This window comes from Cinclus cinclus, chromosome 5, assembly GCF_963662255.1.
Source record: "Cinclus cinclus chromosome 5, bCinCin1.1, whole genome shotgun sequence".
Taxonomy (NCBI): domain Eukaryota; kingdom Metazoa; phylum Chordata; class Aves; order Passeriformes; family Cinclidae; genus Cinclus; species Cinclus cinclus.
In genome coordinates this window covers 50,713,403-50,784,305 of record NC_085050.1, presented here as the reverse complement: position 1 = coordinate 50,784,305, position 70,903 = coordinate 50,713,403, and the positions used below count along the sequence as shown (strand labels likewise).

Below are 70,903 nucleotides of genomic sequence, written 5' to 3'. Positions count from 1 at the left end.
CTGTGCAAATACTTCAGTCCTGGAAAATAGTGGCCTGCCTGGAAGAGATTAAAATAAACCCAGCAAAATGCAGCAGAATCCTTTCATCTCTCTCTGTTTGTGGAACCTTAGCTTCTTAGAAGCTGTCCATCTAACATTGAATGTAAGAGAATGGCTTGACCCACTGAAATGCTTGCAGTGCATAAAAATTCTTGCAATGCTTGTGTTTCTGGGCCGGGATTTTGCTTAATCAGAACTGGGGATAGTTGAAGTGTACCAACATTTTCTGTGTTGGTAACCCTTGGTGCCCAGTGAAATAAATGGCTCCATGTTTAAATGGCTGAATGTTCTTCTGGTTCTGCTCTCTCTAGTTATTGGCTCCCGTATGATTTTGATCTTCTGTATTGGTCAGATGAGGACTCAGAGGTGAGGATGCACATGTTGTTGTCCTTTGTGCTTTTTGGGAGGGAAGGGGGCAGAGGGGGAGCTGCACAACTCAGTTGTCTTAGGTGGGATGCCACGGGCAGCTGTCTGGAAGCACAGCCCTTGCTGGGAAGCTGCAACCTGCACATCCCTCCAAGGCCTTTCTTGGTGGTGTCTGTAGAGGGAGAAGGCCTTGCCAGGATGGCCCTGGCAGATCTGTGTGTTCCTTGTAGTTGTAGCATTGAGTGTCAGACTGCACATACTCCAAGTGCTGTTTGCCTGGTGCCAATAGAGCAGCAAACTGGAATTCTTTACTCCCCATGCCAGTTGTGGTTTCCATACTTCAGCAGCTGTTCACCCAGCATGATGTGTTTAGGGCTAGGACTGCAGAAGTTGCTCTTTTTGGGGCTAACAAGGGAAAGAAAAGGTTCTAGCCCAAATCCATTCAGGGAACCGAAACAGGGAAGTAGAAGAGAGTTGTTTCAAGCAGTTCATAATCTGTCTCTGTTTTTACCCCGCTGCAGGACAGGGAACAGAACCAGCAGCACTCACATCTTTCCCGATCAGCAGAGAATTCAGCCGGGCCACTGACGCCTGGTGACAACGAGGAGCCAAGGGATAAGGATGGGTATGTGAGAGTCAAATGTCTGTCTAAATTGTAATTTCTGATATATGGTAAAGGTTTTTGCCAAGCTTCTGTGTTCTGCTGAAGTCTGTGCAGAAACTTCAGACCTGCAATAGAGTGGCCTGTCTGGCGGAGAGGTAAGTAAAAGAATCTAAAAGAAGACATAGCAAAATCCAGCTGATAAGCTGAAACCTTTCTTTTCTTCTCACAAAGTCACGGTTGAATATTTGTTACAGTATGGCTTTATCTATACTCAAAGGCTTGCAGTACATAGAAGCTTAGGAAACAATTGTGGTGCTGGGCTGGGGTCTTGCTAAACCAGAATAAGTGTTCCGTGTTGGGAACTCTCTGTCCCCAGTGAAATTATTGGCTCCATGTTTAAATGGCTGCATGTTCTTCTGGTTCTGCTCTTTGTTAGTGCACGGCCAGCAGGAGCTGCTAACCCTCTGATGAGGGAGGATGAGGACTCAGAGGTGCAGGACAGGGAGCAGAGCCAGCAGTACTCGCTTGGTTCCAGCGAGACAGAGAATTCAGATGAGCTGTGGGCGAGTGACAGTGAAGAGGAGCCAGGAGATAACGATAGGTATGTGACAGATACAGTGTCTCTCCAAAATGTAATTTCTGATATATGGTAGAGTAGGTAGTTTTTTTTGTTTGATTTTTTTTTTCTTTTGTTTATTTTTGTTGTTGATGTTTTTGTTTTTTTTTTTTGTTCCTTCTTTTGTGTTTTTGTTTTTGTTTGGAGTTATTTTGTGCCAAACTGTTAGATTGTGCTTGATTCTGTATGATGGAATCTGATTTTACCCATAGTGGCCTGTCTGGAAGGGAACTAAAGCAAAACAGCTGCGTAAAAAGCAGCAAAATATAGGAGAAAGCTTTCTTCTCCTTTCAGGAAGTCTTTATTGAATGTTTCTTACATTATGGATTGTTATGCACTGAAATGCTTGCAGTACATAAAAGCCCTTGCATTGACTGTGTTTCTTTGCTGGGATGGGGTTGTTTCAGTATCTGCACTTTTTATGTCTTGGTAACCCTCTGTGCACTGTGAAATTTATAACTGCATGTTCTTTCACTTCTATTAACTCTAGTGTGTGGCCAGATCGTTTTGAGAGTCCTCCAACGTGGCAGGATGACATTACAGATGTGAGGATCATTTTCTTATCCCATGTTTAGTCCTTTGTGGTTTGTGGGAGGGAAGGGGGCAGAGGGGGAGCTGCACAACTCAGTTGTCTTAGGTGGGATGCCACGGGCAGCTGTCTGGAAGCACAGCCCTTGCTGGGAAGCTGCAACCTGCACATCCCTCCAAGGCCTTTCTTGGTGGTGTCTGTAGAGGGAGAAGGCCTTGTCAGGATGGCCCTGGCAGATCTGTGTGTTCCTTGTAGTTCTAGCATTGAGTGTCAGACTGCACATACTCCAAGTGCTGTTTGCCTGGTGCCAATGGAGCAGCAAACTTTGTTGCCCCAAATTCCCGTGTTTATGGTTTCTGTTTCTTAGCAGCTGTTCATCCAACATGAAGTGTTTAGGACTAACAAGAGAAAGAAAGGATTCTAGCCCAAATCCATTCAGAAAACTGAAACAAGGAAGCCAGACGGTGTGGTTTCAAAGTGTTCCTAATGTGTTTCCATTTTTACCCCATTTCAGGACTGGGAAGAAAGCCAGCAATGCCCAGTTGGTTCCAGATCATCAGAGAACTCGCTTGAAGTGCTCGCAATCAATCTTCAACAGGCGCCAAGAGATATTGAATTGTATGTGACATATAAAGTGTCTCTCCAAATGTAATTTCTGATGTAAGGTAGACACAGGTTTTTGCCAATCTTTGGGGTACTACTTGATTCTATTTGGAGAATTCTGACTTGAAACATAGTGGCCTTTCTGGAACAGAAGTAGTGAAAAAAAAAAGAAGAACAAAACCAAGTAAAATCCAGGAGAAACATATCCTCTCCTTTCAGGAAATCTTTACTGAATGTTTCTTACATTAGGGATTGCAATACACTTCAATGCTTGCAGTACATAAAAGCCCTTGCACTGACTGTGTTTCTGGGCTGGGATGTTGTTAAATCAGAATAAGGTGTTTTTTCAGTATCTTCATTTTTTATGTCTTGGTAACCCTCTCTACAGTGTGAAATTTGTGACTGCCTATTCTTCTGGTTCTTCTCCCTCTAGTGCCTGGACAGAAAACGTCATCAGTCCTCCAAATTGGGAAGATGATAACTCAGAGGTGAGGATCCACAGCCCTTGCTGGGAAGCTGCAACCTGCACATCCCTCCAAGGCCTTTCTTGGTGGTGTCTGTAGAGGGAGAAGGCCTTGTCAGGATGGCCCTGGCAGATCTGTGTGTTCCTTGTAGTTCTAGCATTGAGTGTCAGACTGCACATACTCCAAGTGCTGTTTGCCTGGTGCCAATGGAGCAGCAAACTGGAAATCTTTGCTGCAAATTTGTGTTGTGGTTTCTGTTTAGCAGCTGTCCATCTAACACAAAGTGTTTAGACTAATCACTGGGCTTTCTTTAGGGAGAAAGAAGGAAAGGAATTTCTCCAGGGCAAATCCACTTATATAACGGATACAGGAAAGCAGGTGGTTCAGGATTATTGAGGTAGCTCCTAATATGTCTCCCTTTTTGCACCATTTCAGGACTGGGAAGAGAACCAGCAATACCCACTTGGTTCCAGAGCTTCAGGGAATGCAGATGATGTACCTGCAAATGAGAATGAAGAGGAGCCCCAAGATATTGAACTGTATGTGACTGATAAATTGTATCTTCAAAGTCTAATGTCTGATACGTGGTAGAAACATGATTCTGCCAAGCTTCATGGCTTTTCTTCTGTGCTCATGAAATCTTAATTGAATGTATCTTTCAATAACTACTGAGAGACAGTGAGGAGCCTGAGGTATATAGAAGTAATGGAAATTATTGTGCTCTTGGGTTGGGATGTTGCTAAATCGCGATATGAGATGTTATATTTTCTAGCATTTTTGTACCAGTAACCGGTCATGCGTGGTGAAATTAATGGCTGCATGTTTTTTCTGTTTGTGTCCTCCATAACTCAAGGCCCTCTGGATGTTTCCTCTGTGTAATATGCATGGATTGTTACTCAGAGGTAAAGATCTAGATGTGGTTGTCCTTTGAGATTTCTGGGAAGGAAGGGAAGAGGGGAGGGGAAGGGAGGGGAGGGGAGGGGAGGGGAGGGGAGGGGAGGGGAGGGGAGGGGAGGGGAGGGGAGGGGAGGGGAAGAGAGGGGAGGGGAGGAATGGGGAGGGGAGGAATGGGGAGGGGAGGAATGGGGGGGAGGGGAGGAATGGGGGGGAGGGGAGGAATGGGGGGGAGGGGAGGGCAGCTGCACAACTCAGTTGTCTTAGGTGGGATGCTACAGCTAGCTGGAAGCACAGCCCTTGCAGGAAGCTGCAACCTGCACATCCCTCCAAGTCCCTTTTTGGTGGTATCCCTAGAGGGAGAAGCCCTTGCCAGGAGGGTACTGGCAGATCTGTGTGTTCCTTGTAGGTCTAGGATTGACTGATAGAATTCTTTACTCCCAGTTCCTGTTGTGGTTTCCTTTCTTCAGCAGCTCTTCATCTACCGGGAATTTAAGGGTAGTTAGTTAAGGGTATCATAGCAGAATTTGCCAGTTTGGGGGAGAACGAGGAAAAGAAAGATCTCCAGGCCAAAATGAATTAGGGAACAGGAATGCGGAGGAGGGAGGTGGGTGTTCAGGTGGTTCCTATGGTGCCTCTGTTTCTACCCTGTTCAATTCAATCCTGTTGCAGCAGTGGGAGCAGAATCAGTGGCACCCACTTATTTGTTTTCAGGGCAGCGGCTCTTTCTGCTACTGCCTTGGCTCTTCTTAACCAAACTTAGAGGGTGATACCCTACCCTTCCTCACCCGCTCTGCTTTAACTGCTTTCTGAGCTGAGGTTTGCATGCAGCACCAGGGGGCTCACCAAATCTAACTGTATCTTCTTTTCTCTCCCTTCCCATGTTCATCAATGGCAGCTTCATGAAGGTGAGTTGATGTTTTACAGTTGGTAAGGGAGTTTTATCTAAAATGTAATAGTTATTTTTGTTGTTCTTTTCCAAGAAGCTTGAGCAGCAGGGATTGAAATTGCTTTTAGCAAAAGGCAGAGGACAGGCCTAAAGCCTCTGGCCAGTGCCTTAGACAACGGATCCAATGTGTGTGTGTGATGGCCTCTATCAGTCACAATGGAAAATCCCTGCAATGAAAGGTGTAGCTGAATACTTATGTGGAAGGAACTTTAATCTGGTGACTCTTTCTACAGTTTTAATTGATTAGTGACTGATTATTGTCACATGGACAATAAGCAACTGCAGTTGCAGAGGTCATTGCTGCCTGTGGTTTCTGAGAGTTAAAACGCAAACAGGATTTCTTAACACACTTTGGCTGTTGCAGATCAGGCCATTAAAAATTGATCTCCCTTAAACTTGGTCAATATGTTGTCCAAAAACATTGGATTTGTTGCAGGGGTGCAGCAGGTCAATAATTGTACACTTGAGAGAGACATTGATTGTTCATTTGAGTGTTGCACCTGTCTGGGTGCTCAGTGGTATTTCACAAATCAGACACACCCACTGTCAAAACGTGTATTATTTATAAATTTGAACCAACAAAGAAATTAGCATTAATTGGTTACAAGTGGCATGGTTATCTTCTTAGTTAGTGTTCCATCTTCTTTTGGTGTTAACCAAACAGTTGTCTCACTTCTCACTGGAATTATTCTCAGTGGAATTATTCCACTCAGTCCATTGCTGAGTCTCTCTGTTCTTTTGGGCTGTGGACTTTCTTGAGTTGCTGCTCCATGAGTCGGTGGTGGCAATCTCCCCCTGCAGGAATTAGTTTTTACCAGCCAGAGCTGATTTCAGGAGAGTGGGGTTTCTTAGTTTCTTCCTTATCTTGGGAGATGTGCCAGATGTCATTTTGGCCCCTCAACTCTGCATTCTTTGTGTCCGCTCTCAGTGGCCATCCTTCTCCCCAAGCTTTGTTAACCTTCCCCTGGGTCTGAGCTCCTTGAAGCATGTCAAGCCATGAACCTTAACAAGGCAATTCTACCAACAAGGAATTTGTTTTTCTGTCCCATGGGTATCACTTAGTGCTTGTTTGTTAATTGCTGTCAATTTAATGGATTGAATCTCCCTTCCAGTTGATTTGACTTGAAAATATTCAGAGATCAAATATATCAATAAATACAAAGAGCATCCTTTCTTAAGAAACCTTCTACATGCTCTGCATTTTGCATCACATATAACTTATAAAAATTAAGTTGCAGTTTATGAATGGGAAAGGAGATACGCCAGCCTGAACAGATGGCCACAGGTGCATGGCTCTGGTAATGGAACAGGAGCCAACGAAGCACGTGAGGCTGACTCAGCCCCTGCAGAACAGGGAGCAGCAGAGGAGGGAACTGCACGTTCAGTGTAAGTATGGCTCATGCCCTACCAAACACAGAATTTTGTGCCGTCTTTTCTGTCTATGACTAAGCTATACAGCTAGGCGTGTTTACCTTCTCCCGTGTTGCATGATGACCAAATGATACCATTTGCATTTTGGGAGAAAAAGGCAGCCCAAGGCAGATGTACAACTTTGCTTACAATCTTAGAGAGGATTGTGGGGGTATGGCAAAGAATGGGGATTACTTGCTTCAAATCCCAGAGCTGGGTGACTGACCACACCTTTCTTCTAGTGAAAACCAGGACACTCTTTTCCTCAGAGCAGGAAAATCCCAAATCCTCATCAAATGTAGCAAACAGAGTTAAAGACAGCGGGGTTCTCCAAAGGAAATGTGTCATAGCTAGTCAGTGCAATTGCATGACTATGTGAGATTTCATGTATCAATAACGATTGAAGTGTGGTGACATTAACAGCTGCATGTTCTTTCTAGTTCTGTTCCCTCTAGTGCACAGCAAGGAGTTGTTATTAGGTGTCCAATTTGCATGGATTTTTACTCAGAGGTAAGGATCCTGTTGTCATCCTTTGTGCATTGTGGGAGGAGGAGGAGGAAGCCAGAGGAGGGGGGCTGCACAAGTCAGTTGGCTGATGTGGAATGCTGTGGGCAGCTGGCTGGAAGCACAGCCCTTGCTGTGAAGCTCCACAAGTCACTTCTTGGTGGTGAAGTGATGCCGGCAGAGCTGTGGATTCCTTGCTATTCTGATTTCAGATGCACTAAAGCCTCATTTGTCTGGTGCCAATGGAGCAGCGAACTCAAATTCTTTCCTCCCAGGACCTCTTGTGGTTTTCTTTCTTCCAGATTGTTCAAAATGGACGACAGCTTGTGGCAACCCTGTGTGGCCATGTCTTCTGCAGCGAGTGCCTGCCTGTTGCCCTGGAGACTGTTGGCACGTGCCCAACCTGCAGAATGAACCTTACTCCAGATCTATATATTCCCATTTATATATGAGTGTTTCTATCTCTCAGGATAGATGGAGAAACAGAGGCTTGTTTCTTCATGTATATAGTTCTTCCTTTATATAGTTTTGTTTTTGCTGAGTTCAATTAGAAATAAAGTTTTGATTGAAATAAATATAGTTTGTCTGCTGCTCTGGGCTGGACTCTGCTGACAGACAGAGATGTTGTTTAAGAGGTGGAAATAAGGTGCTTGGTTTGAGCAATCAGAAGCTCGTTCTATTCATCACACTGTAGCCATTGATTTGGGTGGAATGTGCTAAAGGCTTGAGCTTTGTATTTCTTGTGGCCAGCGTGTGTTGTACGGGGAAAAGGAACAGGCCCTGCTTTGGTTTGAAGGATTCAGTTCCTCAGGGCACACTCTGGTGGACCCTTTGTTGCAAATGTCAAGATTTTGTTGCTCAGAAGCTGGAAAGAGTAGCGAGTTGTGCACACATCCAAAGACTGCAACTTTCTTTGAGAATAAGTAGTACATGGGCAAACTGCTGGATTTAGTGTTGTAAGGTTTCATTAGAATTAGAATCTGGAGGCTTTTGAAGGAATGTGTTTTTCTGGATGCATGAAGTTGGTTACTGGCTTTGAGCTGTTAGCAGTCCAGCTGTGCTGTTGCTCCAGTTCCATCAATTCTAGCAATATATTCCTATGGTACATAGAAGAGAAATGCAATTGTCCAGAGTTTTAATAATTGGAGATAATAGAGGAAAGAAATTTACTTTTGTTGTATAAAAGTAATAAAGAGGCAAAGGCAGAAAATGCGTTTATGTGAGGAGGTGATGCCCATTTCTCAAGGAAGCTGCATAGTTGGATGGAAATCATAGATATATTTGCTTAGAGGACTTCCAAGTGGCCTTCCTTCCATTTTGCCAGGCGTGGCCATGAGAGTGACCTCAACATAGGTCATTGGGTAGTCCTTCTGGCTGAAAGATTTACCTTTCTGTAATTATTGGGAAACCTCCCCAGGCTTCACAGCCTTTCAAAGACAATAAGAAGCAGCCCTCTGATGATGCCAGCCAGCTCTACCAGGACTCTCACGTGGTTCCACTGTACTCCCAAGGACTTGAGTGAGAGAACTGTGGCCAGGTAGGGGAAAATAAGTTGTGGCTGTGATAAGATGGGAAATGGCAAATATAGAGGAAACAGGTATGTTTTTCTGACCTCTGAAATAAACATGAATAAGTCTGAAATGTAATTTTTAACTTACTTGTGTAAAAAAAAAGGATAAAACCTATCTAGTAGCTACCTTACTGCTCAGAGGTTTTAGCCTGATATTCTCCAGATAGCTGGGGTACTTCTGTTGCAGGCATATGGAGAGGAGAAGTGAGGTATAAATGTGCAAAGAGGGAAGGGTGAGCTGATTAAAGCATGGTTATTTGACATATTCCAGCTGTGGAACTCTCCCTCTAGCAGTTTTTCCTTCCCCTGTCATATGCCTGTAGAAAGGTTTTTAATCTGGTATGTCCTGGACTGTGGACTGTTTCTGGGTTACCTGTGGTTTTTTGAATTTATAGAGGTAAGAGCTGCTTATGTGGTGTTTGGGGGTTTTTTTCCCCTTTTTTTGTGACAGTCTGATCTCCAATTTGGTTGCATTCAGTATAAAAAATAAACATTAAAATACAAACATAAGCTGAAGGAAATAACGCAAGTGATTTTTATGGCTTATATGCAAAGAATCCTACTATTTTGCAAAGAAAGTACAAAAATGGTTGTCTGGGATATAATAACCAAGTTCTTGTAAAGCTCTTGGAATGCCAATAAGTTTGCAAACTCAAAGTGAAGTGATTGTATTTTATAACATGCGTATTTCTTTGTGGTATTTGTATTTAGCCAGTGGAATTTCCCACAACAACTACCACTAAGCCAGGTTTTAATGAGGGGTTTGAATAGAGGGGGGTTTAAATAAGGACAATGAAGTTATGCATAGTTAAAATAGATGATAGGGAAGGATCATGAGGGCTGCAACCCTCATGGTTTAGAATTTAGGCCAAGAATTTTGAGCCAACTACTATTCATTACAAATATTCATTTGTTTCTCCTTTCTCAGAGGTGTCCAGTTCCAGATCACTGTTGGCAACCAGAAGAATCAAAGTTCTGATTCACTACTGCAAATCCCAGGCACCCTCCTTCAACTGAGGTCTGCAATGGGCAACTTCCTAAAATTACCTTTTATTCCATTTTATTCTGCAACTATTAAAAGGTTGTAGAATTGTTGATCTTCTGGTTATTATGTGTTTTGTCCAGCTAACATTACTTTTCAGCTTAAGCTGTAGATTCTCTCATTAACAGATACCCATTTTTATACCCATTTTGCAGTGTTACAGTTCCTGAGCTATAAGGCATGTATTTTGATATGGTTTAATATAAGCTTGGATGACGACATGTTGGGCTGGTAATAACTCCTGGCGTATTTTGTTGGCATTGCTCTCTGAAACAAAATCGCATCAGATATAGACTATTGAGTTGCCTGAGAGATCAGCAGTTATAGTAGGTGTGTGCAATTTTGCACACATTTAGCTAATTTTGTAGAAAGCTGATGTTTGACACCTGTGAAGGTTGTTTTTATTCATCTGGCATACTTCCATTCAAATAGCCATTCAATGTGGTTACCAACTATAGAAATAGTTAAACAGTACTGTAAATGGACATGCTTTCTTTGTTGGGATGATTGCTGACACACTGAATTATTTTCATTAAGTAATTTGACCGCAAGCATCTCTTTACTTTGGAAAAAGGAGGAAAAAAACTCTAGCAAATATACTTCCTTTAAGTTTTAATACTTGCAGGGTTTATAAAGGGGAATATAATTAGAATTTCAGGATAAATTGCACAAGGTATTGGAAGAAAATCAAGACTAAAATAAACATTAAATTATTGAATTCCTTTTTTTTTTTTTTTTAATTTGACCCTTGCACACAAACATTTGGTTATAAATAGACACCTCATCCGTGCTGGAGTAACATTTTACATTCAAAGTAGCGTTCTGGAAAAGAAAATCCTTTTCAAAATGATCTGAAGCAAACATGCAATTTGAAACCTTTGGTTAGTTTATGAATCTTTGCTACAATTGGATTACATTTATATGCTCTGTAGGAAATACCAAAAAACCCTCTGAAGTAAAACATGTTCCAGCTGATTAATCCTTACTCAGAGAACTTGAAACTGAAGTTGTTTTTAGCTCTTGATAAGTTTGCATTAACAGGGTATTGTGTACTACTGGTATAGACAATAGCTACTGTTACAAGAATAAACGCCACTGGCATGTACACTGCCAACCTGACAGACACAAATCAGCTAATAAATTTGATGTTAGCACTTGCCTTACCTGAAAGAAGTAGGAGCATTCAGGTTCTGAGGAGAACACCATATCATTCTGAGTCTACCATTATTATACAGTATTTGCTACTCTATGTGGAGATTGCTGGAAAATATAATTTTATGTTTTCCCTGTGAATCTAATCTTGGAGAATGTTAATATCTCTCTGAAGATCTGTTAACCAAGAAAATGTAGGCACACACATGCAAAAAATTGGTAGGAATTAATACTTACCTTCATCTACAGAGAAGAATCAGTTCAGTGCAGAAGACAGTAGAATAAAGTTTTCAGCTGCTGTTCTCTAGCTGTACTTTTGAAGAGTCCCGCTTTTTGCCTGGATGATCAAGTCCACTAGATTAATTTCTTATATGAAGCACAGCAGGTTTCTGTATCTGCTGTCTGACTCTCATAGTTGTATGTGTGCACCTTCCATTTATCAAGAAAAAGTAAAAAAATTCCTTTATTTGGTAATTTGCTGGTTTGAACCAAGAAAGTCAAAGGCGAATTTGACACCCATGAAACCAAATATGAAGAAATTATTCAAAGCAGTAAATGCCAGAAGGTGCTAGTTTAATTCTAATCAATACTCCAGACTTTGTTGTGCTGTCACAGGTTTTGAGATGCAGAAGGAATCTATAGACATTTCTATAAAAATGTCCCTAGCGCACAGTGATACAGTATTCCTTGGGGTTGTACACACTGTATAGAGTTGCCCTAAAAGTGAGCGCTCCTAACTTTTCGTTCAATGCTATTGATGTTGAAGAATTTTTTCATAAACTAAATGAATTAAAAGTTCAGGACAAGCAGGTTTAGCTTCAATGTTTGTTTATTTGAATCCAAAAATCATACTCTTCTGGGAACCAAGAACCAGAGATTAGCATCTTCAGTGTCATTTACAGCACAAACAAACCTGACCGTTTAGGTTGACTTCTTTTGGTTTCTTCCTGATTTAACATGCTTAATATATATTCATTTTTCCTTAGGTGGGCATTGCCTTTCCTTCCAGTAGAAATAGAAACTGGGTACTATGCAAGCCTGACAGTCTGATTTTCTGATGGGCAGCTGACATTCTTTAACTGCACTTAAAGGAAAAATGACACCTCTTTTAACTGGATAGTTTCCCTCTGCCTTTGAGACCTGACAGTTCATCACTTTGAAGGTGCAACTTTTACACTATTTGGGTTATTGCAAAATATTTTAGAGCAGCTCAGGAAGAAGGTAGACCTCTCTATAGACATTTTCCTGTCTACCTTTTAAACAATAATAGTTCCCCTACTTGACCAAGCATAGCTCTCAGTCGTGGTTGGTTGATAAGGGAAGAGCAACTGGTGCCAGCTGCCTGGACTTGTGCAAAGCATTTGACACTTTCCCACATGATATCTTTGTCTCTAAATCTATGGATTTGACCGATGGACTACAGAATGAATGAGGAATTGGCTGCATGGTTGCACTCAAGGAGTTATGGTCAATGGCTACATGTCCAAGTGGAGAGCAGTGACAAGTAGTTGGGGTTGGTGTTGGGACTGGCACTTTCTAATGTCTTTTTTTTTGTGACTTGGACAGTGGAATTTTTGTGCACCCTCAGACAGTTCACTGACATTACCAAGATGAGTGGCGTGGTTGATGTGCTGGACAGAAGGGAAATCACTTGGAGGGACCTTGGCAGGCTCAAGAGGAGGGTCCATGCAAATGATGTGATATTCAGCAAGGCCAAATGCCAGATCTTACATCTGGGTCAGGGGAACCCCAAACAAAAATACAGGTTGGGTGAAGAATAGATTGAGAGCAGCTCTGAGAAGAAGGATTTGGGAATGTTGGTGGATGAGAAGCTTAACACAGCTCATCAATGTGCACCTGCAGCCCTCTGTCCATCCACAGAATTAGTCATTAATTCTGTCACTAAGTCTGTTACCTGTGGATTCTGTAGAGCTCTGCATGACTGTTTTTAATTTATCTTGGAACACTTTGATATAGTCCGAAAAACATTTTTTTTTAAATTATCAATAGATTTGTTGCAGTCTTTTTTATATTTCCCCTCTCCTTTCATGATATCCATTACAACTCCTTCTGAAACGTTCTCCTTTCATCTTCTACAGTCTCCTCATTACTGATGGAGAAATCTTCTAGTCTTGCGCTCCCAGTCTAAGTCAGAACTGTCTTATTTCTCTGCCTTAAGAAAATTGCTATTCAGGAAAATTGTGGTTTATTTCAACAGTTCAGGCATGTGTCAGATTGTATTTTAATGGAAGCACGGTACCTATTGTCTCCTCTAGGAAGATATCCCTGAAAACACATAGAATTCTTCAAACTGTTATTTGTATTTACTGGTTTTGAATATAAAGCTTCAAAATGAATGTAGTATGAAATGAAATTGAATGCTACTGCATTGTTTCATCAGAATATAAAATAATCAGTAAATATCCACCAAAACCTGTAGATAACGCTGAAACGGCTTAATTTCCTTTCATGCTCAGCACTTAAACCCATCTTAAATCTTTTGCATCCTCTCGTCTCTCACAGTGTATTCTGAAGATATGAAGTTCACGCACATTTTAGTCTCGCAAATACTGCCTAATGAAAATCACAAACAGAATCTGTAACGTTGAAAGGCATTAAAAGGTTCCCAAGCAGCTCTCTGTGTACTAATCATCATACTAGTCATGTGCTTTATTAATCTATTACTACACTATCTATTACTACACTACTTCTATGAGATCGTTTGTTTGTTTGTTCATTTTGACTTAAAACATAGGAAAATTTTATTGCTATAAATTTCTAGTTTCACAGAGGTTTCACTGGGTCCTGATCTGTTTAACGTCTTTGTTACCAAACTGGATGATGTGGCATGTGTGCCCTCAGCAAGTTTGATGAGGGCCCCAAACTGGAAGGGTGGCTGACATGCCAAAGGGTCATGCTGACATCCAGAGGGACTTTGACAGGCTGGAGCAATGGGCTGGCAAGGGCTCAGTGCAGTTCAGCAAAGGAAAGTGTTAAGTTCTGCACCTGCAGAGGACCAAGCCCATGCACTATAATTTGACAGCTTTGCAGGAAAGAGCCTGGGGGTCGTGGTGGACACCAGGCTGAACAGGAGCCATCAGTATGACCAGACTGCAAAGGCAGTACCTGAGCTACATTAGCAGGATTGCTGCCAGCAGCTCAAGGGAGGTGATCCTTCCCCTCCACTCAGCACTGGTAAGGCCATACCTGGATTGCTGGGTCTAGCACTGGGCTCCCAAATACAAGAGAGATACAAAGCTACTGGAGTAAAGGACCACTGTTTAAAGGACACTTCTCCCAGGAAGAAAGGCAGAGAGAAACAGGACTCCTTAGCCTGATGAGGAAGATGAGAAGACTTGGGGAAATTTCATCAGTGTGGAATAATACCTGAAAGGAAGGTGATGTAAAGCAGATGGAGCCAGGTACTTGCTAATGGTGTCCAGTGACAAGACAAGAGGTTGTAGACTCAAAGAGGAGATTTCACCTGAACATGAGGAAACATGTTTTCACTGTGAGGGTGACTGAATACTGGCATGGGTTGCTCAGAGACGTTGAGGGGGGTCTTCATCCTTGTAACTATTCAAAAGCTACCTGGACACAGTCTTGGGCAGCCAGCTGTAAGTGACCCTGCTTGAGGGGGGAGGTTGAACCAGGTGACCAGCAGAGGTCCCTTTCACTCTCAACTATTCTTTCAGAGTTTGTAGTTTATAATATGAAGTTGAACAGAGAAACTGGGTCAACAATACCAAAATTAAATGAAAATCCTTCCTCAGAGCATCTGCAGTAGGTTTTCCTGGCTACTACTTCCCCTTGGTGTCTCAAAATATACTAGGAATTTTCTATACATCAAAATAAGATTGAAATTAAATAAAGAATTCCATTAGACACAGCCATTTTCTCCTTGAGAATAGCAATTTAAACTCATTTATATAAGCAGTTCTAGGTCAATTTATCAGCAACCAGTACCAGAGGATGCATGTCATTACACAACTATAGCTGAGCTTAGGCAAGCAAAGATACAGCACCTGAAATCAAACGAAATGGAGGGAAAACAAGGCCCAAGAGTGATTTAATTATTTTCAGCTGATTTACTGCATCTTTACTAGAATTTATGTAGAGATTCAGGTTCATTATGAAAAAAATAAAACAACCTAAAGGACCAGGTTAAACCAGTACTTGATCACTCTGGAAAGGCATTGTCATAATTTATAATTTATATAGGAAGTCTGGGCAGTATACCCATACTTGCCCTCTCCCTCCCTCCCTCCCAGTATTGGCAATGAGCCCAAAGCACAGGGAGAAACGAAGTTATGCAAACTATTTGACAGTCTAAGCTGGTACCTTAGGCAGTTGTGAATGATTTTCTTCTGGTTCTGCACCTCCCAGTGTATTTCTTACTGTAAGTACCATAATTCATGAGCAGGAGCAATTGAATCCATGCTGCATCAGATTATTTGCTGCTTTTGTCTTAAAGACAATTCTGGTAACTTTTCAGATTGATTTGTGGCTCTTCCTTATGTAAAAATTCTTATACAGCCCAAGAAGTCCTAGCTTGCAGCTTTGGCTCATGAAAGAGAAAACTAAGCTTAATTTTTTCAGGCAATAGATGAAACTACTGGCCTGCTTGATGCAATCCAGTTTCTATTAAAATTATGATCAAGAATATGTCTTCATGCAAATCACCTGTTAATGTTACCTTTTTCTTTTGTTGAAATTATAGAAGAAATTGTGAGGATAAGTTTGGTTTCAACTCACATATTTGAGGGTTTTGATTCTTAAAAGCTTTTTAATAATTATTTTCTGCATGACATATGTGACTCTTCCTGTTCTATTTGATTTATATTTTATTTGGTTATGGAGAGTAATCTGATGATTACATTTTTGGGTTTTGGGCTGTTTTCTTCTTATAAGAATCTGTCATCTGCCTCTAATGTTGTTGAACAGAAGGTTTTTATGCACCTCTTGCTCATGAAAAAGACAGTGTATTGATGATCACTATTTCTGATGAGTTTGTATTTTTCTTGCCATACAAGTTGTATTTCTTTGGTAAATTCCATTAAGGTTGAGTGTCTTGCTTGTGCCTCAGTTTTGGCCTCTTCCTTCTGCCTGCTTAGTGCATGTGCATGCAGCCCATGGAGATGATAAGGATTTAAGTGACAAAGTATCAGTGGTGTATAGTACAGTGCTTCTGTGTTCAAGCATTTGCCTTTCTGAGGAAAGGAGGCATCATCAGGCATTGGCTGCACGGTGTAAAACTGGACATGAAGACCTGTAACATGATCTGGAAAACATATGCAGTAAAGCTATAGTTGTTGTATTTGGCTCAGTGTATCACTGGAACAGTAGAACCTTACAAAACTTACATGGAAAAAAGTAAGGCTAATTAGACTGACTCCCTAATGATCAGGGTAATGTTAAATTTGGAGGATTATCATTGTGATCATCTGTGCAAAATAGGTTTGGTATTAAAATTCATAATGTGGAGAGCTAGAAACCTTTTAAAATAACATAAGCGTATTTCATACATATGAAATTTTACAGGGTTTTGCAAAGCAAATTATTGTTTATTTACAGGGGACGATAACTTCTTTGCACTGTAATGAAATGTAGTAAACTTCAACAAAAATACTACTCACAGTTTTTAAAGGAGGATAAAGTATGTGTGGAAAAAACATACTGGAAAACAAAAAATTATTTGGAAGACTTAATGAAGAAAAAGCATATGGGAGCTTTTGAACTAGTATCCAAAGCACAGGATTTATCTGTATATAAGGTAATTGGATACTACAGTGTCTGACAGGTTGGATGACTTTCTTACCCCTTCAAGAATGTTTACTAAGAGAGAGCTGGAGTACAAGAGTGATTTAGCTGATTGAATTGCTGTATTTCCTTAATACCTTATAGTTTTCTTATTAGCATGGGAGTCACAGAGATTATTTCCTGCTATGTGGCAGAGATAATGTTTACTTAATAAATTTTACTTTTAAATATGCCACAGAATTGCATAGCCCCAGAGGAAATGTAGTGACATTGAAAGTCTCATAGAAAATTTGGACTTGGATTCTTTCCTTCTGTTCCATTTTGTAAGAGGTACACATGTTACAGTGCAAATGCAGACTGCTATCCTGCTTGCCATTAACTGCAAATCAAGTGTTTTTTACACAAGTCCTGGTGTGATTTAATGACTTGGGATAGTGTGGGCTTTGTGGTCAACTTTCTCAGCCTCAGTGAGGGTGAAATACCTAGAAAATAGGAAGGATGAATTTGTGGTTTAAGTACGAATTTAGAAAACAGGAGATCTGTTCCTGGTTTGATGACAGATTATTTGATTTGTGGAAAAGTAATCTTCTGTTCCTTAATTTTTGCTTATGTAAATGGGAGTGCTACTGCCTGATTCTGCTGAATAGAGGACTTGATTTATTAACATTCATAATGTGCTTTAGGACAAGGAGAAAGTCAATATTAGGAAAGTGGACTCAAAGAACTTATTTAATACCTTCCTCAAAGAAAAGTTACTTGGCAGCAGAATACCCTGAAAGCAGTATCTTCTATTGGTGTGTTTATGTCCAATTCATAGGTATGTGTAAAAATTAAGATGAATTTTAAAGTTCTTCCTGTGTGATTTCTGTCGTATCTACCATATTCTACCATCTACCCTATTTACCAATATCTGTCAGGCTAAAATATCTGCCACTTGTGTCTTTACAGCTCTTAAAAATAAATAAAAAATTGCTTGTCCAGATGATGCCAGGGAGTATTGCAGAAACTTTCTGTTCTCTTGGTTTTTCCCCCCTCAGGAATGGTTATAGCAACAAAGAGCATATGAAAACCTGGAGCTCATGCTATAGCAAAAGTTTGGAAGACTGAGTCTGCTGGGCACAGCCTACTCTAGGTGAAGTAAAAGTAAGTAGTGCTCTTAAGAGAGGAGCAGGGCCCACACATAAGGAAGGTTCATTTCACTAGACAAAACTGTAAATAATCTTGTCTTCCTTAGAATTGAGTTTCCTGTTGTTTATAAGATTTTAGTTGATGTTCCTTGTATTACCAGTTGCTTGCATGGCTCATGAAGTGATTCTTGATTCTTTAATAGAGCATACACTGCAGACATACTCTGTACTGTACCGCTGTGGATTTTTTAAACATCACTACTGTCCTGAGCCATGCATTGAACACATTCCTGTATGTGTAGTTAAACTGTAATGTGCCAGATGTCACTCTGTCACACTTGCCATCCCAGAAGCAGCCGTTGCCATCACCACCTTTACCCTCCCTACAGCAGAATTAGCAAGCCCTTCTCTGAAAGCATTTCTTCACTCTGCCGCCTTATCAAGATTCAGATGTGTGCAGTCAGATGTGCCTTCATCACTTATGCTGCAGAATACAGGAATAGAATGTATACCTGGGATTTCATTCCCTGGGAAATTATAGATAAGTCAGAACCTAATGGGCTTGCTAATGTCATGGTCAGCTGCAAGTATTTCCGATTCTTCGTCTGCTCTCAACACAGCATATCTTTTCAAGTTTAGGGTCTTGATTTGCATTGAAGGGTCTCAATCTGAGCTCAATATACCTGTGAGAAGTCTGAGATAATGCTCATGACTAATAGTGTGGCTTTTTTGGCACAAGACACATAAAGATAATTATGGAAGAATGAAGAAGAGTAAAAACCACCCAGGATTACTATGCTTGCATAAAATGAACACCTTTTCAGGAAAAATTCATCTTCATATGAGTTTTGACTTTTTTATACACAAGGATAGCAGCATCGCTGTTCAAAATACTATCTTCCTCTGTGATTCTGCTTCATTGTGCTAATTTGCAGCTAAAAACCTGACTATCATGTTATGCTTAACCAAGTATCTCACCAGAATCTTTAAAGATGTTGGACACTTGTTCTAGTCAATCATCTGAGCGCTTGATGCACAGCTGCTGGGCTTCTATTGTTAGTTAATTCTTGATGCACATCAGGTCAGCCCGCCTGATGGCATCAGCATTTTGCCAGACTTTCATACTGTTTCACTAAACATAAGGCATGTAAGTGCTTTTTATTGTCATACTGCCATACTGCAAACAACTTTTCCATCTCCATCTTCTATACAGTGTCTTGATGCATAGCCACACAACTTGATACACCTTTCACTCATCAAGAGATCTGGTTCTTTGACAGCTCACTCAGTAATCCTTCTATTCCCATGCATATGAGAAACTGCCTTGTTAAGAAAACTCCACTACTGATGATAAACCATTGCAAAAACAAATTAATTCATAAGTGAATGGATTCACTGATGAGTATGGAAGCGTAATATGTGATCTTTCAGTGACTGGTTAACTCGTTTTTTTGGGCTGATGTTCCAAAACAAATTGTAAAGGCGGCAGAAGTTAACCAAAAGCAGACAATCTTAATTAGGGTAGGCACCACATCTGACCAGCACACTAGTATTAACACAAAAGAGAGCGAAACAGGCTGCTGAGGAAGTCTTAAATACTCAGCGCAGTCTGGAGAGATTAAATGATCTTACTGCCATTTGTGAGTGAACATGCTTTGAAGGAATAGGGTGTGCTTTAAAGTTGCTGTGTACATTAAATACCAGTATGCAGCATTGCATTAAAGGAATTGATTTTATTACGTGTCTCTTTGGATATGAGAGGAAAAGTGTCAGGTTGCCCTAGACCCTAATTCAGAGTGATGTTCAAATGTTGGTTTTGGCACTTGTCCTGGACTTAGCTGCAGCGTAATTTGTGGTGGGCACTTTTTTTTCTACAAGTTGGAAAGGAGCATGCAGATGCTATTACCAGAAAGAAATTTTTGTGGTTATCACAAATAGGTTATCTCCCCTTTTGCCCATTAAATCTTGACAGTGATTTCACTATGCATGGTCTGTTATACCACATCACACATCCAAGTGAAAAAAAAAAAAACTATTATCAATCAGTCAAGGTCTGGCAATCAGCTCTGTATTTCAGCAGGGATCTAATACAAGCCAGATGCTCTTCTGTCTTTCCCAAACAGCACTGTGTCACTGCTTGGCTATCAGCTTCTTATGTGAATGGAGGGAATCAGATTTGATCCTCAGTGCAGGTTGTATATCTGAGTCCTCTGTCCTCTAAGGGGGCTTGCATGTTATCTGAGCACAGCTACAAGCAGCTTGCAGAATCATCCCCTTGTAGCTTCTACACTTGTTTTTCCTCTGTATCTGAAATGTTCTGGGCTGATGTTGTGGACTGCAAGCTTATCATGGGGATGGTTTGGTCATGAAAGGAAGAGGGGAAGGAGCATTGCAGGAGGTCTTCTGCTCAAATGTGAGCAGACAGTGGTAAAAACCGTTCTGAGGAAAGGTAAAAGTTTTCAAAGCTTACTGGCACTATTTGTATCTTGTGCAAAAAGATGGCCACCCTTGTGCATTATTACTTGAATTATCTGTGAAGTGTTTTGAGGGTGGAAAATGCTCTTCACAGAACTACCAGCTGAAATCTGAATCTTTAAGTCGTGGTTGGCAACAAATGCTTCCTGAAGGGTTTGGCTTTGTGTTATAGCACAAACCAGAGAAAATCCTTGTTTTCTACTCTAAGCTACATCCAGACCCTTGTAGGAACAGCTGATGAGCTTTAGCCTTGATGTAGGCACAAATCAAACAAATGCTACAACCCAGTCCAAGCGGTTGACCCCATCTGTCTGTAATCAGAGCGATCTCAGAACAGCTCTGACCCTTAAACTGGTGACAGGCTGCTATTAGAAGTGTCCTTTGGTAAGTCTCAAAGCCACAGTTCATAGAAACCAAACAAAAATAAGGGCTGTATTTTAACATGTTAATGGTGAGCACAGACACAATCATTACTATCAGTAGCGGTGCAAGCACATTATATGCTGTGTGGTTAGCGTTTAAACTTGTCACTTTTTCTTCTGAACAAGTGCTGGAACACCTGATGTCACATGCACCAACACCTGAGAGCTATTAACGGGAGCGTTTGAGACAGAAAAAGGAACATAACATCTTGTAAGTCTTTTAAAACGCTTCGTTGTTGGGGAGGTTTGGTTGATAGAAGAAGGCCAAATCGTAACGCTCTTGGCTTAAGACGGGAGTTTTGCAGAGAGGAGGGCGTAACCATCTTCCTTCAGGAAGTTCAAGATACAAAAGCTCTTGACAAGGAAGCCCACCCTTCCCAGTGCCCCCAGATCGGGGTTTGCGCCTCGCTGTCCGCAGCAGCTGCCGCTCGTCGCCTCTCTCTCCCGCCCCAGGTGCCCCACGCACGCCAGGTGCCCCTGGCAGGGGGGGGCGGGCCGCGGGCGCCTCCGTCGGGGTCGGGCGGCGCTGCCGCTCCCCGCGCCGCGCCTCCTCCGCCTGGCAGCCGGGCGGGCGAGCAGGGACCGGGAGAAGGAGAGGGAGGGCGCCGAGCTCGCCGCCGCCCCGGAGCCGCGGCAGCGCGGCCGGCCTGGACGGCAGCCGGACCCCCGCCCGCCCGGGCCCCCCCTCGGCAGCCAGCGAAGCCCCCGCCTGCCATGGAGCTCTCCCTGCGGCTGCTCCTGGCGTCCTGCCTCTCGCTGGGGGCGGCCGGGGAATTTGACAGAAGGTAGGCGCGGGGAGAGCGGGGGCGGCGGCCGGGACCGGCCGGGCAGGGCGAAGTCGACGTTCCCTTGGGAAGAGCGGAGGGAGCCCGGGCTCTCCCCTTTCTGACGCGGGGCGCTGTGGTAGCCCCCGGGCTCCTGCCCGGCACCGGGGCTGGCTCTCGGCCAGGCGGGTCGGGGGGCGCGGTGCGGGACGAGAGTGGCGCTCCCGATGCGGGCAGCGGTGCCGGCCGGGGGGGCGCAGGTGGAGGCGCGGGGCCGCTCCCGGAGCTCCCCGGCACGGAGCCCTCCCCGCCTCTCCCCCTCCGAGTGCCCCGCCTGGCTCGGCGGCCTCAGCACGGGCTTAGGTGTGAGATAAGTTCATTGCTTCATTCCCGCAAGAATCAAAAACAAATCTCATCGCGTGCTGTAGAGATAAAATTAGTTTATTGACGCCCGGGGGCGCTCCAAACAGACGGCGGGGGGAACGCGACTCAAGTCCTAACACGAAGCTCGGGGCGAGTGTGCCCGCGGGCCGTGTCGCGTCCTGTCCTGTCCTGTCCTGTCCTGTCAGGTGTCGCGACCGGCGGCGCAGCGGGGAGCGGGCGCTGCCCCATGCGGGGAAAGCGGCAGGCGCGACCCCCGCCCTCCCCAGGGTGGTGGGGGGTTTTTTTTGTTTGTTTGTTTGCTTTTTTGTTGTTGTTTTTTTCTTTTTTTTTTTTTTTTTTTTTCCAAATAAAGATTTGCTCAGGGGATTTTTACTAATTCGTGTCAATAGTTTATAACTGCGTGAGGCTGTGGTGTCTTTTCCTTGCAACAAGGGAAGACTATAACTCTCCTTTTATATTTCATTTCTGTTTAACAGTCAAAGAAGCTTTTATTTTCATTCTTTTTTTAATTTCCTTTAATGTTTCAGTAAGAACGGTTGGCCATATCATTGAAGAATTTTGCCATTTTTTGTACACTGTGAACTGAAACAATGCCTAAACGTTATGATGGCATTTATTCCATACTATAAATTCAGTTTCAGACTTCTGAACTTCTGTTCAGGGCCAGCCTGGGAGTGGCAGCAGTGAGTGTACTGCAAAGCAAGTCAGCTTTTTCAGGCTTTGCTCAGTTATCCTAATTATCTTTTCCCCTCTTCATTTGTTGTCATTTGCATTTTTTTAAGTAAACCGCGTATTAATGATAAAAATATCCTAGTCTCAGCTGAGAGCAGCTACTCTCTTCAATAAAAGTAAAAAACAAATATATATGTATCTCTGTGCAGGAGAGTTTTTTCCTGTTATTTGTCTTTTGGGGGTTTTTTGGTTGATTGGTAGATAGTTTTTTTAGGTTTGTGTTTGTTTTTTTTTTTTTTTTTGTTTTAGGGTTTTTGTTGTTGTTGTTGTTGTTTTATTTTTACTCTAGGTTGATTTCAGTTAAAAAGTTTCACCAGACTTTGTTGAACTGTCTTGTACAGGTGGCCCAGACAAATAGTCTCATCTGCAGGACTGTGTCGGTTTGGAAGCAGAATTGACTGCTGCTGGGGCTGGGCACGAGTGGCCTGGGGACAGTGCCAACGTGAGTATCACTGCTGCTGGGGCTTCTAGTCACTTGTAGAGAAAGCTTGTACACACCTAGCCATGTCTTTCATGTGTTCACACACATCCTTACAGTGCAGGGCTAGGCTTTTGCACGTGTGAGCATGGCTGACTTAGAAGGATGCTGTCGTGATGAAATTCTGTCTGTTTTTAGCAGTGCTAAAAGCAATTGCAGTCAAGTAAGCTAAAGTGGAGTTAGGGCAATGAGAATTTGGAAATTTCTTTTTGGTTTCTGCTTCATTTGTGCACTGATCTTATAACCTGGTGTAACTACGCTGTGTCATGTTACAGGCACTGCAAGGCGATAATATTCGCATCCAAGAAGGAAAACAAAATTACTGATATTTCCCTTAGAAAATTGATGGAAATGTTCCATTTAAGTATTAAGCTCAAGCATTCTTCCAGTAACCCTAAATAAGGGAATAAATCTGCCTGACAGCATCCTTTTACTGAGTCACACGTGAAGAGAAACATCTGAGATTTTCACATCTACATAGACTCTTCGATATGACTGCAGGATAAGCCAGTAGATAAGTATTCATCGTTAACTACACCTTCAGTAAGAATTCTGTGGAGGCAGCTAGTACTGTGTAGAAGTTAAAATTGTCAGGAGTGATGTAGAGACCCCAGCTTCTTAAAATTGCAACCTTTGATCTGGGGTCTCTGATTGCTTACTTGTGTTTAACGTACACGAGGGACATCCTGAAGTTTTTGCAGGAACAAGCCTATAGACACTTAGTTTTTTCAATTTTTTCTTTTTTTATTTAGACACAAACATATATAATTTTCTGCCAAGCCATTTTCAAAATAAAACAGGTGTTAAATGCAGCAGGTTTCGTAGTCTGCAGGGCAAGTATTTGGCAAAAGATAGGAAAAGCCTTGGAAATGCAACTCTCAGCAAAGGTTTTGTTCAAATTTGTAAGCAGCAAGACTGGTTTCTCACTTTCCAAGTATGCTGGAAACCCACAAGGTTTAGTACATGGATAAGATGACTAGTAGAAAACTGTGGAAAGTACATCTGGAATGCAACATCCCTGATACTGCTTCTTTGAAGCAGAGTTCTCAGATTGATACCTCTCAGGCCATACTGTGAATAATTTTGACTTTTGGGACTCTAATTGGTTGAGCTCTTTCCTTGGCATGAATATTTATAAAGAAGGAAGAAGAATATGTAGTGGGTTGATTGAGGCTACTCCAGAGGCAATAGGATCTATGTCTACCTTTCATTATGCAGTTTTGTTTGAAAATCATTGTGTGTTTAAATGTTTGAGGCTATGAAGGCAAATATCAACAATTTGCATGGTTAAAAAAAAAAAAACCCAAAACAAAAACCAAAAGAATACAAACTACTGTGTCACTGTGGTCCTTTTCTTAGACAAGTAATCTTCCATGTTGTGACCATAAGTTACAGCTCAAGTTTAGGTGGAAGTCAGTTTCTCATTATTACCAAATCTGATTTGTGTTTGCATTTTTATGATCTTGGGAGACAGGAATAGCATAAAGTGATACTATCAAAAGTTTCATAAATAAAAATTGGAAATGAGACAAAAGTAATAATACACAGTAAGTATAATTTATTTTTTGTCTTTTGAATTTTGTCAGCAAGGTAATTTTTAGTGCTAGCTTTTCCAGATACTATAAATGCTTTTTTTATGTTTCCTTAAGGCTAAAGGTAGGTGAATTCTCACCTCCTTCCACTGTATGTTAGTCCGTTATTCACAGATTTGTCTCCGTGTGCACTTGGAGGAAATGTAGATAGGTATTTTCTGGGATCATCTCTGGTAATTGGGACCACATTTTCAAAAGAAGACAATTATCACTTAGGTGTTGAAAAGCTTTTCCCCCTTTTTTTGCTTTACATACTGATAATTTTTGAATTGATGGATCAGAAGAGTCTCAGATATTTAGGTGAAAATTATACTCAAACCATCAGCAGCTCCCTTCTCTGTTTTAAATGGGAGACAAATGATTGTCAAAATCAAACCCGAAAATCTTCCCCGGTTGTGGGTGGTGAAAATTCCAGACATATCAAAAAGCAGGAGATTACACTAAATGAAAGTGAATCTCTCTAGTGCTTGCAGCCAACTAGAAAATCTGTAGTCAACTTTCTGCCTTGGGAATGTGGCACCCAGTATGAAGGATTAACCTGGCACAGAAGGCAACATTCCTGGCCTCAAAGGAAAACCTGGGTACTGTACAAAGGAATATTGCTGAAAGTTTTCCAAAAAGCCAAGGACATGATTATTTCTTCTGTGTTCTCTCTGGTCAAAGGTAAAGCTCTTAGCCCTGTTCCCAAAATGAATGGCATAAACAGATGCCAGACTTTCTCTACTAGATGTACATTTTCTTTGGTGTTTTAGTATAAGTTCTGTTTGCACAAGGAGAATAAGTATAGAGTTAGGCTTAAAAATTAGTAGTGAGAGCAAATTTATACATTTCTCCAAAAAAGAATCTTCAAATATTTGGGCAATAATGCTGAGCTCTTTATTAGTGAGCTGGAACTGCTGTTTTTCAAACCAGCTTGAGCCATCCTTAGTATAGCTGCAACTGCTACAGCACCTTTGGACTCTCACCAGCTTACTGATGCATAATTTACCATGCAGGCACTAATTAACTCTGAATTTATCCTTCTGACAGCACATGTAAGGTGAGAGTGGAGCAGGCACACAGATGTGTGACAGGGTGGCCCCAGTTTTGCAGAGACCTTTTTGAACTGTGGTGAGCCAAGGGCAAGTGGTCACTAATATATCTGGATATGTTTTCTGCTGTCCAGCTGAGATGTTCCACCAAGCACATGTGGGCATGCCCCTGTGCCCACAGCTGTTGAGAAAAAAAAAGTATTTGTTTCAACCAGCTGTGTGATTTAAGGTAATGGATTAATCGTGGCATGCTTGAGCCCGGATATGTCAGCTCTAACAGAGCAGAAGTGTGGTGCAGCTGACGAGTGTCATTAGGGCCTTAAGCCTTGGTGACTCTGTGCTCCTGATCTTCCGTCCGTAATCCATCTGAAGAGTTGCAAAAGGAAACTGAACTGTGTTAACTAAACTTGGTTTTGTGAGGTTATTCCTTTTATGTCCCTTTGACTGGCAAAGGAGTGCACATGGAGCATAATCATGCTTAGTGCTGCTTAGCAACACCACTCAGCATAACTCAGCTGTCTTCTGCTCTTCTAAACATGTAGGAAGAAGTTGAAATAGGGCCCTCCTTTAATTTACACTCCTTTCTTTACCATATCCTCTGTCTCCTCTTTACACCAATCGAGAGTTGTGCACGTAGGTCTGATCTGTCTGTAAACTTGCTTCCAGAGCCTGTCAGTGTCAGCTGTAACATCTCAGCCAGTAGAAATATTTGCTCTGCAGTGATGTGAGATTCACTTCCCAAATGCCCTTTCAAATCCCAGGAAATGCGCTTAGGTGTCCTTCAAACTGAAATAATCAAGAACTTTGAAACCAGTTGGATTTTTTTTTTTCTTTCTTGCAGGTTTTGAACACCCAATGACATCTATGTTTAGGCAGCTAAATGCATTTTGAGGTTGATAAAAATATAGGCATGTTTTCAAAGGGGCTGAACAAATGTAACTCAAATTCACTAATATTTCTTAGTCCTTGTAAACTGAAAAGCCATCCACACTTATTTAGTGGCTTAGATTTAGAACTGTGCATATCTTCCATCATCAACTTAACTAAGTAGCTTTTCTTATATTTTGATTTGGTATGTAAACCAGATTAATTGGTTAAACCTAGTGTGTTGAAAGGCTAATTTGAAAGCAGCAGAAATTATGTTTAAGTGCCAACTATTAGCTCCCATGAAGTGCCCTCATCATTGATAGAGTTGATCCTTTACACTAAGGGACTCACTGCACCAGTACTCTAAAGTTAGATATTAAATATTCCACTTGAAATTAGTCCAAAAATCCTATGTCATTGCTCAGCCTGTGGGATTTACTCACACTTTAATTTGTAGGAGTAATAGCTGTAAGTGGGAGTAATCACACAAAAGCCTACCCCTGTGAAAGGTACGTTGATAAAGTACCTGATGAAATATGTTTAAAAATAGGGTTGTTTTCTTGCTTTATGTCTTACTGTTGTGCACACAGCTGAGCTATAACCCAGAGCAAAAGTGAGAGTAGAAGGAGTTTCTTCTGGATTTCTTTCCTCAAAGCAGGGGTGGTGACTTCCTGTGACAGAATATTTTTGGTGAAAGCAGGTATCAATAGTGCATTTTTAATTCCAGAGTGCTTTTGCATTGTAAGGCAACTGCATCTGTGGTACTGAATGTGTTGTCCTAACCCAGAGCCCATTCAAGGGGTTTTATAGGGTACAGGGAAAACCAAGTCAGGACAGGTGTCCTTGGACAGATCTTGCACAAATGCAAAAAATAATTTGTATTTTTGCCACTCATCTATCCAGGTTCCCCCAAAACTATTCTTAAAACTAATGGTCTGTCTGCCTCTTTTTTTTTAGCTGGCTCAAAAATATCTCTGTAGTTCTTTCAAAAGCTGTAAAAATGGTTTCTGCCTCTGTGTGTCTTTCATAAGCAAAATACTCCTGCTTTGAAGCTGGCTGTGTCTGTTTCTAGTTGATTTGTACACCAGTTATATGTAGTCAAAGTACACTACAGATGTAAAGATTGTTTCAAAATTTTAGCTGCAGTTTAACAGCAAAAAAGACTGTAGAAAGAGAAAATGTTTTAACATAGATTTAAAAGTTAAGCAAGATTTTTAAAAGAAAAGCAATATGAAGTGGCTTAAATTCTCATTCTGCATTACAGTTTGGACAAGCCCTTTGCTAGAGGTGATGGCAAAAATGGTTCCTTTTGCTGGGTTAACATAGGTACAGAAGAGAAGACTAGATTTGCAGCTTCTATAAACAAATGCAGGTCTACTGTCAGATCCCCTGCTGACCAGACTCTGTGTGACTGTTGGATTCAGCAGATTTTTTGTCTGATGGATAGAAAGTTTGACCAACACAAGATGCTTAGCAGGAATAAAATTTAACTGAACATGGGTTTGATAAGCAGTAATATTTGGTGACTTCACCCACTTCTATGTTTAATTCCCCTTAAACAGTAAGAAAGCCTATGCAGTCTATCTCAGGAAGGGGAGGTGAAGATGAGCCCATTGGTTGTAACTCCATCTGGTTGTCTCCCCGTGCTGAGGTTTGTGTTCTACCTAGGAAGCAAAACCAGAATAGGTCAACAAAGTAGTATCCCACCACAGTTGGCTAAAAGGCCTAGGGACAGAAGAGTCAAGAATATATGAAGTCAAAACAGCAGTTTACACCTCCCCTTAGCTTTGCATCATTAAAAAAAGTGTTAATTGTAGGATGTCAGGCTAGTGTTTAGATTTAGCCAAACAGTAGAAAGCACATGATTTTAGGATGTTCTAAAGAGGACTTGCAAGAGAGAGGAGCTTGCACAAGTTTATGTATAGCAGATGCAGGCATGACTGAGTGCTTTGCTGTGAGCTGTGCATGCTGCTGCCTTCTTGCAACCCTTGGGAAGGCTCTTGCAGGGTCTGTGCTGCTGCTCCTGTCCTAATGAGCTCAAAGGCTGTGTACCTGTTCTGTGCAATCTCTTACAGGGGTGTGAGGTGGTGGGAGGGGGAGGAAGTGGTGGCTGTTCTCTCATTGATGAACAGAAGGAGATTTTGTACAGCTAACAGTAAAGTTGGTGGGAATTTACCCAGTATAAATCATCCAGCACATCAATGGGAGAAGAGGCCATGGGCTGCTTAGGACTTCTGTTTCCTGCACATACAATTGCTTTCAGTGGAAATGGCAATTCTGTATAGTCCACGATGCACAAAAATAAAACTGTGATTGTGTCAATAATGAGCTGTGAATATACTGGTTCCTAGGAGACTGATCCACTAGCAGAAGCATCCCTAAAGTCAGTAAGAGTTTTGCTACTGAACTGGTGGTTACAAGATCACAGTCTGAATTAATGCATTGTGTTGGCAGTGTTTAATAAATACTGTTATGAAGCATGTCTGCTTCTGATAAAATAACTGGTATTTTTGTGCATCATCCCTGGTACTTTTCAAAAAAAAGGTATTTTATACAGAATTGCAATACTGCTTTACACTGCTAATCAAGAATAAAAATGAGGTTTTGCTATTTTTATTCGTTTTTTTTCCAGTTAAGAACCTTTATGCCTTTATAAAGCATGACTTCACTGTGTTAAAGATACAGTATCCTTTTCCATTTCCCTACTGCATTCCTCATGCACTACACATGTAGGTTAGTAGTTTTGTAGCCCACTTTTTTCTAAGGAAATGTCATCAGTAACGTGATTTGATCAGTAACAACTATAGTATATTCATAACTGCATCCTCTCTGAAAGCCCAGCAACAGCCTGAGGAGCTTCCTTTCACTGTAACCAAAGCTAAGGGACTTCCTAGTTAAAGCTAATTTAAACTGGTTTAAGTTCCAATCATAGAAAGCCCTTCAAGTGTTGGTCACACACTATTAAAATAAACAGAGCTGCTGTTGCTCAAGTCTCAGCCTACTATCACAAGGCTGTGTAGCCTAACAAGTCATGCTGCCAATATTAAATGTATTGGCAAATAAATTAATTCCAAATAGCTTGAAAAACATGTGTTTTCATCTTATTTAAGTTTTGTAGCATATCTTTTTTCATTATCTTCTTGCATCTTATTTCATTTCTTAGCAAGAACTGAAAAGGTTTCTAAGTATTACTTTTAATTTAGATGATGTTACATTTTTAAACATTCTTAAAATGACCAGTAAATTTGTATGCCAACATGTTTATTGGTTGTAGATGTTCAGATACATATAAATGGGTGTAATTTTAATTGGTCTCAAATTAGCATCCAGATCCTAAGCCTTTGTGTTTGAGCTATGGAGATGCAGCATTAAACTAAGAATATATGTGTACTTAAATGGAAAGATACTGTGTCTTTAAGAAAAGCATTTGTGTTCTGTTGGTGGAAATGTTGAACCTGAACTGTGAAACATGAGATTTTTTTGCAACTACTTACTGTATGAAACTTGATAAAGTGTAGTTCTTTAGCTGATTGAATAAGAATAACATTGTATTTAATTATTCTTATGTATCAGAATGTGTTTTTAAAATCTCTTAATGAAATACTGATGTATTTCCAATTTTAAATGTGTACCAGAATTTTTTTTATTGCAGAGAAGCTCTGAATGTTGAATGTATGTAATTCTCCAGGAATGTAACAAGTTGATAAAAGCCACAGCCAAGTCCATCCTCCTTACAGAGAAAAAAAAAAAAAATCTGGAATTTCTCTTTTGGATATTTGTTTTGCAGCATTCTACGTCTTAAGGCAGAGAATAGCCAGCCTAAGGTGCCAGCCCAAAGGTTAGCTGAACATATTTCTTGAAATAATTTTAGCAAAGCTATGACTTGGAGTTATGGCCTTGAAGTCATAAGTTTACATGCAAATTATAATATGTGACAAGAAGATAATTTTTTGTTGCTTTTCATTTTTTTAAGCATTTGATTTGGTGAAGATGAGGGGGGAGAGAAATTAACAGGACTATTTTACCCCAGATGCCTATACAATGATACACTTAATTTCTAAGATATGATGCTTTTCCCTTTTCACTCCTTTTCTTTATTTTGCCCTCAAGCCCTGTGCAGTATTTTTCCCTTTCTGCAAATTTTTTGTACTCCCAGCAATGCATTTACAAGCTGTCAGACCTAGGAGCCTAATTTGCTTTCATGGCATTGAATCATGTGCAGTGGGAGGTTATTTTGGGATAGCTGAGGCACTTGTTGCCCCACACTGTCTGCTTTGCACTTCCACTACAGGTTGTCCTTCCCAGAACAGGGAAGTTTTACAGCCCTTGGTCTCCAGCAGTGCAGAACCTGGCATGCTAGAGCAAAATGAAATCAACATAGTTTACTTTGCTGCCCGCGTCTGTAGCTGCTGCTTAGGAATTGATGTCTTGTTTGTTCCTGGCTCACTGGTGAGGTTTCAGATTACTGGAAGCTGGCTGATGTGACACCCATTCACAAAAAGGGTGGGCAGGAGGATTCTGGTAATTACAGGGCAGTTAGCCTGACCCCAGTACTGGGTAAGGTAGTGGAACAGTTTATATTGAGTGTCATCACACAGCACCTACAGGATGCCCAGGGTGTCAGACCCAGCCAGCAGGGATTTGACCAACCTGGTTGTGTTTGACCAGCCTGGTCTCCTTCTATGACCAGGTGACCCACATGGTGGATGCAGGAAGGGCTGTGGATGCTGTGTACCTGGAGTTCAGCAAGGCCTTTGACACTGTCTCCTGCAGCACACTCCTGGAAAAGCTGCAGCCCACGGCTTGGACAGGAGCGCTCTTGGCTGGGTTAAGAAGTGGGTGGGTGGCCAGGCCCAGAGAGTGGTGGTGAATGGTGCTGCATCCAGCTGGCAGCCACTCACCAGTGGTGTCCCCCAGGGGCCTGTGCTGGGGCCAGTCCTGTTCTGTATTTTTATTGGTGACATGGATGAGGGTACTGAGTCTTTCATTAGTAAATGTGTAGACCACACTAAGCTGGGAGTGTGTGTTGGTCTGTTGGAAGGGAGGAGGGCTCTGCAGAGAGACCTGGAATGGTTGGATGGACGGGCAGAGTCCAATAAGGTGAGGTTTACAAAGTCCAAGTGCCGAGTCCTGCATTTTGGGCACAATAACCCCCTGCAGTGTTACAGGCTGGGGACGGTGTGGCTGCACAATGCCCAGGCAGAAAGAGACCTGGGGGTACTGATCAACAGCTGACTGAACGTGAGCCAGCAGTGTGCCTGATGGCCAAGAAGGGCAATGGCAGCCTGGCCTGGATCAGGAATAGTGTGGCCAGCAGGAGCAGGGAGGTCATTCTTCCCCTGCACTCGGCACTGGTGAGGTCACACCTTGAGTGCTGTGTCCAGTTCTGAGCCCCCCAAATTAGGAAGGACATTGAGACGCTTGATCACATCCAGAGGAGGCAACGAGGCTGGTGAGGGGCTTGGAACACAAGACCTGTGAGGAACAACTGAGGGAGCTGGGGTTGTTTAGCCTGGAGAAAAGGAGACTCAGGGATGATCTTATCACTCTTTACAACTTCCTGGAAGGTGGCTTTAGTCAGGTGGGGGTTGGTCTCTTTCTCCAGGCAGCAACCGACAGAACAAGAGGACACAGTCTTAAGCTGTGCCAAGGGAAATACAGGTTGGATATTAGGAAAAGGGTTTTTTTACAGAAAGAGTGATAAAGTACTGGAATTGTCTGCCTGGGGAGGTGGTAGAGTCGTCATCCCTGGATGTGTTAGAAAAAGGCTGGATGTGGCACTCGGTGCCATGGTTTAGTTGAGGTGTTAGGGCATGGGTTGGACATTATGATCTTGGAGGTCTCTTCCGACCGAGTGAGTCTGTTTGCATATCGCTGTGGCAGAGGCACAAGTCTCAGGGAGATGCAAAGCACTCAGCCATTCATCTGTCTGCGAAATCAGCTTTGCTGTTGTGATGCAGAAGTTGCTCTGCTGAAGTCAGTGGATGTTTTATATTCAAATAAACAAAATATTGGAGGACCCAGTGTGTCTTCTGTCACCACACAGAGACACTCATGCAATCCTGTTTTACCTGTTGGAATTCTGTAGACATAGAGAAATTCAGGTAACAGGCATTTGAGATGATAAGCACCTATCTTTAAGCAGTTTTGGTGAACCACTTGAAATGCAAACACGAAGCTTGACAAAGCATGAAATATTTCCTGGGTTTTTTTTAATTTTACGTGTGCTATATCAGATTTTTGCTGATTTTTAATAAAGGGTTCTTAAGTGTATAAGTGCTAGATTAACTTCTGATTTCATTAAATCCTGTTGATTTCAGTGTTACCCATGCTTAAGTTATACATGCTGTGTAGTGCTGAATAGCAAGGCATCCATAAACCAGGGTCTGGATTTGTCTGCATGGTTTGGAAACACATTTGGCAACAGTCATAGCCAAGCCAAGAATTCACTGCAGTGGATGGTCCATGCTGGTTGCTGTTTGTCATGTTAATGTGCAGTTACAAGAATCATATGTGCAAACTGAGTAACTGATTTACTCGGGCAAGTGTTGGAGTTGTGCATGAAAAATAAGGAGCTACTTACTTAATGGAATGTGTGTTTCAGATAAAAACTTAAGCATGCATTTTGACAACATGAGTGCCACAAATAAGGGCAAGTAATTTGTGAAAAAATATTCAGGCATTGGATACTGCCATTTTGTCTGATGTTATTGTTGGTTTCTAGTTACAGAAGTTGGTCAAGGGCCAACTTATTTTCCAAAAAATATAGAGTAAGAAGTGCTGTGGAGATGAAATTATCTGAAAATTAACACCCAGTTCCCTAGTCAGGCTTATTAATTGTCTCTGCAGAGATATATTCTGTGACTAGTAATACATTTATTTGGGAAGCAAAGACACTTTTTCAGAAGTAATTCTCTAATGCTAGTTATGGGTATGATGTGTTTTTACCACCTTCTAGTAAATTTGAGGCGGAGTAAGCTTCATGCATTCTTTTGCCATTGTGAATAATTGAAGTATGTATTTGAACAAAAAAATACACAACTCTGAAAGATCTACAATGATTTATTTTACAAATTAACTCATACCTTTGGGATCCTTGACCAAAATTACTTTGAATAAGGCAATATCCTTTTCCTGAGCATGTTTATGTGATTGCATAATTTACAAGAATTGCAAAAAGTAAACAGAAAGAGAGAGAGATGTGAGCTGCAGCTGACTCTGAGGGAGAGAAATATTATGGAACTTGGTGCTGTGGTCTGTGAGCACCACAGGAGAAAGGCAGCCAGGTTCAGGTGAAAGAGGCAGCATAGAGTGAAGATTCTTTCACCAACATGCAAGTCTTATTGGAAAGCTGGCACTGGGGGGAATGTAAGAAACGATCTGAAGTTGGGAAATGCATTCTGCGGTCAGCAGTGTAAGAGGATCCAATAAAGGTTTGTGAAGTTGAATACATTATGTAATCATTTCTGGGCTGCTGCACAGATTATATGCTGTGCCTGGGCAAATTGAATTTTAAGGAGGTGGGATCTGGAGTCAGAATAAACAGGGGGCTCTATGTTACTTTCGAAGAGAGGGCAGAAACAAAGCCATTCAGGCAGATGGTTAGTATAGCTTGTTTCAGATGCAGGTATTTTAGTGCATAATTTTCGACTTCAGGGAGATGAAAGAAGTTCAGAAATTGGGAGGTAAAGCAGAGAAAAGGAATGTAAGAATTATACTCAGTGCTGTTTTAATGAAAAACATACCTAGGAGTGTTGGAAAACCAAAGAGAATTTAATTGCTAGTGATAGTCCATTAAAAAAGCTCAGGGATTTCCATTGTTGGCCACAAATGAAGTATTAGTCAGGTAGGAGCCAAGTAGTGCAATCTTCTGGCTAGGACTTCACCAAACAGTGTTTCGTGGTCAAGAAATACATCATTAATGTTAAAGTTCTAGAAGAGAAGGAGTAGAGGGGACAGCATGTGGTAGTCACCCATGCCCTCAAAAGTGGGCAGCATAGTGCAGAGAAGCTGAGTCTGAAAGGTACTTCCAAAGCAGTCCTGAGGGAACTCTGTCCAGTGAGAAAATACAGATTAAAAAAAAAAAAAAAAGAAACCTAGCATTGCAGACCCATAATGAATTTGTTGAATGTGTTTTCCATTTGTTGAGTTTATGCAACAATTAAGAAACTATAGTTCAGAATGATGGAGTCATGCTTGGCTACCACCAATAGCAAGCAGTGGCTTGGAAGATGGGTGGCTTCTGGCTTTTGCAGAAGCATAACGCATGCTAACAGCATGTGCATTTCACCAGAAATTCTTTCTTCTGTTCTCCCACACTAGAAAAAATAAACAACCAATCATAAACTCAAACCACCCATTCACATTTCAAGTCCTTGTGTAATTTTTACAGGAAGTTTAATTTGTTCTGAATTTTAAGTGATACTTAAAATGTGGTATTTGTCACCTTGTTTTGGAGGGAAAAGTTAGTTCTTGCCGACCTTGAAAATAGGTACTCAGATTTATGGCCAAATAAAAGTCTCTAGGATACCTCCTTGAAGTGAGAGCAAATCTTCACATCGGACCCCCAAAAAAGCATTTAAAATGATCCAACTAAAATGAAAAGTCATGAGACCAGAGGCTTTTTTACTGATTATCTCTTGAATGAATTGATCAATAAAGTGAAAAAGAAAGTTTAGTTATAGTTTATTCTGTGGCACAGATAAAAAAGCGAGGCTTGATGGAAGATGGAAATTCCTGTGCTTAGGATTTTTTTTCTGTCTATGTCAGTACACATTCCTATCCAATGGGAGTGCAGCTTAACAGCTTTCAGAGTAATCCTTGGAGATGTGGTAGGTCTGTTTTGATACTGATTCAGCAGTAAATTAGCAGTCTCATTTTGAGTGGCACTTGTCCATGCAAGCATAATTAAAACTTTTGTTTACAATTACTATTACAAAGAGTAGAAAGTTTTTACTCATTTTTGGCAGCCCTTTTCAGGCTCTTCTGGATTTCACTGCCCTGTGTTTGTAAGAGAGTGACTTTGTCAGCCTGGTGTAACTCTTCTGTCTACGTTTCCTTCTTCCCTAGTAGGGAAGCAAGTGCTACATGACAGGCTGAAATCCAGGGACGTGGGTTATTTCAGTCATTGTAAATGTGGGTCACTTGGAAGGAAATGATGGCTTATTGGTTGTGGAAAATTTTAAATTTTCAAGAGGCAAAAAGTAGTAATTGGGATTTTTTCTCCATTTCTTGTGAGTCTACTTGTTTTCAAAATAATGCTGAAACTCCATTTGTCTGTGTGTGAACAGAGCGACTGAAGTATTCTGTTCTGTTGTATCTGGAGCTTTGCAACAAAACAACTAGAGAGGAGAATTAAAACACCCAGTCACATCAGCACACGTAGTGTATGCTCAGACTCATGCCAAACAGCTGACATAGTTGTCTGCTATTAAAAGAAATGCTAAAAGTCTGGCTTAAGCTTACTTTTGTACTTGCATCTGGTTGTTGCCAGTGTTCAGATAGAGCTCATTGGGAGTCAGTGAGTGAATTACTGCCTTGTATGGGCAGCTTCTCCTTCAAAGGATTTTCCATGCTGGAGATGGCTGAGCTGGAGCTGACCCATCCCTCTGGGCCTGGTCACTCTGGTAGGGGTCAGTGGGGACCCCAGCCAAGCATGCAGACTTGCCTGAATCACCTGATTCTTTAGTCCTGAGCACCCTGCAAAGCCCCAATAAAGTTGATAGGAAGATGCACAAGTTTTATCCTGTGGGTGACTTGATTTCTCATAGGAAATGCCATCAGATTTGTCTGTGGTGTTGGCTGAGCTACGGATGTTGTTAAGCTTACTGCAAAGTGGTTTTCTTATGTATATAGAAATTCTTCAGTTGTAGTATTATATTGAATTTCAGCTGTGTCTAAATAAGGTTGATAATGCTAAAGTAGCCCAAGTTCGTAGAATGTACTCTAATAAACAGGTTTTCTTCAAGAACAGTGTTTAGCAGCAAATAAAGGTTTCCAAATACACATTTAATATACAAAACTCCCAGCATTTTATGATGACTTTGACTTTATGGATAGTGGTTTGCTAGTCATTAGGAAGGTTTCCTTGGAGTAATAGAGATTTTTGTTTTCAAGTATGAATTTTGTTTTTTTTTTTTCTGTGAGCCGCTGCTAATGTACAATATATGCAATTGAGGGAGGGACCAAGGCTTTAAAAAACTCAGCTAAACTAAAGTTGTCATAGGTTCAGCTACTGAACTGTTACACTTTACACCAAATTGATCCAATGGTACTTCTTGTTTCTTAAAAAGAACTGTTTTTAAGAAGTGTATCTCACTTCACGATGCAGATCTTCTCTAAAGTGAAGTTGAAAATTCAAACAGGTTAAAAAAAACGTATTTATAGAAATTTTGTTTTCTCTAGTAATTTATTTAGATCACAACTTTTGGTTTTCCCTGGTTGCTTTGAAGTCATTAAGTTGGTCTTTGTAGTTCTCAGTTTGCCACCATCACCTCTGATTAGACCTGGGTCTGTGATGCCAGCAAGATAAGAATCTTAACATCTAAATGAATCGTTAACAAAGGAGATCTTTTTCTTCCTGTTTATGGCCATAGTGATTAAAAAAAAGAAGTGTTTCCAAGTACAGAGTTCTAGTATTTCCAAGTACAATGTTGTAGAAGTGTCTCATGATGGATTGATTGCTCTTCAGTCACACCTGTCCATTACCCAAGGACATATCTCCTGAAACATACCCTTTTAGTAGTCTGAGAAGCTCCTTTCCCTTACACTTCCATCGAGAGGTGTTTATAAATATGAATCTCATTTCCTTGTTTCTAGACAGTGTTTGTTGGGGGGGGGTGGGGTGGAAATCTTTAATTTCTGTTGTCTTTTAAGATACTCCTTAACAATTTTTTGGCAAGAGACTTTACCATCATACTAGGAAGATCCATCAGGAGCAGAGCTATAAATTTAAAACAAGGTTTTATGGTCTCAGGATCTATCACTGATTATTCATATACATTACACTTAACAAAAAAACATGCCTGACAATAAAGGGAGTCCTAAAACTGTCCTAAATAAAGGCAGTCCTAAAACTGGAGCAAACTCCTTCTATGCTAACAGGTACTTCTCTGGATATATTTGTGGGAATTGCCAATTCTGGATGCTTTGAACCTTATGGAGAAGATTTTCAGAGCACCAAAAATGTATTTGGATAGTTCATCTACAACCAAAATGAATATCTTGTTTCTTTTTGAATTTTAATTCAGCACTATTGAACAGCTTGGCTAGAGGGCAAATTACATTTTTGAGTGTGTTCTGGCATAAATTATGACCTTGATATATCCAGTTTCATGATACAGCCCCTTGTTGTCAGATTAATATTGCAGCTGTATCTAGTTAGTAACTTTAAAATTCCAAATGATACTGTTACTTTATAAAATGAACTTTAAGCTAGGGTAAATAGATAAATCCTGGTTACAGGGTATTCAAGTTATGCTGCCTTTGATTTCTGTCTATTTTGTGTCTATCTTGCTTTAGCAGAGAGCTCAGCAGGATTGTGTATCTGCATTTTGTCATATAATGATAAACATCATCTTAGAGCACAGTAAATACTGCATTTTCCTGTAGGTTTAAAAAGTAATACTAGTTTAATACTAGAAAAGCATTTCTAATGAAAAAGACTTAGAAATGCTGTTTAAAATTTTCATCTGTCAAATGTTTTTAGTTACACAAGGGAATATTCCTGTTGGCTAATACTACATCAGCAAAAATATATTTGTGCATGAATGCATATACTTCTTCAAGAGCAATGGTTTTGTTATCTATTACTGAAGCTTTGAAAGTTTGTTTTATGAATTTTGTCATATTGAGAGAGGTACCAAAAATGGCTTTCTATTATTTCTTGGAGTTCTATATTTATTTTCTGAATATAACATAGACAGTACTACTATTTGTTAGGTAATTGCTGTTTATGTCAAAGTAAAGCACTGTCAGCTGTGACTAGAGTGGAAAAATGAGTTTTCCTCTTTTTGCAGCTATATGTCAGCCAGGGTGTAAACACGGTGAATGCACTGGGCCAAACAAGTGTAAGTGCCACCCAGGATACACTGGAAAAACTTGCAACCAAGGTAAGAGAGAATTTGTTTTTGAAATCATGGAAGTATTGTTATCTCTCTACCCACCCCCACCAGTGCTGTGTGTTTTCCCTGTGTTTATAGAGTAATGAATTTGTATACCTGGTCTGTTCCTGCTGCAGCAAGTCTGATATTTGGACTGACATTTGTAGAGAGATTGATATCTGCTGTGGGATGACACAAGGGAAAAATTACTTTCATTCAGAAGAAATCAATGAGATTAATATATAGGATCTACCTACCTGCTCTTCTTAATCGGAAACAAACTATTTAAACCTTATGGTCAAAATTATTGTTTTTTGTAAAGCCACAATTTTCAGGTTTGAGTAGTGAAATATTATTTGTTTAATTTAAAACCCCATAATTAATACAATCTCATTTTAGTGTTTTTAATCCTGAAAAAAGTAGTTTGCATTAAACTATGAAAGGGTTGGTATAAAAATGAACTTTCTCTTACTGGATTATCAAGTTTCATTGCTTGAGTATTTTTTCCCAAGAGTTATGTCCAAAGCATGTAATGGTATAAAGATCATAGAGTATAAACAATTAGGGAATTATAGTTTGTGTGATATTTTAGACTTTGATGGCTAAGACATGTTCACATACAAAGATATCTCAATTGTATCTCTTTTGCAGTTGTCTACAGGAAAATTTCTGCATTTTCTGGGTGCTGAGGAAGTATGGTACTAAAGTGTGATATTTAGAATTATTTTCTTCTTCAAGGATGTACCCTGATGTTGCTAAATTCCTTATGGCATGTTGATTTTTAGACTGAGTTATTTTCTATAAAAATATATACATATTTCATTTCAGATTTACTAATCCTTACCAAACTGATGTGGAAATGTTTGTTGTATTTTTCAGTTTTCCAAAAGTTTGTCATCTCTTATATATATATATATTTATATATATACATATATATATATACACACATATATATATATATTTATATATATACATATATATATATTTATATATATACATATATATATACTTATATCTATATTTTTTTTGTCCCCTTACTCTGGGCTGATATTTTAAAGGATGTGTTGTTACGATTTTATCCTACAAGTTTTAGTAACTCCAGAATATTTTTAGAAAACAGTGCAGAGAACTGACAGTTATATCTATGTGTAGCAGTTTTTATATGTAGTAAATAGTTTAACAATATCAAAATAATGCTTTGCAAATTGCTGAAGGCTTCAGTCTTGAACTAAACTATTTACTTGCCACTAAATGCTAAGGAAAAAAGGTGATAGGTTATCAAAGAAAGCACTTTGGACCATATAAATGAAATATTCTTGCATGGTGTTAGTGACAAAGCTGCCCTGGCAGATGTAGATGAGATTCCTGAGATGGCAGCTGACTGTGGTGCCTCAAATGTGCACCAGTTCAGGTGGCTGCTGCTGCTCTACTGCATGGTGAGACCCTTGAGCTGTTCCTGGGGTCATGATTTCTGTTTTGCCATGTACGTGTTCAGTGTTTGGATGAGACTTGAAAGTGCACAGTGAATACAGAGTCTGCTTTTGCTAGGAGGAGATTCAAATGGCACAGGATAAATGTGACCTACGTTATTGTATCTTAATACAGAACCTGCCCTGTTCAGTCTGTGGCTCATTTTCTCAATCTTGTTCTAGAATAGTAACAGGAGCAATAATGTTGGCAGAGGAAATGTTGGAGTTCCCAGTAGAGATGGAAATATTTCTAGGATGGATGAATGGTTTTGGGCTGTAAAGTATGCCCATGTTCTTGGTGAAAGGCGTTTTTTGAGTACAAGCTGTGATAAATAGGCTTTGCATCTCATCTGTCCATGTACCCCAGTGATCAGTCTGTGTTCCTGGGACTGATCCAAGTGCTCAGTCCAGCTTCACAGGAGAACTATTTAGCCTTGACTGTGTGGTGATGCTGGATGCTTGTCTTTTTCCAGCGGTACTGCAGCTGCTGTGACAATTCATACCTTGCTTTAGATCACTCAGAAGTGAAGACTGCCTGATACTTTTTAAACTATATTGCTATCATCAGCAATCAAATTGCAGTGACTGCACAAGAGCTAACCAAGTGTTCTCCCGACAGCATTCCTATCTCCTGAATGGCTTTAGTGTTTCCCTTCCAGCTTTTTGATCCCAGCTTTTCAGCTGTAAGCAGTGAAGAAACAAACAGAGCACCCTGAGAGAAAATAACCCCTGCCACCTCTCTTATTTAAGAGTAATAATAACAGAGCTCATACTTTCAGAATGTGTTCATCAGAAAATTGGTAGCTGCTCTTGAAGAAAATGCAAATAATATTCTGTAAGTCAAATAGATGCAATTTCTGCTAGCAATCTAAAGCACATGCAGGCTAACTTTCTTTGGTTGGGAAAGGTTGTCTTTATAAAAAAAAAAAAATAATGCTGTTTTTCTATAACTTCCTATTCTCTTACCCTGTTTGTTCTAGGAAAATGATCAAAGGTCACTGCTTGAAATTGTCAGTACTTGATATGTATGTATATTTGTTAATTTATAAATGAAGTAATGCATATTGCCATATTTTTTATTTTTACTATGCCTTCTCCCTGTCCTGTGAAGATGTACACAAGTCCACTTGATCAGAGCAGTGAAGCTCTTGTGTTACACCCCCTGGATCATCATGCAAGAGATGTAGCAGCAAGGGGTGAGGTGGTCCTGTGTTTCAGGTGTTCTGTTCCTCCTTTCTGCACGGCTTCAAACAGGAGTGTAATTTCTTGCAAAGGGTGGAGGCTGATAGACCCCTCAATATCTGGGATGTGAAAGCTGAACCTGCTGCGCCCTTAGTATGCAGAGCAAATAATTGGATGTATTTCCTTGGTGCTGCTGTGTGTATTCTGAAAAGTTTTGACTCTCTACCATAGTCATGGTTGTCACATGCATTTGTTTCTTTCCTCTGCTCTTCTTTCAGAGCCTGCCTTTTTTTCTTTTCTGAGTTCCTTTGTAAAGTGACAGTGATGGAAATTCTTTATCAGGTTAGATAGAGACAAAACTGTGATTTAGATAAAGCTGGAAGTTGTAGAAAATGAAGATTAAAATCTTTGGAATTTGGTAGCTGTTGATTAATCAGACTAAGAGAACAAAACTCTTCAGGTGATACAAATCTCTTATGAGGTTGACATAGTAGTGTGATTGCAATTGCTGGAAATGAAAGCTGATCTACTGTTTATGGTAGGGTGGCAACAATTTAATTTTTCTACTTGATTTCTGGTCCTTAGCTTTCTATTTTCAGAGTTGGGTAAATATGGTATTGAATATTTAACTTCAGTACTGCCTGATCCAAGTTAGGTGATAGGCAAAAAAAAGGCAGAAAAAGTCTTGAATGCTGAAGTCTGCAGAAGCTAATTAAAAGAAAATAGCACAGTGTATTGAATCTGCCTAGAAATGAGTGGCCTGTTGTTGGGTGTGCACTGAAATCAGTCCAAGATCACATGTGGTGCAGCGCAGCAGTCAAAGGAGTCACATCTGGGTTTGCCAGCATAACGCTCTTGTCCTTTCCTTTGCACTCACATTTCATTTCATTTCTTTAGGTATAAAATACTTGTGCTCAGCAGCTTCTGTTTGTTATAAACCTGCTTTCCATAGTGACCAAAACAGTCAGGCTGCTTTTATGTACTGTACTGCCTTGTGTTACTTTGAAATCAAGAATGCTGATTTTGCATTGGCTGTGCAATTGTAGGCAATGTGGGAAATTAAAATGCTGAACAGTGAAATTCTCAAATGCCTGACAGTGATTGGACATTCCCACAATGAAATTAAAGGGATTTGTTAAAATTTTTGATAGTGTTGCACTTCATACTATTCTCAGAGTATGTTACTAATAGCTGTCTATTTGTATCAGAGCATTTATTCCTGTACTAAGAATACTTTGTATCAAGTGGTGGTGTAGAATTCAGAGTCCTATAGATGGATCCAGTATTTTAAGGCTCATCGTGTAATCTGTGCAGGATGACAGAACAGTCGTATATTCTTATTTTAAATTCTGAGTCTGTGGTCATAACTCTGGAAGTAAGTGCACAAGAGTTCTTAAATTGTTGGGAGTATCTAAACTTAGGAGCTGAAGTGCAGTGGAATTGAAACACTAGAACTTAACACAAGGTAATGTTAAAATCCCACCCTGTCAACTTAATTTCAGTGTTACTTTCCCATATTCTGTCCCTACTTCTAGTTAAGTGTTTTATATTTAGCTCTGCTATGCCTTTATTTTGCAAAGTGGTGCTTTTTGTAGAAAAGAGGAAGAATACAGACATTTTTGACTAGGAGAACTTCTTTTTCTTGTTACTTCAAAATGACAGTCATCAGTGAACCTCATTATATTCAATACTGTGGAATCTTTGGGGATACATTTATGAATTGAAATCAAATGCTAACAGACACGTTGCATGTGTGATAAATGTGTTAATACAGTTATAATGTCTGTCTGTCAGGAACTGCCTACTTGTAGTATGTTTTACAGAAAAAAGAAAAAGCAGCTTTTTTCCTTTGTGCTGCCAAGAGAAGTTTGCCTTTCAAAATATGAGCTTTCATCTGCTTATTAGTGGGGAGTTTTACGTAAAGCTTTTTTCACACAAAGGTTTCCACAATGAAAACTTGCCCTTGCCCTCTAGCATAATAATCTGCTGCACTTCCATTTGTCTTAGGCATATACTTATAGTCACCACTCCTAGCAGAAAATCCAGCTTTCACAGGACAAAATGTACTTTCTTCTACAGCTGTTTCTCTCAAACCCAGCAGATATTTTCTTGAGAGTGTGGCATTGGTGCCTGCTGTGAGAAGTATGTTCTCCTCAAAAGGCTGAAACTTTTTCCAGCTCCCAAAGACTGAGAGCTGAAAAGGGGTGCTGCCTCTGCAGCACATGATCCTCAGGAAGACTGCAGAGGTGGTCAACACTCCTTCCTTATTGTGCACAGGTCCAGCCCTTGTTTTGGCAGTCTTTCCTCACTGAAGTCATGCTTAGGCTCACCTGATCTTCCTCACCACTTGAGGAGAAAATATCCCCCTTCAGGTTTGCTGGAAACATCTTGTTCAGCCTTACACAGGAAGAAATGGGAAATTACATCCCTTACCACTACCCCTTTGCAGATGAGGGGAGCAGGAAGTATTCTTGTCCTTAAACATGCTGTTCTTCCCTAGACCTTGGAAAATGAAGTAAGGAGAAGGGTTCTGGGGAGGTCCATGTCTGCATGATGCTTGCTGTTCCTTGACCCCAGGAAGATGGAGACAAAGTAGGTCAGAAGACACAAAGTTTTAGGATGCACATAAACACTGTTAGGAGTTCTCAGGAACAGCAGTGATATAACAGGCAACATCCTTGCAGCCGAGTTTGCATTGTAGCAGTGACTCGTAGTGTGATACATGTATTTTTCTCTTGATGGCTCTGCATTTTACCAGTCAGATTGAAAGGGACGATATTTCTCAGTTTTAGAATGCCATTTAAAAATATTTTGCCTGAAAAGAGCAAGGTGCAGAATGTTGCTCTCAAAAACTAAGGGTTTACAGAGTTTCAGGACAAATTTAAAATCCAAACATTAAGAACTTGTAAAATTCCAAGTGTAGTTGTCTAGAATCAGTGTTTTCTCTGACTTTGCCTCTACAGTGACTGTAACTTTTCTCACTCCATTTACTACATAGACCCAGTTAAATTTTCTGCTTTACTTTTGAAAAGCAAACAATGAATTACTGGCTTCATTGTAACAGAGGTGCATTTATCTTTCTGGTTCAGCATCTTAACCCTGAGCCTTTGCCTCTAGTCCACAGGAGGCATCTGTCACCCCCTCAGCTGGCTGCTATTTTATGAGGTGGTTACTGTTTGTGTGTATCTACCATGTGATGGGAGCCTCAGGGCTTACTTTTCTGCTACATGGGTTGAGTGACACTTGATAAGATAGTGCTTAGTACTGGGAGATGGCTCTTTGAAAACTTCTGGAAAAAAATGGCAATTCTCTGTCTGAAAAAGACCTCCAGACAGCATGGTGCAATATTAGAGATGACAATTGATAGCTCATTTTTTAAAAGTTCTCGCTGGCTGGATTTGTGAATAAATTTATTATTTTCGACTTTGTTGTCATCTTTATTCATCACTATACAAATGACTAACAACAATAATAAGTAAAAAATTACTCTGATTTGCTCAGACAAAATCAACACATATTATTTGAAGTTAATTCTGAAGGAAATTATCTTCTTGCTTGAAGTTCTGTCTACTAATATGAAAATTGTAGACTGAATATTTTCAGTTCAAGCCATGAATTCTTTATTAAATTGTAAATCTGAAATGCTAGCTCTCATGGATAGTCCTTGACAAATACAGCTGATGTCAGATACTTTCTTTTAGTATTTTCTAGATGATAAGGAATACATTTTCTCTGTGAGATTGTTTAAAGTAAGTTGGCATCAGCTTTCCTACATTCCTCTGCCACTAATTTTGAAGCATGATAGTGAATCACTGAATTGCTGTCAGAATCACTGATAGTGATTGCAGAGTGCTGTTTGCTTTCTCTATCCTCTTTCTTCCAAATGCTGGTCTTGGACATGGCATCAACATGAATAGTGGCGAGATGTGGGCAGCCTGAGCTTGTGTGTTGCCTAATGAAGCAGTTGGCACTTCTAATGCTAATATTGTCATTTTTGAAAAGATATCTGTGAAACCAAGCCAAATAATCTGCTTGGCTGGAGGGATGAACGGCGCTTCATGCAGGATGTTTTGGATGCTTGCTGTCAGCTGAAGTGCGTATAAAAAGCTAATTGCCATATCTTTCCTTCCTTCTCCAGCCACTTGAACAGGTAGTTTTGCCACGCATGCCTTGTGTGTTTTCTTTTCCTACCCTCTTCCTTGTGCCCTTCATTTCAGATGTGAATGAGTGTGGACTAAAGCCTCGGCCGTGCAAGCACCGGTGTATGAATACCTACGGCAGCTACAAGTGCTACTGTCTGAACGGCTACATGCTTATGCCAGATGGAACATGCTCAAGTACGGCCAGCCTTGCTGCTTGCTCTTTCCCAGCTTCTCAAAATCCCTGCTTGAGTTGCCCCAGAAAAACTTCTATGAAATGAAGATGAGTCCCAAAGTAAAAGATTAATCTTGCTGGAATTTAGGCAGCTGCACAAGATGAGCTCCTCTTTTTCTAATTGAATCAGGCTGAAAAGAACAAGAGCAATTGTTTTGATTTTATTAGTTCTATCGAAAGTTTCCCCCAAAGCATTCTTCAGTGCTGTAAAACACCGTTAATTGGCCCCTGCGGACGAGCGCTTGCAGTTTTCATTGCAGCAAGACACCTGCATTTCTGCTGCCTTATGGCCACATGAACATAAAATCTTTAACTCTGCAGATGTTGGTTGTTTGACTGGTATAAAAACTGTACTGACATCTCTCTGGAGATCAGGTTCCTACTTGCTGCTGTAAAAACAGTTACTTTGAGTATCTGGATGGAGAGAAGGGGAGAGAAGCTACCTTCAATTAGAGATACCCTGTTTTTAAAATGGCAGTACTTTCTAAGAGAGTCTGTTGTACTGATTGGGCTTTATATTCTGGGGACTGCATTCAGTAACACTCTCTATTACAATTGTGGTTTTCTCTTTTTTTTTTTTTTTAATTTTTTTTTTATTTTCTTAGAGATGTAGTTTGTGGAAAGAAAAATGTTACTAGCAGATACATTTCCTCTTTGATGGATACCTGTGAAACTCAGCAAGCATTTCCCCAGTTTTACCATAAATAAGTGATGTCTAATTGTCCAAAGTTTTCAGTAATTTTCTAGTACTGATCATAGTCTTTATCTAGGTATGTTAAATTATTTTGCTCCAGATGCCCTTTCTTGCCTGATGGCAAACTGTCAGTATGGCTGTGACGTACTGAAAGGGGAGGTGCGCTGTCGCTGTCCTTCTCCTGGGCTGCAGCTTGGGCCTGATGGCAGGACTTGTGTAGGTAGGTGACCAAATGTGCATCTAACTGTAATTTTTTTCTCCAGAATGCTTTTATCCTTACACAGAGTGCAGTTCAAGAGAGTTTATCAGATGTACTTAGAATGCATAGAAGAGGCAGTTTAAAGTTGTTAATAATGAGCACAGTAGTAGGGCTGTTGGCTCAGGTGCCCTCGTGTCCGAGACTGTCAGTGTTTTCCTCCAGTCCTGCAAGTTTCCTTGTCTGCCTAAAGCCCATACAGATTCCTTGGTATCCAAGCCCTTGGCCCTTGCCACTTCTGCCACTGAATCATTTTAAACTATTGCTCACTCCAAAATACCTGCTTGCATAAAAAAAAGGAATGGGGAGATCACCTATCCCTCATAGCCAACAAGGGGTTGCCTAGCTCAGTGGGTAGAGGGATCATTTGTAAAAATCAGTGATATTATACTGGGGCAAGGTGAAGGTCTGTGCATATTCCCAGTATAAGTGGGATTGAATGTGCTGTCTTTCTTCCATACTGTGGAAATTCCAGGTTAAAATAATCACAGGAACTTGGAGAGTTAGTGACATGTTTTTTTCCCACATTTGTGAACATAGAAAAGATGCTTCTGCTTAATCAGATTCTACTACGGTCTGAACAGTGTGACAAGTGAGTTCATCAGTTATTACCTATGCATCCGGAGTGGGATATGATGCTTCAGTGATTTTATAAGCTATATTCTATGAAGTGCTACTATTCCATAACCAGTAACACTGGAAGAATGTAAGAAAATGGGGATGTCCTAATCATCCCTTTGAATATCTTGGCTGTCTGCAAGGTAGGTGGTTCTCCAAGTGCCTGACCCATGCTGAAAAAGGGTTTGTTGGCAGAGAAAGGGACAGACTCTAGATTTTCTGATGAGAAGAGCAGGCTCCACACCAAGTCAGAGGTTTTCTGAAGTGCGTGATTGGCACATCTGTGTATGGAAAAAAATGGAAAGAACAGGAGTTTAAAAACCTATGGTTGTTACATGCTGAAGGGATTAAGTTATGCTAAATCCCATTGTAGATATTATGGCAGAGTGATCTTTGGAAGATACTTTGTACCATGCCATAGTGAGCTGAGGGATTTTAACTACAAATTCAAGAAAGGTACACCAAGCAAAGAAATTTGCTAGAAAAAAATGCTTGCAACATTCTCATAGTGTGCATTTTTCTGTTCAGGAAAGCTTCATATTTTGAAATAAACAAAGTGCACTTTAATGCCAAAGACTAACACTCGAACCAGTCCTATGGAGCTCTTTGAGTTCTTCAGTGCAGTTTACAAAAAAAATAATTTTGTTTTTTTCCCCAGAAAAGCAAAGAACTGTGTACCCACATTTTAGTTGGGTATGCATCATTCAGAATTACCTCATAACCTGTTTCTAAAATTTCCACAAGAATTTCAGAGCAGCCTTGTACAATACAGAGAAAATAGTTACAGCAAGAGGTGTCTGTTCTTCCCACATCGTAACATAATGTTCTCCCCTTTTTTGGTAAGAAGTGATTGTGACATGTACCCTTTCTGTGTTATTTCTCCATCAAGTTTGAGTTGCAGTAAATACCTCAAAGAATTGAAGCTACCTGGGACTAAGGCTATGCTTTCCCCTCATGTTTGTACAAGCTTGTCACTGTTGGGGAAGTTGTTGGTTCCAGGGAGAGTCTGGATAATGCTGCAGTACAAATACAAGTGTAGGTGGTGGTAAGAAAATTGAAGGGTGCATTGGCTGCAGCTCATGAAATCCTTGTTTGAGGAGAGTTTGAAAGACAGCTGGGAATGCAATGCCTATTTTTATCACAGGTGGAAATTCCTCTGGGCATTATTCTATTCTTAGTTTAACTCTTGCTGATCATTCTCTTGTTGAAAATGTTCCTTTCAGACAATCACTAAAGAGACACCAATTTGGCTATAAAGGTAAATTGTATAAACTAAATGACAACAACGTGAAAAAATAATTCAGCAAAGTATTCAGTGACAGTGTGGATTAAACAGCTAATTAATTGATTAATGACTCTTGAATCAATAAGTCAGTCTTGCCAGGTTTTTGGATTGGGATTTTCATTTAATGAAATGAGCCATATACATATTTCAGCTTCAAATGTTCTGAAATTATTTGAGGGCTGAAAATAATGTTTTTTTTTACTATAAAATGAATTATTTCCTTTTTGTGTGTGCATTTAGAAAATTGTAAATACAGCCTTGTAAACTTAAAAATCATACTGTTTTTAAAGTAGTCTCAAGTTATTTTGTGTTTGAGTTGGAAATGCGGTCATACTTGCAGCAAGAGAGAGAAGCAATTCTGCTTCTTTGGTGGTCACCATCACCCTCATTAGGTGCTGACCATCACAGTGCCTCATGTGCCTTTGGAGCAGCTCCTGCTGCTGAGGTGAGACTCCAAATCACCCCTCCATGCCTTGCTTTTCATAGGAAGCAGGTATGAACCACAGCATGTTGCAGCAGGTAAAGGGAAACAGCTCTACACCTTTTGGTCCAGGCATAGATTGACTTGAGAGAAGCCACAGTCACTGTACAGTTTGAGAGCTGAAGGAAACTAATCACAAGCACTTTCATGTCATCTTATGGCTGCTGATAAAAAAGTGGATTTCCCCTCAGCAGTGAGCATCCATGCACCTCTCGTTATATGCAAGTGGAAGGCTGTTACATTTTTCCATATTTTTGCCTCAGTTTTGATTAACAGTTCTGTCCTGTATCTAGGACATATAACTGCTTACCACTATACTGCTGCCCTAATTTAACAACATTTTTGCCTTATGTGAATTTGCAAAAATGTGAATTAATATGAATATGTATGGAGGAAAAAGCAGGACATGCTACATTAAGTTTTTAAAGATCATAATCCATGCCATGATGAAGTATATTCAGTGGATAATCTTCCTCTTACTGAGCTACTTTTTGAAGCCGTGGTTTAAAAATTAAAATACCCAACCAAAAACCAACAAAGAGCACACCTAACTCTTAGTAATCAAGAGTCTTAAACTTGTAGCCTTGAAATAGTATTTAAATAAAGGGTAGAAAATTGAGACTTGTTGTTTAAATGATAATAAGAATCATGGTAGAGTTTGTAAAACTTAGTAGCATATTCGAAGCCTAAAATGTTAACAATAAATTTAAATCAATAGACAGATTTATAGGAAGATTCAGGCATGTGGAGATGTGCCCAGTATTGGCCTTGTTCTCTCTCTCATTGAGGCCTTTACTGCACCATTCCAGCAATGCAGTTGATGGAGAGAGAGCAGCCAGGTGGGCCAGGAGTGTGGGAGCTCGGGGGCTGATTCCCTGCTGTCCTCAGCAATTCTTCATGCAGAGTGGGACAGTGCCAGCAGGAGCTACTTGGTCCAACCCATCTGGCCAGTAATTCATGACTTTAAGTCACTTCTTTCGCTGTGGGAACACAGCTTGGAGAGAAGCTGAATTTCCATCTCCCCTGCCTCAGGTAGCTGCCCTAACTGACCAGCAGCTTTGTGGTAACATTTTTTCTGTGCAGTGGAAGAGACTCTGCCTTGTTCGGGCCTCTTTCACAAGAGCAGCACAGGGCATCAATCACTCGCCTTTGTTTTGCACTCTTGACATCGTCAGCTGAAGTGCTCCTTTTGGGAAAAGAACTGCATGGAGAGCAAAATCTTGCTTTCCCATAGATCAAGAGCCTGATAGAGCTGCAGAGCAAAGGCTTGAACTGTGCCCTGTAGATAACCAGCAAACACAAGGAGCTGCGTGCATCAGAAGCAGCCATGCATGGCAGGTCTCTACCTCAGTGGAGAATTATTGTTTAAGCACTCAGCAGCCTCAGCTCGGTGTCCAAGGACTACAGAGCGAGTGGTAGCGCAGGCAGCTTTTGTGTGTCAGCCTGACCTCATCTGAGAGTTCCCCAGGCAGGGAGAGCAGCAGTGGATGAGCATCAGCTGCTCCCTGGGCATCTGCCTGTACCCAGGGCTGAACTAGAGGGCACAGCCAGAAGAAATGCTCAGGTATTACTGCTGGCTGACCAAGGGCCCTTATGAAAAATAACTTTGGCTGTTTCTTTAGCTTTCCATTATGTGAAACCAGTTTCATTTAGACAGTGTATGCTGTATTTTAACTGTTACTAAGAATAATACAGTTCCTTTGTTTCCACAGACATTGATGAATGTGCTACTGGGAGGGTTCTCTGCCCACGATTTAGGCACTGCGTCAATACTTTCGGAAGCTACATCTGCAGGTGTCATAAAGGCTTTGATCTGATGTACATTGGAGGCAAATACCAATGCCATGGTAATAACAAGCTATTTCTCACGTGCATGTAATGGAGCAGCATATTCAAAAAATAAAATAAGGGCTCAAAAAAGAATGTTTATTTATTACGGCTGGAATGTTAAGGCAGGTTGTTTTACACTGCATCGGTATTTTAAGAAAGGGTGGATTACAGAAATAGACTGTGAAAGACAAGGCATATACTTGGCCCACATTCTTGGAAATGGTTCCTGTGTGGAAGCTACTGGGGAGAACAGAGCTGATGACCCCAGGAATTCCTTTCCAAATCTGTTTTTTCCTCTGGGTTCACTGTCACTGGCAGCTGTAGGCTTGGAGCAGTGTATGAGCTTAGGCTGTGTCTGAACTGTAACACTGGTGTGCTCCACAGCATGTCCCAAGATCCAAGATAAGAAAATGTGCACACCCTAGCTCCTCCCAGCCCAGACTGCCCAGCTTTCCTTCCCCTGAAGTCAGGTGTACAAAATTGGGAAATAAGCTGTTTTTTTCTGGTCATGAGACTGGAATGCAGCTGGTGTATGCCCTTTAACAAAGATATTCCCAGGTCTCTCTGCCTTAGTTTCACGGAGTCTCAAGTGGTTATGGTTCTTCCACTGAAAAAAATTATGTGGAGATAATGAGGCATTGCTTTTTGTTTGCTTAAGTACTTCTTTTCTTCAGAGAAACTTGTATTCAGAGTTGGAATTTGGTTGTTTTTGCTTGCATCACTGACAGTAAACATGGATATGCTGTATGAAATGTTTCCAGCAGTTTCTACTTGATGTAGAAACATCTATACAGACGTATAATATAGGAAGAATTTTATGAAGAAAAAAGTTTAATATCTGTGTAATTAAGTACATGCATATTCATACGCTCAGTTTGGTTTTTTTTCTGTCACCTGTAAGAAGTGATTGTTAAAATTGCACTCGCAATAATCTCAGCTGCAGTCTACCTATGGCATGTCTGAAGCTGATGCTGAGGTAAAAGCTGAGCAATACCAAAGTTGCCCAGTAGTCTCTATTCTCCCTAAAGTTTGCATCACCACGTTGATTTGTGACTATTTTCCTTTTCCCACTGGCAAAAGTTTTTTGGTTTTTTTTAATAATCAAAATTGTATTAATGTTTGGGGTTTTTTGCAGGGATAAGCAGAAGGTCAGGTTTCTTTGAAGCAAATGATTTTTTAATGTAAATTTTCTGTTGCAGATGTAGATGAATGTTCCCTTGGCCACCATCAGTGTGGTGGTTTTTCACACTGCTACAACACTCCAGGATCCTACAAATGCAAATGTAAAGAAGGGTACAGAGACAATGGAACAAACTGCATACGTATGTAATACTCCTTTTAAAATAGAGATTCTGGAAGCTTATGTGTCCCATTTTGTAAGCTTTAAGGTGCAGCACTATCAGCCTCAGTTTCTCTTACCTATTTTTAATACTAAATAAGCAGCCAGGGAATGTAGTTGGAGTTCTCTAGGTCTTATCATGCCTTGATAAAAATATCTTTCCCTGAGACATTTTCATAATTAGAAAGAAATTCACCTCTCCCTATTCACAGCTTGATTCTAGAGATTGCTTCAGGATGAGAACATCAGAGTAAGCAGGGTAGGTCTGATCAAACAGTGCATATTACTCATGCCCTGTTGTTATGTACACTCCACAACTAGCCTGTTTCAGCAGCTCACCTCATCCACTCCCTGCTGCTTCCCAGATGTGAGAAGAGCCAGGAAGGAGGATTTCTCTGGAAGGATTTGCTGTTGGAAAATTCTCTTGGCCATCTTTCTCTTGGGAGAAGCAGCCACCCCCTTGGTACAGAGTAAGGTGTTGGTGCTCTCCCATATTTGATGTCCCACAGGGCTGTGCAGTTCTGTGACATTTGCTGCATCTTTTTTGATCTTGCATTCCTTTGTGGGATCTGGTCTTTCGTGACTCACGGATCTCTCTAAAGAGCACCACCATTTTTTCCCTTTGGCTGTAGCTGTCATGGTAAAATGTGTTCTATCACATCCTGAGTGCTTGCAAGTATATGTGGGCACATTTCATTTGTGTTAGTGGGGTATGGTCCTAAGGAGTGTTTTATGTTTTAATATACTATAAATGTCAGAACTGCAGGGTATTCAAAGGGATAGTAATAAACAAGTGGCCAGAAGGAAAACCTTTTTACCTGCTACCATCAAACAATTCATTGTTTAACAAACAGTAGTTCTTCATTTTAACTGTGTTGTACTTGAAATGCCTGTACACAAAATATGTGACTAGAGTTCTTACTGAGCCTTTTAAGATCTCCAGTGAGATATAAAAGGCTTATTAACCAATAGCAAACAACAAAACATTCTTGTGTTTTGTGTCTTCAGAAACTCTTTTTGTGAAACTAAGTTAAAATTTGTTGTCCTTTATGAAACTTTGGAGGAGATGGTACTGTGGGAACTGTCAGTGGGCTGAAAGTGGTGCTCAGTCCAGTACCTCATCTTTGTGAAGGCTGAAAAATGTAATTTACTTAGTTTCCTGGTGTTTAGCAAAGGGAAGGATCTAACTGAAGGCTGGCTTGGTTCAAATCTCTAAAATGATTACTACTTATTGGCAAGGAGAAATGTTTAGAAGGAAAGGTCTATAAGAACTTCCTTAAGCCAAAGGTAGTTGGCCATCTGTGATCAAAATCATTGCAATGTCGGGGTCTTACTAAACTTGCTTCCCCTCCTGACTGCCCAGTTTAGAGGGCTGCTTAACCCATGGCTTCCTGCACATCCTTTGTTAACCAGGAGTGCTTTTGTGTAAGTTTTGCCAACTCTAAAAGAGACTTGATACTTGAGAGGAAGTGGGATGGAAGTGTCTTGACCTTCAGTCATTCTAAATTATTTCTAAACTTCTGCAGTGGCAAGTATGACCTAAGGAGATGTGATAATTTGGCAGCGCTGATACTAGAATATGTTTCTTACTAATGGAAACCTTCAGTGGAAGACAAATTATTTCATCCAAGTTCTCTCTGTGTCATAATGAAATAGATTAAGGTTCTGGAGTGAGAGGCTGAAACGTCCATTTTGGTACCATTTGGATTCTCTTTGCAGTTATTCCTGTTGTTATGATTGAACCACCTGGTCCATATCACATATCCAAGGCCAACTGCACTCTTCCTGAGGGAGGAAGTGCTATAATGAATAAGATTGTTGATGCTGAAGGCACAGCTCCTCAGACCACTGCATGTACCTGCTTTTGTTACAGAAAAGCCAGTGACCAGGCCGATGGCTCGTCCGACGGCTGTGCCGACGGCTCGTCCGACGGCTGTGCCAACTCAACCTGCACCCAGGACAACGACTCCACTGACACCCAAGCCAACCACGAGATATGTGCCAATGACAACTAGTCTGGTCACGACATCAGTGATGAAACCTCCTTCTCCAACAACGCCTCAGCCTACAACGGTAAGACCTACACTACCACCACAAAGCACTCCTCTGGTAACAACTGAAGAGCCTTCACATATTCCAATTGAAACTACATCTTCCCAAGGAGTTATAGATGACAACAGGATCCAGCCAGATCCTCAGAAACCCCGAGGAGATGTGTTCAGTAAGTAATTTTCCATATGCCTTTGTTTGTCAAAGCTGTAGATGAAAGCATGCGCGATACTGTTCGGGTTTTTTGGAACACTGTACCACTGAGAACAGAGAAATGAAACTGTAAATGGTTATATGGTAAAGCCGTGCAAGTAGCTGATTTTATTACCTAACAAAAGCTTGGGACAGATGTTCTGAATCAATTAATCAAAAAATGTTTATTTTTCTCCCCTGAAATTATTGAGCATATTGTCCTGTAGAAGTACTTAATTATGCTTTCAGATTAAGGTTTTAAGGAAATGAAGGCTGTTTGAAAACTATTGAAGTGCAGCATAACTCATGAAGTAGTCAGTGGGTTTAAATTCAGAGTTGAGAGTCCCTCCTAAACAAAGTATTACCATGGCTTTAAGAATGGTAAAGAAATCGTGTCTGATTACCTAAAGATGTCTGTGACCTATTTTGTATGGGTTCAAATAGTCTCAGATGTTCACGACTAAACAACAGGGAAAAATGAATAAAAATAACTTGGAGGGTAATTTTATGGACTGTGTCTATGTAAAGGGATACATGAAAAGCTGAAGATAGTAAAGATTCTCATAGCATGAACACATGTAACTTTAAGAGCTCCTCCAAAAGCTACAGTACCATTGTGCCAGCTTTAGTGCATACCACAGGAGACATTACTGGCACTTACAGAGCTGTGTGTATCTGCCAAGAAATACTCAACAGCCGATTTCATCTTTAGTTCTGTGGCTAATTTTAGAGACGGGGCGGGTGTGTTGGATCAGCTCTTCAGCTTGTTGTACAATAAAGCTGCTGAACAATGTAGTAGGAGGAAAAGTTTGCTGTCTCAGAGCAGGTGCACAAGCAATGTAGGTTTTTTTTTTTTTCTGGTTGCTTTGGCATCTGTGTGGCTTTGTTTCTTGGGCTTTGTTGTTCTAGGTCATTACTCAGTGAAATATTTTGTTCCTTGTAAAAGAGTTTTCCCTGTGACATTTTATGTGCTGTGGACAGAAAATGGAGAGTGAAGCTGACAAAAGCTAGAAGACAAATCCTGGTACCGCTTAGTACAGTGCACTTTTGGTTTCATATTCAGTTAAAAATATAGAGTTATGTTTAAGTGAAATTCTAAAAGGAAATATAATAGAGATTTACTGGAGAAGCTTACTGTAATGGGAATAAACAGTTAAAAATATGGTTTTGTGGAATTTATTGCAGACTCCAGCATTGTGCTTCCCAAGTGTGTCTCTCATGTTGCAAGTTTTCTCTGGAATACTAAAGCAGAGGGATAGTTTTCAGCTATTTTCATGAAGTCATAACGATCATCTGTGTAAAGCTTGTTATTTACAATTAGTCTTTCTGTATTGTCCCTGGAGGGATTTTGAAGCTAATGCTTTCAATACATGTGCTTCAGATATAGGAGTTTAGAAAATAGGAAAGTAAAAACCTTTTAAGTTTGGCTTGATCTGACTGCAGCTTCCAATATGGTACATACAACAAACACAGGACCTTTGCAAAGTGTTTGTCAACTATTGGTTTAGGTCAGCTGCCACACTCTTGAGTTTGTGATATACATGCACAGCACAAGTAGGACTGAAATGGGTCAAGCACCAGCTGTTCCTGGCCTCAGCAGGTAATACAGGCACACACAGTCCTCAGACCAAGTCAGTAGATGTCTGTCTTCAATCCCATATAACTTATTTTGATTCTCTGCTAGAGACATTCCTGATACACATGTGTGTGTGACATAAATGTGTGACTGAAAGCATTCTGCACTTGTGCTCCAGATTATGCTAGCAGTGTGATCTTTAATTAAGCTGGTGTCTTTTTTTCTCCTCTCTTATTCTTTTCTCTCCTTTCCACTCTGCTTTCTGCACTGTTTTTTTCTCTTTTGTCTTCTGGACACTTTGAAAGTATCATCTAGGTAGTGGTCACTGGAGTTCTCTCCTACTTTCTGTCTGGAAGCCTTTGTGTTGGGAGTGCACAAAAGCATCTGTTAAGAATTGGAAACCTACAGTTGAGTGCAAAACAGTTCTGTTTCAGAAGAATGTGCTGCTTTCTCAAATAAAGCATTGCTTGTAAAGTAAAGTGTTTCTTCACCTGTTGAATCCTGTTACTGCAGGAATTTGTGGGGAAGAGCAGAAGTTGTATTTCCTCATGTGGGACATTGAGAAAAGCAGGTAGAAAAGTTATATCCCACATACATACTACAGTGGGATGCACAGAGTGTAGGTCTGCCTCTCCTCAGGACTGCACTTGCAAGGATAACACAGAGATACTTGAACATCCCCAGATGCCATCACACCAGGGGTTCAGCAGCATGGGACTGTTATGCCAGGTGCTGCATTCCTGGGCATTAGCTGGGCTGCAGATCTGGCTGTGTGAGTGCTCTTGGCCCATGGCAAGTGTGAGGTGAGGTGTGTTAGCTGATACACCTTTCACGTGAGCTTACGATGGTGTGTGCAGGGTGGGTTGAGCTTCAGGTTCCTGCTGGCCAGTCCTGCCCCTGCTCCAGGTGTGTGGGAGAGCAGTGCCTGGCTCTGGCTGCAGCTGCTCAGTGTGGGGCACTGCGAGCTCAGGATGGCAGTGCTCCCACCCAGTGTAAGCCCGTGCCTCTCCAAAATAATTCCTCGCAGCCAGACACAGTGTTAACAACCATGGTGGTAAAACAATTAAGGATTTCAAACTGAAATAAGTAGTAACATTTAGCTAACCTTGGACTTGCTTCTTAGCTGCTAGGTGGATGTGCTAAACCCTGCCCACCTCCAAAAACATTTGTGGATTTTTCACTTGCCTCTGTATTTTCTCAGGGAAGGGGAGTTTTAACTATTTCCTTCAGCTTCTTTAAATCTGTTTCTGTTTTAGTCTCACCTCCATCAGACATTTTTGCAATATTCCTGGGCTGTGGATGTGAGCTAATTTTGTTTTGCTTATACTGAGCATCTTTAGGTTCAATTTGCCACATCAACTTCTCTCCAGTTGAGGCAGCAGCCAGTTCTCAAAAATTAATTTGCACTGTGGTCCACATATGCCTGCCTGGAAAAAGAAGAAGAACCCTTGCTCTTACTGCCTTTATTTGTTTCCCACTGGAGAATACAGGCAGCAATTAGTAGTCTTGTAGTTCTTATTTTCTTGGAAAACAGGGGAGAAAGTCAATGTTAGATCCACTCAGGTCATAAAATATGATTTGACTCAATTTTGTAAATCTTCAAAAGAATTTGTGTCATCTTACATGGCTGCTTCCTCCTGTGTCCCCAAGGGTTGTTGTAGTCCAAAAGTCACAAAAGGCAGTGTTTTAGCACACAGGGGTGGGCAAAACCCAGCATAGAGAGCCCTGTACCCAGAAACCACTGGCAGTTCTGTGCTCCCAGCCATTAGCGTCTACTAAAGACCTAAAAGTTGTGTTTTCAGCTGGTTTATCTTGTGATGCATGGACATTTCCCTTCCTTTTTTCCCATGTGGCTTTGAAGCCTTAGCCAGACTTGAAGGAAGCAGTGCTGCTTTGCTCTGCCATCAAAAGGGTGGTACTTCTGTCAGGCAATCCGTGGCACAGGGGCCATTGGCTGCTGCACAGGTATCCTAGACCAAATCCTGGTGCTCTAGGATTGGTCCACATCAGGAGAGGGAACATTCTGGGGCAAATGTACTTTTTTTTCTATAAGCATCTCTCAAATTCTAGTTTTTTGTTAGTTAATGTTTTCCCGGGGTACCCTTGGTGACTCCTTGCTCCTTGTTTTCTCCCTTTGTTGTTATTTGACCTGCTGTTCCACACACTGATTGAACTTGACCTAGGATTTCACTTCAGAGCTCTCTTGAATGTGCTGCTCAACTTGAAATGAAGTGAGGACCAGAGAAATTGCCCTGTTTAGCAGTGACAAAGAGCACAAATGATAAAAATGCTGATAATGTTATTTAAATGCCTTTGCAATTTTTGATAGGTATTGGATTGTTGCTTTTCTTTAGATGCTTTACCACTTTTCTAAAAAAAGTGTGTAGTGGCTTTGGGGAGCTGCTTTTTTAGAGAACAAAAAATTTGTATTTTTTAACATGGAATTCCTACACTTGGCCTTTGAACCACTTAGATGCAGACAGTGGAATCTGGCACCAAGGATAATCTTCTCCTGATATGGATATGGGGGGGAATGGCAATGAGGGAGGAATGCAGTGATAGCTTAATATTTAACTATTTCAGGACTCATGCAAACGACAGTGAAGTACAGAAGAATCTTGTCTGGTTATAAGTCTCTAACAAATAGAACAAACTTCTCAATAAAACTATGAATTTCTGATACCATTGGGATCTGGATGATAAGCACTTAAAGCATAATAATAGATATCAGCATAACAAGAATAAACCCCCTTATCTGTATTAAAAGACAGTTCAGCAGTTTTCCTTCTTAGCCCTTAGTGGAGCCAAAAAGATTGGAGTTAGGATATGTTTCTCATAACAGCAATTAAAAATGTAAAGATTGGATTAAAACTGGATTCCTTCTTCCTTTCAGTGACTGCCAAGTCCTTAGTGCTGTAAGTGCAGTTCTGTGATCCTTGAGGCAGTTGAAAAAAGGGAAGTAATAAAAGCAAAGAATAGGGGGTTTGTTATTCCTTGATATTGTTAGAGTAGCATTATTTTACAACAGCATTTGATTTGTCTTCACTGTTCTGGCACTTTTTAAAATGTATTTGTCTTTATGTTTAAGCATTTATGATAGGTGCTTTGTTCCTGTTGGTACTCTGGAGTTTAATCATGAAATCTAGGAATCTTACAAGTCTCACCCTCAATCAACCTTCCAGCAAGTTTTGTCCCCAGATCTGATATGCAAGCTTCTGTACACTCCTTGTTACAGCTGTGTTTTCCTGAAAATCATTTGGCACTCTGCACCTCCTGAATGATTGTTCATACAAAAGCAGACAGGTCACTTTGCAGAAAACCTCCTGCAAAGATAAATACCAAGATGCTTGATTTTGGTAAAACTTAATGGGCCTTGTAACTGCCCAAGAAATTCAAGATTGGACTTTAGAGTTGGTGGCATGCTGACACTGTTGTGTCCCCTCCCATACATAAAAAGGGCTGGAGAGGGTGGGAGAGAGTCCATGAAAGCACTTCCTGAAATAATTCTTCCTGCAGAATTTGAATCCGTAGAGTTTTAAGAAACCTGTCCTGGACACGATGGGTATCTGAACAAAAGGGTGAAATGTACATCTCTGTTGCCTCTTCTTTTTTTGCTCAGCATATATCAAAACTTTCCTTGGAGGAAAACAGGACTTATTCTTGTTTTCTCAATCTGACTGACCTCTGGACTACCCTTAATTTTAGCTGTTTTCTACTGTTTTCTACTAGCTGTGTGTGAGATCTCATCACCTGTTTATTTTTTGGTTTTTTTTTGGTTTTTTTTGCAAGTGGGATTTAACAGCTTTCAGTCGTAAAAATTCAGTTTAAAAAGTCTTTGTCCTTTTTTGTTGATTTTAGCAAATGGGAAGCTTAGTCATGATTACTGTGTGGAGTGGAATTGTACTTACAGTGCAAAACTAGTTTTTTCTGTAAGACAGAGGACTGCATTATTAATAGTAATAACAATTACTAATATCATAAAGTTGCACTCCATGTTTTGGTTTTGTAACACCAGAACAACAATTATTCAGTTTATTGCAAACAAGCTGATATATATATATATATATACACACATATATATATATATATATACACACATACACACACACACACGTGCTTTCTTATACTCCCAATCTCAGCAATTAACAAGTACTTAAAAAAAATCTCTATTGTTTTCCCAAAGGTTAAAAAAGCTGAAAAGAAATCACTCTTATTTAATATTTAATAAGCAGAGTTATTTAATATTTCCCCCCAGATTTGTACATCTATGAAGAAGTTAGCTTACGAACCTTGAGAATATGGTAGTGGTGAGGTATTGGCTCACTCAGAGCTTATAAAATTCTTCAGGTAAAGGAAGCCAAGTTTCTATTTAACAAGCTTTATCAAACCATTGAAGTTAAGTGAAAAGCACACTGATACAGTATATAAAGTACACAGAAAGGGCTTGGAAAGCTTGCAGAAAATAATTCTACCAAATACTTTCTCCCACGATCACCACTCAACATATTGGCCAAAATGAAGTGTCCATGTGGGTCATATTTAGAGTCCTACATCTCTTACAGTAACCCTTGTTCCAAACTGAGTGCACATTCCTGTAATTAGGTCCAAGCACTAAAGTGACTGTATTAAAGCACTGCAACGCATTCTTATAGAAGTTCATAAAAAAGAGTTTGGAAAGGACTCTGAGGGAACTTATTGAAAAAATATTTTTGTGGGGCTTTGATTATAGGCAGTTATATCAACTTGAATTTGGAGAATTCTTGTATGTGTGCTGAGATGTAACTCATGTTTGTAGAAGATATCAGTGCATTAGAAATGGTACTTGAAGAAGTAAACTGAAGTAGTTTACAGGATAAGTTCCTAATATTTTTTGCAGTATTTTCCACAAACAAGGACTATGACAGACTGGGAAGAGGGTGCACAGGGCATGCACCTTAAAACTGTGACCCCTGAGTATCCTACAAACCTTAGAGCACGGCAGAGATTTTCCTTCATGCTCTTTGCCACTGTGCTCATTTAGAGCCATATAATTCCCTGCCTGTGAGCCTGTCTGTGGTCTGAGCCTTTGGTGCCTGCTGTTCTGTGCTCAGCACTTCTGAAGTGAAATGCTGGCTTGTTCTCCATGGCATAGAAAGCAAACAGTATCTTCTTCCCTTGGCACAGTCTGAGGGGGGGAAAGGCAAGGTGGTGGTCCCTGGGTGTGCAGCATAGATGGGTTTGTTCAACTGCCCCACCTACATAAATCAGGGTGAACAATGGATTTGTATGCCTGAATATAATATCTGTGCATAGATGTACTGGCCTAGGTCATGTGGACTGTGCACATTTGTAAGGTTTCTTTCATGCTAAATCTCAAGGTTTTTAATCACGTAAGCAAAACAGCCCAGGTGAAACAAAGCAGCAAAAATACTATTTACAATCAAGTATCTTTAAAAAATTAACAGTCCTCTAATACCCAAGTCAGCCTTAAGTCTGAAGCTGTTTCAAGCATTAATATCCTAGATGCAAATAGACATAATCTAAAATCTGCAAAGGATTAAAAAGAAGACAAAAGAAGGAAGATTTAATGATTCAAAAAATAACTATTACATTTAGGACTTCATCTGTTTCCTACAGATTTTGAGCTTTTTAACTATTTGTTTTTGTTGTATAAAATTTTTATTCAAGACCTCTAGCCTAGAATAGTACTTTAAAAATACCTTGGAGTTAGCTTATTTTGTAATAATTTCAACTTTTTTTTTTTTCTGTCTTTCTGGCTTTAGAGGAGCTCTTGCAGCAGTGCTCTTTTCATGTTGACCTAGTGCAAAAGAAGTTCCTTGTTAACCTTTGATTTGATTTTTTGAAAACAACAGAAAAAAATTTCCTTTTAATTATCTTAATTCTTCTCGCTTGGTCTACAGAGACATTAATAGTTATTTTAGCACTGTAAATGGAAAACATGTCAAGTTTTTAAGCTAAGACCCTTACAAATACCTTAGGTGTCAGAGGCACCTATAAAATCTGAGGACCTGTCTGAAACACATTACTACTGTTATGAATTATGCATTAGACATGCCTCTAAAAGAGGAATTTTCCAAGACAGCTCTCATCAGTGCAATCTGTTTATTTGTAGTTGAGTGCTGTCCATCAGGCAAGAAATCTATGTAAAACTTAGAGATTAGCACAGCATCTTCAAAAATACGTGTGAGTCTTTGTAGCCACCTAACTTTGGCAGCCATCACTCCCACAAAGACCTCATAAATTTCAGGTTGTCCTGGATGCTGAATGTCTAATAACCTCTGGGCCTCTTGATCACTGAGAGCTCTGTTCCTTCTCTTTGCAGCTGGGTGCAGCAGCTGAAGGACAGCCAGTGCTGGAAAGCAAAAAGTATAATTACAGTTGAATTCTAGCTTCCACTAGAACTCCTTCTCAACTCCCAGTACAACCCTGATAATTGTTTTGGGAGCTCTAATCCTTTGCAGACAGATGGATGTACTTTCAGCTGTATTTCAAAGGTTAAGTGCACGTGGGGCCTCTTACAAGTACTGCTGCCTCCTGTCAAAGTTCTCCTATAAATGTCTGTGGAAGGTTTGAGTGAGGACTTTCATGTGGCTTTATTTTATTGAGAAGCCACTATCTCTGAAAATGCACTTGGAGAGGAATAGTGTGCTTCAAGGTTAAAGCTTTCCCCCCTGGTTAAAAAGGAGCTTTCATTCAAAGGGCCTTCAGGAGATTTGGAATCACCTTTTACAGTGCTTAGGTAAATGTTACAACACCAATCATAAATATGAAGGCATAAAGTTTGAGTCTTCATACTGAATATAATTAAATATATTGAAATCTCCAAGAAAAGCACAGTGCCCAGAGCTGCTCTGTTGGTTGTTGTTAGAGATAAAGCTAGTTAGTGACCTACTACCTTATCTCATTCATTTTTTCTCACAGTTCCACGCCAGCCTGGAGTCAGCAATAATCTGTTTGAAATACTTGAAATTGAAAGAGGGATTACAGCTGATGAATTTGAAGCAAACGATGACCCAGGTAAAGACCATGTCTCCTATTCAGGATGCAGGGTTTATGATTTTTTTGAACTTTCTTGGGGATTTATGCATTTTTCAGGACTCCTATATCTTCTGCCCCTCTTGTAAGCTATGCTTTATAAACCCATGTTGTCCTGGTTTGAAAGACAGGTGTTTGCTAAGGAAAGCAGAAGCCTCCCTTTGAACTGAAAAATGTGATCCTTCCTTATTATGATTTTGAAATTAAGGGAGCTCTCAGGCAAAGATATGGGGGTAGGAATAACAGTTCTTTACTAGTATATCTAACAAGACAAACAAGAACAACAACAGCTATGAAATTACCCACAAACAGAACAGTAACTCATTTCCAGTGTTTTCTGGCTGCAGGCACCTTTTCCCTGAGCTGCAGTTCCCGGTGCTGGGGGCGGGCGGGTCCCGCAGAGCTGCAGGAGGGCTGGGGGTGATGGCAGAGCTGTCCCAGGGGGAGAGAGAGATGGAGAGAGACCCCTCCGCTCACGGTGTGGGTCCTGGTGCTCAGCAGAGTGCTGGATGGTGGCAGGTTACAGCGAGATGGGAGCAGGGCAGGGTCCCACAGCAGTGAGGATGGCTCCCGGCGCTGGGATGGCAGGGATGGAGCTGAGGCAGCGATCGTCCTTCTCGTCCGAACTCCACAGGGAAATGGGGAGAGCCAGAGCCTTCCGTCTGCTCTTCTGGGTGTTTGGATATCGAGGGGTTTCCCTCTTCCCTCCCCTCCCCCTTGTCACCAGGGCCCAGTCAACAGGTACCTTAGCATGACAATGGGGAAAATTCCACAGAGGGAAAAGGGAAAGAACCAACCCCCAACACATGTAAACAATCCTTTGCCTATGTGAACTTTTCACGTTAATTCCCCAAGAAATTCAGCACAAAAATAGCATGAATTGTTAATAGTACAAGGGTGCTTTTTATTATTTAGTATTTTTGCAGAGTCTTTTCCTAGAACTCCTTCTTCTACATTTAATTTTCATACTTACTTGCTAGTGTCAGCCACATGGAAAATTGAAAACCCAAACAATCTGAATCACTTCTTGTTTTTTTTTTTTTCTGACCTCCTGCTCTATTCTGCCAGGTGTCCTGGTGCACAGCTGTGATTTTGACAGTGGCCTGTGTGGGTGGATCAAGGACAAAGATGATGACTTGCACTGGGAGCCAGTGAGAGATGCATCAGGTAAGTGATCTGTGTACAATCACATCCTGCAGTAGAAGAGCTACCCAGGCTTGACGTTGATGACAGTTCCTGCTTGAGGACAAATTACACAGCTTTTGTTCCCTTTAGTTCTGGGATATATTTCAGACCAATGCCTCTTTTGTGAATAAAAAGCAAAATTGAGGATTCCCAATGTTTAAAGAGCAATTGAAAATTTAATCTTATCATAGCTGACATTTTTAAAATAGGAATAGTAAATGTAGTCACCAAGTTTGTCTTAAAGGAATCTGAAAAAAACGTGGACTAGGGAACAACTTTTATTTATGGTGAAGCAAAGCTTATTTTTCAAACTACCATGTAAACATAGTTATTTCCCTATCACTAGCAAAAGTATAGAAAATGCTGGAAATAATCTTTGTTTTGCTGCCAGATATAATGTTCTAGTTTAACCTCTCAGATTGCTGTAGCTTGGAGTAGAATTTGATAAAATCATTCTGTATAGAGGAAAAATGTTAAGTAACTGGAAGGCAGATAAGTTAAATGCTGAAATACAGAGGCTTCTGAAAATGGGATTATTTGGGATAATAAGAAGTGACATTACACCAGGCAATAGAGAGGAGTGTGTAGTAGCTTCTTGCACGACAGGAGACTGGCATCAGCACTGGTGGTCAGCCACAGGAACAACCCTTCCCTTTCTCCCACCTCTACTGTCCCAGGAAGTGGGATGGATTTTGTCCCCTATTGATTTTGGCGTGGCACTGGGAGGTTTCTGCCCTTGCCTTCCTACCCTTCCCCCAGCAGTGCCTGCCCCACAGTGCCGGGGATTAGACACACATCCCTGGCTCTCTGTAATGATGGGATTACTTCATCCCCAAGGAGCAGCCTTTGAAGTGCACAAAGCTCACATTATGTAGGGATGGAAGCCTGCGGAAGGAAACGCTCTCTTAGGCGGGACAATGGTGCAGGTTAAGATGAGGGAGGGTGAGGGCACTGAGAGCCAGCCATTTTCCTCATGCACCACCCTGTCAGAGCTGTCTGGCCTTATGCTGCCACTGGTGGGGCAGTCATTTGCCACCGCAGCAGGTGACCTGGCACCTTTTCCAGGCTGTTTGGCTGGCTCAGTGGAAGTGCTGTCTCCACTGCCTGGGCAGGGGTCCCCCCAAGCAGGCTGCTCTAGTACTTCAGGAGCTCCTTGCGACACTTGAAAAGCCTTGGGAATGACTGGGAGAGCAGAGCTCCTGCAGATGAGAAAACAGGCAGCTGTCTCCTGCCTGCAGAGGGGCACTGAAAAAAAAAATTACATGCAATTAATACCTTTTTTGAAACAATGGATTTAAAAATCCATTTTTTCTAAGTTGGTCACTCAAAGGATATTCATCATCTGTACTCAAAAATTGTTGTTAATACATATTAAATTCCAGAACTATGATTTTTAAGAACAAAGAACTATGATGTTTAACTGGTTCTTTTTTTGTCAGACTCTTTCCCTGAATTGCTTCCCAGTAGTCAGGGTCAAGCTCAGTTTTTTATTTCTTGTGTATGTTCTGCTGCTGTTGACATAACCTGTTAAAACTAGTCCCTTGAAGTCACCCACCCACCCCCTCCATTTTGGAATACTTTGTTGGAAGGATTTATTTTCACAGCTTGTTCCTGACTGCTTGCTTGCACCTTGCAAAGTTTGCTATGTATTGGTTTATCAGAATATGCATTTTGAAAGGTGCTATGCTGGAGCATTATAAGCTTATCTTGCATGCAGAAAATGCTGATTTGAGGGGACCTTTATCCTGCGGGGGCCTGCCTACAGATATGTTTGCTTTGTGCTTACCTAAATCTGTTTCCTATTGATTTGATTCAGCCACAGTAACTATCTGAAAATGATGCACTTAATAAGTCAGTACTTTCATAGTGGTATAATTGTATCTTCAGCAAACAGGTACAGTTATTTAAACTCTACTGTGCTTATTTTAGCAATTACTGACCTTGCTGCAAAAGCAATGTACTAAAAAAAAAAAAAAAAAAAAAAAAAAAAAAAAAAGAAAAAACAAAACCAACTCCCTAAGAAAATACCTACCAAGAGGCTTTAACAGATTCTTGGACAGATGGATCCCACTCCATAGCTAAATGGTGATCTAGGGGCCCAGACAGCCAGCAGCACAATAAATCTCATTCAGACCAAAGAATTTAAAATTTTATGTACAAGTAGTGAATTGGAGATGTGGTTGGCTTTCCTTTCAAGTGTGTGACAAGCCCTGGTACATTGTAGTTAAATCTTACAGCTTTTGAGGGAAATCATTGTGACTTTCAAAGAGAAGCTTTTAAAAAATAATGCTATGTTTGAGTAGTAACAGAGACAAAAATATTTTTCTATCTGTTTAACTGTGTATGTCAACAATATTGCAAACAAATATTTCTGTATCTTTGGTTTTAACTATGGAGCCTAAAAATGCCACTTTCTTAACAAACTTAAGGTAGAGGTGGCATTTTTTAATTAAAATATATGTAAAAGCTGATTGCATAAAGAAAAAATATTCTTAGATTCAGTGTAAGATAAGGTTTTGGTGTGGGTTTTTTTTGAACCTTTTTCCCTTTGGTAATTTCAGATATTAAAGATTTTAGCCCCCCCCCCCCCCCCCCCCCCCCGCCCCTTGCAAAAGTTTTAATGAAAAGAACAAACAACACATACAGGTCTGGATTTTCTCCAGGATGAGAAATCTCATTTAGTGTAGTTCTTAGTGTCAGTGTGAAAGGTGCCTTTCTTCTTTTTAGATTTAATGGATGTTGCCATACCTGAGATCCTTAGCTTCTCATATTCAGTGTTTTCTGGAAGGCACCTTTACTTCATACATGATAGGAGAAAATAACAGGGTTTTGAATTGAGTATGTGTGTCCACTGACAACTTCCTATGGTTGGAATTTGGGGTTAACAGCCATGAGGAAATCATTGCTGCTTCTTGCTTTCTCGATCTAATCCAGATTAAGAGTTTAAATTACAGTTAAATAGAAGAGGCTATTGGGGTTGCAGATGAATATGCTTTGAGACTTACTCTGTAAATACAGTTACCAAATAAAAGGAAAGGGACAGAGTCATAGCTCAATTACATTATAGCATTTATTCTGGACTGTTATCTATCCAAGAGCAAAACATTGCAGCTTGAATGGTGCACAAATTTGCACAGTAGCTTTAACATCACTGTGGGTTTAAAATCATGGAGTGACCAAGGGGCTGTCAGAAATGACGGAATACACGAGGTTTTAGTTTTTGAGAGGGGTATTGTTTACTTTGTCAAAAAGAAATTAGATGGGCAACACCTAGCCTGGTACTAATGTATAGAAAAAAGCAGCACTATAAATCTTACCCTGTAGGAGGCAGGTGCACTATATGCCTTATTTTACACTCTCTGGACCTTGTGCACCCATTTATTTATTTTTAATAACTCTTGTGCATTTGATCCTGCAACTTAGTGGCGTTAAAAAACCCAAACAAGCCCCCACAACTACTTGCTTTTTCCACTGCAGGGGGACAGTACCTTACCATCTCTGCTCCCAAGGACAAAGAAGGAAGAGTAGCACATCTTATCCTGCCATTGGGGCACATGGCTCAGGTTGGAGACTTGTGCCTGTCCTTTAGGCATAAGGTGCCTGGGCTGCATTCTGGTGCTCTCCAAGTCTTTGTAAGGAAAAATGGTGCTCACGGTCCAGCTGTTTGGGGAAGAAACGGTGGCCATGGCTGGAGACAGACACACATAACTTTACAAGGACTGGGCATCAAGAGTGTAAGTACTGAAGATTGTGCTGCTTTTTGGGCTTTTGCATGAAAAGCTGAAGACACTTAGTGCAACACTGCAGTGTTCATCTTCTGGGTTCAGTTTGACTCTGTTTTACTACTTTGCTGCCAATGGAATCACAACTCTCACAGATGACAGTTATTGTGTATTTAAAAAAATTAGTTTTATGCACAAAAAAAAAGAAATCCCAGCTACAGAAATAGACTCATAGTACAGGCTACTGTGTCATTTCCTCAGCTATCTGGTACAGCCCATTTTAAGGGAATCACAACCTAGGAAAGAAGAGCCTCATGGACAGAGGCATATTCTACAGAGATTTAAAAAAAAAAACCTGTATCAAGATTCCGCATGAGTAATGCTTTGAATAATACAGTGCCATGAAATAGGAAGAATCCTCCCCTGTGGATTAGCAGCTGGCTAAACCAGGGCAAAGATACTGAAAATAAGTAATTTTTGGTAATGCAGGGAGATTACATATGCAGTCATATGTGGTTTTATGACCTTTAATGTCCCTGCAGCTGATCAGGCCAAGGAGGTGAATAATGACCTAACAATGCCCATAATACAAAATGGTTTAGTTCAATCAAAAGAAGCTGCCTGGAAAATCTTTTAATACCTGGAAATCTTAGAAACAGTGTGTGATTAACTGGTATCAAAGGCTCAGTGTCATTCTTCAACCTCTGAATGTAGTTTTTATTTCAGATCTGAAGAACTGGCTTGGGTATTTCAGGACCTGTTTTACTCTGACTTAAATATCAGGTGCTCTGAAAAGCCCACACATCATAATCACAGAATAATGTTCATTATGGGAGCAGGCTACAAGACATACACAATGTCTAGGTTTAAAATTAATATTAAGGCTGTAATTACAACAGGTTATTTTCTAGAAGATTTACCTCAGCAACTGTAGCAAACATCCCTGACTTTGTTCCCTGTAAATGAATGTCAGACTGAGAATGAGGACATTTGTAATAGGGGAACAATACACTGCTATATTCTTACCTTTTTTCCCCCTAAATTTATCACTTCTGGCAGTCCCCCTTTGCACTGTCCCCTGCCTCTCCTGAGCCCCTGGCAGTAGCTGTCAGCATGGGCTGCCATCCATTGCACCACAGCTGGGAGCTGCCTCATGCCACACTTGAATTTGGGATCTTTTCCAGCCAGCATGGGCAGCCAGGGGTGCTGACCTGGACCACTGGGACACTTATCCAAAGATCAGGGAGTGAGGGAAAACTCTTAAGCTGGGAAGGCCTCTGCCAAAGAGAAATCAGGAAGAAATGTGGAAGTTTTATTTTCTAGCTAATTAAAACCCAAACACAACTAAATTATAGCGATTTTTGAGGAGCGTGCTGGAAAACCTGAGGAGAATTTTATCTCATCACACTTTCTAATGAATTATTTTTGTGAATTTTTTTTTATCCCCCATTCAAATTATTCTATTTCTCCTTCTAGGTTATTTTCAGAGGTGAGAAAGGGAAAGGAAGAACTGGGGATATTGGTCTAGATGATGTGGTCTTGAGGAGAGGACGCTGCTCTGAAGAGCATTAGCCAAGACAATGGACCTCTTCTTGACCACCTCATGCAATTCCTACCAAACTTTGAAACAGAACTGCATGGAAAAGAAGAAAAAGTGCGATAGCAACAACTTCTTAGTGGTCTCCTAAGTGCAATCTCATGGAAATTTCACATAAATACATGGAGACTACCTCCCAGGATTGAGGAAATCCAATCTCAGGCTGGTTCTTTCTATTAATCCTTACCCCTAAATCATATTTTGGATGTAAGAACTTTGCCCCCTGTTAAGTCTCCTGTTAAGTCTGGTGAGTACTCACAGAAAGAGCACTTGTGAAAAAGGGAGAATTAATTACAAATGGTAGCAAAAGGAAGCTCCATCTCAAAGTTTGAGTGTTAACTGACAGCCATTATCATCCCATAGTGCTATCTTTCATGATTAATTTGTGTGAGTTACGTTGGATTACTGAAAGACTGGACCTGAACTTTGCCTTACTGCCACTGACCTTTGAAGAAAGGTTTTCCATATATGAAATAGCATTTATTTTGCTGTTGCGTCTGCATTAACCAAAACCAGTTATAGAGAGTAGGCATTGGATCCTGTAATACTGCTACTGCTGTGTTTTGTGTATATGTGTATGAATAACATATTTATGTTTTTAGTATTTACAGGCTGTAGTTGCAGGGTAATTTGCAGCTGTACTTTCTTTTTGTACAAGACAGGAGTTTAGCATCTTCTTCGATACTGCTGGTAATGCCAAATTTTCAGTCAGTCAATGGTGCTCACTGAAAAATGCTGGTGCAGTTTTTCATGTTGTAACATCCTGAAGGCAAAAGACCAAATGCTCACCTAATGGAAACTGGCATCTGAAACTGGTGTACAAGTTGGCATTGAGTTCACAAGGTCCAGCAAGAAGCTCCTGGTTCAGCTGAAGACTGAGCAGCCAGGAGAAGATGCACTTGGGTTTTGTAAGGTTGAGCCTGTTGACACTGCCAGGAATCATCCCTTCCCACAGGTGGCACAAGCCTACACATGAGGAAAAAGAGCAGCTGCATTAACACTGTACAAACAATTCACACTGTGAAATGCCTTGAGTGGTCTTTGTCAAATGTCCATATTCCACCCAACCTTCTGTATATAATAAGCATTTTATTCTTTAGGACTAGAAAAACTAGTGGGAGCTAAGTATTTATCAAAACTTTGGACTGATTTTATAGTTATATATCTTGTGTGTGCTGTGCAGATTCCCAGGGAATTCTTCTGTTTGGTTTGGAATTTTTTAAGTGGGCATCATCTCACTGCTAGCAATTCTAAAACTGACAAAGTAATTGTAACATTTAAGAAAATGACAGGAAATTGGTAAAATGTTGTTAATGGTGCAGCCTTAAAGCTTAAAAATAAATAAATAAATAAATAAATCTCAGTTCTTTTGAATATAAATACGGTGTAAAATAAATGTCAGTTGCATAGCATGTTCAGTCTGGTACAAAGTTCACAGTCACAAAATTGGAAGGCCATTAGAGGACATATTCCAAATCCCTGGTCCTGACAAAGTACCAGTCTGAAAATATTTTTTCCCATTCATCCCCTAGGACAAAACATGG

General features: G+C 40.5%; 1 protein-coding gene across 1 annotated transcript; it reads left to right on the top strand.

Annotated features, from left to right (window-relative positions):
* The first annotated feature begins 21,240 nt into the window (after positions 1 to 21,240).
* NPNT (nephronectin) lies at positions 21,241 to 69,334 on the top strand. The gene is made up of 13 exons (XM_062493800.1): positions 21,241 to 21,311; positions 22,748 to 22,848; positions 30,162 to 30,212; positions 38,392 to 38,484; positions 45,344 to 45,463; positions 46,295 to 46,414; positions 50,547 to 50,681; positions 51,864 to 51,986; positions 53,877 to 54,224; positions 62,742 to 62,837; positions 63,924 to 64,022; positions 67,518 to 67,774; positions 69,239 to 69,334. Exons 1-13 carry the CDS (start codon positions 21,241 to 21,243, stop codon positions 69,332 to 69,334), a joined length of 1,710 nt encoding a protein of 569 aa, XP_062349784.1.
* Positions 69,335 to 70,903: the final 1,569 nt, after the last annotated feature.

Bases quoted from the DNA above. Each gene is read 5' to 3' on its own strand.
- NPNT (XM_062493800.1), top strand. From the start codon at position 21,241: ATGGAGCTCTCCCTGCGGCTGCTCCTGGCGTCCTGCCTCTCGCTGGGG. The intron at 54,225-62,741 runs GTAAGTAATTTT...TTTTTCTCACAG, and splicing joins ACCCCGAGGAGATGTGTTCA to TTCCACGCCAGCCTGGAGTC. The intron at 62,838-63,923 runs GTAAAGACCATG...CTATTCTGCCAG, and splicing joins TGAAGCAAACGATGACCCAG to GTGTCCTGGTGCACAGCTGT.